This window comes from Hippoglossus hippoglossus, chromosome 14 (assembly GCF_009819705.1).
Source record: "Hippoglossus hippoglossus isolate fHipHip1 chromosome 14, fHipHip1.pri, whole genome shotgun sequence".
Taxonomy (NCBI): domain Eukaryota; kingdom Metazoa; phylum Chordata; class Actinopteri; order Pleuronectiformes; family Pleuronectidae; genus Hippoglossus; species Hippoglossus hippoglossus.
The window spans coordinates 24497699-24569787 of NC_047164.1; the positions used below are offsets into that span (position 1 = coordinate 24497699).

Genomic DNA, 72089 nt, shown 5'->3' on the forward strand with positions numbered 1-72089 from the left:
ACCTCGTTCCTATCCGTACTTGCAATCTCACTATGTGGATTGTAAAAAAAGTCAGGGGCTAATACATATGAGCCGTGAGATACTTAGACAGACAGACAGGTTTGTCAAACATCTTTGAAGAATGACAAAGGTGAATGACTTCCTGTTTCAAATGTAACCTCTGACAATCCTCTGTAATGAGGCTGTGCTCATGTTTTGAATGTTTGATTTATTTGTTTAGATAAGTGGTTCTTTACACGTTTGACTTGTCACCTTTGACCCAAAAGTATGTTTACTTAGGAAACCCTTCAAATTGTGCATAAACAGGCTTTTACCAATTCAAAATGTATATTATACATAAAGGTGCAATACATAAAACTTTGCTTTCTAATTAACAACATTCCAGGTGTTCAATGCTTAAATAAACATTTACACTCAAATATTTAATATTTACTTGTTAAATTGAAGTGCCATATGAACAATATTAAATTAGAAATAGTGTTTTCAGTGTTTACAGCCCGCCATATTCTAATTTGTTACACCTAGTGATGTCATGACCAAAAATGTAGTAGTTTATCCCGATACCAGGAAATTTCCACGATTCTTGATACCAATTTCGATACCGCAGCAAAAATCTAAAACAGAACAATGAATCCATCTCACTTCAACACACACTCTTTATAAAAATATCTGATTCTTTGCTCCTCCGTCCGCAGGAGCGCACCTGTGTGTGTCTGCTCGTCTCTGTCGCTCTGTTTAAATACGTGTCTCAAATACTCCATGGTGAACCAAACAAACACAAAGCAAACCCTGAGCACTGCACGGGTCTCCAGAGCCTCTGACCAGTGACAGTGTCCACAGTTAACATGCAAAGTGAGTGCAGGCCAGTGGGGTAGAGAGGAGGGAGGGCATCACAAGTAGCGGCGGCAACCACCCTGCAGCGATGGGTTGGTATTGTTCGATACCTTCACTACTCTAAAAAAGGAGTTTGAGGTTTTTAGAATTTTGGCATCGACTCGTGTAATCCCTAGTCTCACCTCTGTTTCATAATGAAACTTGCTGGAAAAATGAACACACATACATCAGTGTGATAAAAACGTGGCCTACCCTAAAATGACAGAAACCATAGCTGGTTCCATGTTCCATCCTCTAACATGGAGGAAGCACAATGTATGCCCTATACTGCAGCCAGCCACCAGGCAGCAATAAAACAATTGGCCTTGGCCAGATTTGGGAAACTGACATATCAATATTGAATATACAAATGTGCCTTTTATTGGTATTTTCAGTATAGACTGTATAATTTCACACTGTCAGTGAAATTGGTCAAAATGATTGCCATGTATTTTTTTAATTACGCTTCCTCTTCCAGGGCTCTAGGGATGGCAGTGTCAGTCTTTGGTTAGAATACTGTCAAATGAAATATGGAGCAAAGATCCATGCTCCCCTCAGCATGGAATGTTTGTTGATCCTCTGGTTGGTCATCATTGTCTATTATCTTGGTTTGTGTCCACATACCAGTGAAACATTCTCCTCAGCCTCAGCTCTGCTTTGAGATTAGTGTTAATTACTGAATGTTAGCATGTTAGCAGGCTAATTGAATTAGTGAACATGGTGAAACATATACCTGTGCTCTTTGCTGAGTACAAAGTTGTCATATTGTATAGAGGTGATGGCCAATAAGAAAATAAGATATAGGTTATAATAAACTGGAATTAGCCTTTGAGATGAATGTGGGCTTATATTTATGCATGACTGTTTTGTGGGCATCATATGTTGAAATTGTAGATGACTGACATGACTTCATTAATGATTTTTTTTTTATCTCCATGTCTCTGTGGGGAAGAAGCAGTTGAAAGCAGTCTTGCGACATCCAGACAGACTCCCAGTTGGCTGCTGATGCGCTCCATCAGGCTCCTCATAAGCAGCAACAGTCAGTCGTTTTCCACCAAGTCCTGCTCTCAGCCTGCTGTTTGAAGTCTGCATTGAGGCTGCCTCATGTTACCGTGTCATTTTGGTTTTCTCGTGTTCCTGGTGAATGCTCCCTGTTTTGTTTGAGCAATTACATGAGGCTATGTAGTGGGGGTTTTGCCACTTCATTTTTCCTCTTCAAAGAATGTAAATTCCTTTTTAAGGCCTGTATAACAAATCATAATTCTGTGTGTGCCCTGGCTGAGCATCCTGATGATTGTTTTTGATTTCTCTTTTTAACTTTCTGTGCACTGTGTGTGTAAAAGCATTTGGCTGTGCTGAGAGAAAAAGACACTTCACTGCTGTATATCCCCAAAGAAACAGAAACATTTTAGGACATGCCATCTCTCAACCTCCTGACTTATGTTCACTGGGCTTTAAACACTGGAAAAGTGATTGTTTGAATATTTAGATAATGGATCCCCTGTCAACAGGAGATGTAGTCATTTTAAAAACTGTATGTACTATTTTCCCTCTTCAGCTCTTTTCACTTCTTGTTAATCAATAAGTCACCAGGAAGGTACAACTTTTATGAACTTCTGTGATTTAGTTGAACACACTACATTGCTGTCTTCACCTGTCTGCCCAACAGTTTCTGCTCCATTCTGTTCAGGCTGAGACCATGTTTATGTTTTTTTCTCATGTTTTCTTTTTGAAAGAGCTTTACTGGTACCAGGTCTGAATGTTCGCTGTGGTTTTTTATGTTGTTTTTGTTTTTGTTTTCCTTTGTGTGTGTTTTTGGTGTATTTATATTCTGCATGTAACCTACCTTGATGGCTGTGCTGCAGCATGCACAATATTTCTTTTTAAAGCCTGTGAGGAAGGCATCAAGTGTTGAAAAGATACTGAGCGGTAGGATAGTGTCATGCGAGTAAATAAGGACTTTGTATCTTTGCTAATTCTCTGCTGTAATGTTGTCATTATTATGTTATTTTAGCTAAGTGGCGTGAAGGATAACCCAAACTGAAGACAGCGGCTGCAAAAGGCAGATTAGATGAGGTACAAAAAAAATCATGGCTCCCTGGGTTGGCATCATTCTGCTCTGGTTCATCACACAAGGCAGCGACCGAAAAACTGTTGACAACATGGTTTGACAGGAATCATAAATCTTGTTAATATTTATGGTCAAGAATTTACTTTGTACACAATCTTTGAGTTTGTAACATGTAAATTTGATCAATGCATTTGAATGTTTGACTCATATTCTTCTTGAGAATACCGGTAGATTAAGCCTATTGCCCATAATCAGCTGACATTGTGAACTCCATTAGTGCGATGACCAATGAAGCACACGTTCCTGACCAGCATCTTCAAAAGGAGAACCGTTGGTATTATGAGGTTGTTGTTAAACTGCATGACATGAAAGCAGTGGATAATTTTTAAGCACCTAGTCAATCTTTATTTTGTTCCTTATAAAATAATCAGGTCAGCAGTGAAACCAAAGAGGGTATAATGAGAAGGCCATAGCAGAGTTGTAAATACACCCTTTTGTTTTTTGTACTGTTGTTGACAATAAAGTGTACATTTTGAAAAAAAAATAAAATGACCCAGGGCATTGTGTGGATTAAAAGCCCCCTTTCACCATCCACTGCACTGCTGCACTGTGTACAACCTTTTTATTATATACAGTCTATGTGTACAACTGAACATTTACACTCTTCTGGAGGTCATGAGAAAGGACATGGAAACCTGGTACAAAATATAGCTGTATAATTATATGTATGCACAGATACACAGAAGAATGAAGGCCTCATGTCAGTGTTTGTTGAGTTGGCCCACTTCTTAATCTGCCAATACAGGAACTGATTCCCTCTTTAATGATTGAACCTCTACATTGCAGTTATATCATCATCACATCAAGGACCAATCCCAACCAGCCAGCTACCGTAACAACCCAAAGCTGAAGACCAGTCAGACAGAGTCTCCACCCCCCCACCCACCTCTCCCCCATTTTTCTCTGCTCAGCCCAAGCGGTCGAGGCAGATGGCTGCCCACATTGAGTCTGGTTCTCTTAGGGGGGTTTTCTCTCCACAGTCTCCAAAGTTCTGCTCATTGTGGGAACTGTTGGGTTTCTCTATCATTCCTTTGTCTCGACCTTAACATGCACAGCGCCTTGAGATAATTGATGTTGTGATTTGCCGCTATACAAATGAAATTGAATTGAATTGGTCCAGGATTACTGGCATGAAGCCGACTGCATTCAGCTTTTGACCTCTGTCCCAGCTGTAAGACCATGTCCTTGGCTAGAGTTGAACTAGTTAGCCTCCAAGCATTAGGAAGCCATTAAAAATAGTTTGAACGGTTCTCCAGCCAGGACTGCTGTGGCTCAGAGACATCTTTAGAGATGATCATTGCCCATTTGTTGTCGGCCTCACACACGGTTTAGAAACCTCCTGTTAGATCTCTGTGCTAATTAGTGGCTTCACTGCTGTGTGTGATGACACTCTGACTTGTTTGTGCCAACTGCAGGCAATGGCTGCCCTGGTAAATGCAATGGATAGAAGGACAATGGAAATGTGTGTAGGAGGATGTGAGGAGCCTCACTGTTGTTTCAGCTTCTTGCTGGTTCAGACTCAGATTTCTTGGGGGTGTGAAGTGCTTAAGCCCCTGCATCTTTTGCATTTAATTATAAGGAGCCGTGTATAAATACAGACGTGGAAACCCAGCAGCCCTAGGAGGCAGTTATTTTGATCAGACACACTCCTTGGATGATTCAGGTCTACTCGCTGAGGAGGACAAATCACTGCCACCACCATTCCTTGATGATTGCTTGAACAATTAGTGTATTAGTGCAGAGAGATGTAATCTTGGTGTTAACCGGACACATGTTGGAAGTGTTGGATCGTTTTTATTGTTCCTCCAAAGAGACACTGAATCCACCTAACTCACCAAACTAAAATATGCCCCCAAGTCTTAAATTATTACTAAATTTGTTTGGTCATATTTTGAGTATTTTTAAATTAAGTGTGGTTAATTGTGTAGTGTAATTTCCCATAATGCAATGTATACTGTATCAGAGAGGGAGGAGCTTTTCGTACATGGAAAATTGAGTAAGAGGGATGGGGGGTAGTCATAATAATAATGAAACATATTCTTCCCTGGAAACATGACTAATGTTCATGACATAAGTGGCAGTAGGAGGTTGTTTACACTCACTGCAGATTGTGGAAATTCAAATACACAATTGCTTATCTGAGTGATTGTAAAGGACTATAACTATGATTCTGCCTATTCACAATGTGCCTGTGCTATTTACAAAGTCCCAAAGCAAGAGACACACAGACAAAGATTCATTTATTGGTAGGATGTCACCAGATCATGACATGGCCCAAACCAGCAATGTGTCAATAGGTCTCAGAACTTTCTGATCTGTGGCTCCAGCAAACACAGTGTTTCTTACTGAAGGCATAGAGCTAGATGAAACCAACGAGGTCGTCAATATACAGGAAAGTCTTTAAGAGGCTCAGTAGTTTCCTAAAAGAGCAAATGTTACGCAAACAGGATTGTATTTGTATTTAGGACTCAGCAGCAGATTGGTGCTTGTTACAATATACTATAGTGTGTGTGTGTGTGTGTTCATGGTTATAAAGGAACATGTCCCCCAGTGCAACAGTGTGCCTCACTGATGTGTTTTTTATGAGTTGTTCAAGAACGATGGAGCTGTATGACACAGGGACACACACACACACACACACATAAAGTACATGTTAGTAGGATCTGCTCTTTGTTGGCTTTGGTTTGCACATGAGATTTGCTGACTAGAGTATAGGACATCCCAGATGATCGACACATCACAGAACAGAACAACACATCAGGACACAGTGGTGCTAACACGGCAGCAGCCATCTGTAAAGCTTCTGTACCTCGGAGTTCAACAATGGGACTATTTTCCACTTTCGTATTCCTTTAAATAAGAAAGTGGAACCTTCCATTGGTTGTCAGCGAGCTTCTCCTGATCTGTTATCAGTAGCTGCAGGAACAGTGAAGCTCCCTGGAGCCATTATTACTTGACACTCTATTGTTATTTCAATTGTATTTTGCAGCCTCTGGTTCAAAGTGGGTGTTTGTTTTCTACAGCAATATAGTGTCCCATAGTATCATCACACACACACACACACACACTTACGCGCATTAAATAAAGCAAAGGGATTGTAACTTTTTTATTTACTTGTCCATGAAAATATTTCAAGAAAAGAAAAAAAAACAATGATGTATAAATTAATCATCCATGACTCTTTGCTTTACATATTATCAACACATTTTTGACTATGAATACGTAAATTTGATAATAAAAACTGCTCTTTGCAACCTAAGGCCACCTACCCTCATCAACAGGGAGTCCAATAGAATGGACAATTCTGAGATCAGGGTTGTTCAAGTTTGAGAAAATAAAAGTAACAACAGTGCAGAGGTTAAGGGGAATGCCACTGATTTTCACATCTGAATTCCCTATTTGTACTGGAAATAAACCAGACATTAGCAATGCTCTACTCTGTGAGTTGGACAAGGAGAGTAGTCTGGCAGAATTCTTTTTCTGCTTCAGTACAAAAAGCGTAATATAAACACCACATAATTGTTGAAATGTAAATCAAGGAGTATAAAGCTGCTTAGCTGATGACTAGGTATTATCTAAGTGCCTAATTATACAGTTACATGTGTGTTTTTGTTTTGTTGACATACTTTACTGGTGTGCTGCATTAAAATACAGCATGATGGTGGTAAACAAGGTTTTGTGAATGTGTTTAAACTGTGGACCCACTGATTAGAGACGTGCTTCTCAGACTTCCATCTTGCGCACAGCATCGCTCATTATCACAAACTCTCTCTGGACTGTCCTAGGCCGTGTTATTAACATATGTACATTTTAAACTGCAGCCCTCCTTTAAAGTGCTGCTCAGAAAAGAAAGGGAGAGATGACAGTGGGACGAATGGGTGGAGGGATGTGGGTCAGACGAGGAGTCGTCCATTGTCTGTTTTCTGTCACAGTGACTGAGATAATAAAACAGTATGTGTTTTGTGACTTCCACGTTGTAGACTTTAAGAGCACATTCACTCATGGTTATTTGGTCCTGATTACACAGTGCTGTATGGTTCTCAGAGGGTTACACCCACCTATGCACACAGCAACTGACCTGGTCACTGAGCTGGTTTTAGAGTGGCTATGGCTCAGGAGGTAGAGAGGGATGGTCCCTGATGGCTGTGGTGACAGTGTACGAATAAATGTGTGATAAAGAACCACAGAATGTATGTGTAAGTATCAGTGAGTAAATGCGAAGTGTACTGTAAAGCAAGTGTGGTCGATAAGACTGGCTCTAAAGCACCATACAAATTCAGTCCATTTAAGATCTAAATATCGATCGGGGTTTAGATCATATTGTAATTAGGAGAAGCCTGTGAAGAGGCCTGGCTTATTTGCACAGATGAACACATCACTCAGGCAAACAGTACTTTCATGTTTGAATTCACACCATCACATTATGCAGACGTGAGCTGTGTTATTAGAACTGGGATTCTGACTTCCTCCTGCTGTATTATCAAGATGTCCCAACTGAACCTTTTCATTTCCATCTTAGCAGCCACACTATTCAATACTTGATCAGAAGCTCTCTGTTTTCTGTGGTTGGAGGAAGCTCGATCACAGACATATTCAATTAGCAGTTTAAAGCCCCTCTGTGAAGAAAACCTCAATATGTCTTTCCAAATTGATTTTGAGAGCCTTAGAATGGCTTCAGGAAAAATGAGTGTGGAGGTGAAAATGGGTCAATGCTCTGCGTCGTTCTCTAAGTGTGTATTAAGCTGGACTCACTCACTAAACAAGGGAGTCCAAACACGGTCCAAACAGTCTGCTCTGACTTCTTATTTGATCATAAACAACATTCACAGTCTCCAGCTCAGTTGGCTCCATCAACCGTTACGACAATAAACCGTACTACAGTCCTGTTACACAGTAGTTAGACACCATAGTTAACACCACATCAACACATCACATTGTACTGTCATTAAGCAAAGTAAGTATGTAAGCTGTCAAACTCTGCTAGCCCATCATTTACCAGACAATAAATTCTAATACACAATCATTTCTTTTTCTGAAACCAACCTTTTTGTGACTGTTGTTGAAGCAAGAGGAAATGTTCATCATCAAACTTCTTTCCTTTACTCACTATCTGTATCCAGCTGTGGAAAACAACACCAATTTTAAAGCTTGTTTTTCTTCCATATCTATCGATGTTAGCATTTTAACCAGCTGCCTCTGACCCATCTCTTCACTGTGGTGGCAAACTACAAGCACTCCTGACAAGTCCCATTCAGCGACGGAGGAAACTACACATATCACCTTGAAGTGATTTCCTTTCTTTTACTGCTCGAGTCTCTTTGCTGTTGTTATGGTATCCTTTCCATCAGTAAGAATAACACTGTACTCTCCAAATTGCTAAGATCTGTAAACCCAGTTGTTTGAAAGAAGTCTGGCTTGTGAGCGTTTGATAAGACAGGTTTGGGTTGAAGATGCTGTGCGTCCTCTGAATGGAGCTTGTCGATCATCAGGACTCACTGGTGCTCTGTGGACAGACTGCCTGAGACTTTGTTGGCACCGTGTTTCCATAGATCAACACCTAACTCCAGTCCAGAATTATATATTGAAATGAACTGGTTGCCTAATTGCTATGAAAATAGAATGAATAAAAAGGAAAGAGTATCATTCATGTAAACATAGCCCCCGTCTTCCCTCTAACTGAGGGAATAACAACATCACTGTTTTACGTTTGAGCTAATCCACTATATGCATAGGTGACATATTAGGGAGAAATACAGCTGATTCTGAAGGTGCATATGACAGCTCTCATAGTTTGAAAGCTGTGCAGTTCAGGTCTGTTGTGTTTACAGAAGAATCTGAGATAATAAGAAAAAGAAGAACTGCTGCGGAGCTGTCAGTGACTTGCACTCCACATCAGAGTGAGCGTTCTTCATGTGGGGACAATGTGGCCACTTCCACAATGATGGCTGTTTTTTGAAGTGGAGATAGGAATCTGCAGCGTGACGACTAATGAGCACCGTCACCTCAGAGCTCTAACACACGATGTCTGGCTCGCTGATCTACACAACAGGTTCACTCCTGTCATTTAAATGCTTGAGTTAAAATGCAGGCACAAATGTCTGGCTTTTGACTTGAAGTAATTGAGGAGGATTTAAACCTTTTCCACAAACACTGAACAATTTAAACCACTTAATCACTTTAGGGCAACACCGGGTCTGAGAGGAAGCAGAGTGTACAAAGGTATAGCTCACTCATGCAGAACAAATACATTCAGAGGCTTGCTATCCTCAGATGAAGAATGTAATTAAAAAAGGCCTCAGCTGATTAATCCTCTGGTCGAAGAACAGAAACACACACACACACACACACACACACACACACACACACACACACACAAACACAAACACACACTCTCTCTTGTTGCTTTACACTTCTTGTCAAAATAAGTCTAACAAGAGTGCTCCTCTGGAGCTGTGGTGCGGTTTTGTGAAGGTCTGGGGGAAACAAGTGAATCAATAAGGCATCCTCTGGCTCCATCTATCCACTCCCAACTCACCAGACCTTGTTAAGACCTACGCATCAGCCAGACTGTGCAAACAGTGGAGTATTCTCTGATGGGCAACACACAAGGCAAAGAACAGGAAGAAGTAGGAGACAGCGCCAAGTGGCGAGTGAGAAATACAATTAGAGAAACAGTGGAGTCTGGCTCCCCCCACTGGCTGTAAATACAAATGATCACTTATAACTGTGTGAGCGTGGAGGCTAAACTGGGCAGGAAATGTCTAGCTCTTTTGAAAAGCCCTTCAAAATACTGACTGGAGGGTGACAGGATGTGAAAGGAACATTAGCAGCAGTAGCAGGATCGGGACTTTCAAATAGTCAGTCCAGCAGTCCAATTCAAACCAGAGCATTTGAAAACCAGAAGCCAGCCCTGGCAAAGCTCAATATAAACGACAACAAGCCTGTTTCTTTTTTTCACAGGTTTAAATCACTTTTCATTCTCTAAGTTCTGACATGATTTGGTTTTAGCCACTTTGTTGTGCATCGTCATCTCTGTTCGGCAACAAAAGGCAAATCATTCTTGAAATCGTTCTTTTCTCTGATGACCATAGGTTTTTCCAATGGTCTGAGGCCAAGGAGAACGGAGAAGCCCTTTTTGTTGAGTGCATTCAGAGGCACAGCTTCATTCTTGTGCTCCCCTTTCACCGTCTCAAGGACTAGAGGTTCAGTCTCGGGGCCACTAAGGCAAATTCTCGCAGAATGTTTCGGGCCACGTCCACTTTGTACTGGGCAATCATTAGCGCCCGCTTCACATCTTCAAAGGAGTAACCCTCTCCCATCAGCTTGGCGATCTTGGCGTCTACGGTCTCGGACTCCATGCTGTGGGGTTTGCCTGGCTGGATGTCTGGAGGGATCTTCCTGGGCAGTGGCTTGGGTGGCCTGGCAGGGGCCTGCGAACAGTCCATCAATACTTGGAGAGGAGAGAGAGAGAAATTGGTGTCAGCGGAAAACTGCCCCTGGCACTCAAGCAGAAATTTGAGAGTATTATTGGTGGTCAAGAAACAGTTAGTAGACCAACTGCTACTAGTAACAGGAGCTAAAGCTTTTACATTTTCCATCTTCAGAGTTCAGACCTCTGTCATTAGTCTCAGACACAGTCTGCCTGCTTCAATGGCAACAGGGGCTGGTGTTTCAGAATAAAAACTGCTAAAACCCATATTTAAGCTGTGTTGGAATTCAAAGTTTCAGAACTTGTCTGCACAAAGCAAGTCCTGCAGTCATCAGTGAAGCTGCTTCAGGCTTCCTGTTCCTGTTGTTCATGTTGATTAGAGTCTCCAGGCCCATGAAAGCTTCTTAGGTTTCATAAAGTTCAAAGGTTCATACCTAATCCAGACCTTAATTACTCGAGGACAAGATTTTGATCTTTATGTTGATCTTTATGTTTATGTTGATCTTTATCTTTATGTCTTATGTTGATAACGTGAGATGACTGAAACACTCATATGTATAATACAACTATATTTTCACATGTTTTTGTGGAAATTACATCCTTATCAAGACCTGTGTGAATGTCTTCATGTACTTATTTGCTGAGAAGGGGATATAGCTCGACCTTGACTACCTGGTAAATGGTCGTATTCAAGGCAGCCTCTGGAGCCTTTAACATTTTCTGTGTGTCGTCGGACTGGAGGCAGGGGAGCAGCACTGTTCAGCATGTCAAACACTGTGTCTAGACAACAGATGACACAGACAAAGTCAGGTAAACAACCCAGATGCTTATCTGTCAGTCAACAAAGTAATGCAGGAAATGATGTGTGTTCAATTTTCCATAATTCCATGAGCATAATATAATCTACACGGACAGAAAAATCTAAGATTAGCACAACACTGTGGGACATTCACCAAGCACTTTATCACTATTAAACTGTAAGTGAAATGTTGCAGGTTTGTCAGCTCACCAGGGGTTAACAGTAAATGTCCGGAGGAGGGCCTGTGTGGTCGTGGGATAACAGAGGAGGAGGAGGACGTGGACGAGTTGCAGGATGAGGACGGCAGAGATGAGAAGAGGTCAGTAAAGCTGTGTCGCGCCGGCGGAGGAGGAGGAGGAGGGGGAGGCTGGGATGGAGGGCGGCTGTTGAAGAGCTCTTCTAATGCTGAAACACAACAGAGGCCACCGACAACACTGAGTTCTCTGCTCTGCCTTGATTGATGCGTATTCCACGAGGAGCTAAGTGGCTGCCTATAAAACTGGAGCCGTGTGCTGGGACCACATGCTGAAGAGCGGCTGGCATGCTGTCTTTTAGAGAGAGGCCAAAAGAGGAGGGCAACGGGAGGTGCAAGGAGGTTTGTTGTGGGTCAAAAACTAAAGGTTGTGTCTAGGTTTTTAATACTTACCCATGTACCTGATGTAAATGTCTGACTGTTCGTATGCAGAACTACAGAGTCTGGGTGAACACACTGTGAACTGGTGTCACTAGGCCCTCGTCTGAAGCCTAGTTCTGTTTGTTTACAACACTAGTGTCTACCACAGCTCATGTGGCCCAGTGTTCTGTCATTCCTATTCATTTGAGTTGCTACTAGAAAGGTGGTCAAAAATCATCATGTATATGAGCAATATATGATTTTAATAAAACACTAAAACTTTGGTTATTTGGGGAGTTTATCAAGAGAGTTCATGATCTTCTAATAATCTGCCCGATAATGTTCCTAGGAAAAAGTCAGGGAATACCGGCAGTGGGAGATATACGGAGAGAGACATTTCACAGTTAGACACATCTGCAGGAGAAACACAGAGACACAGAGGAGACAGGCTGAGACAGACAGAATATGTCAACAGTGGGGGAGCTGAGGCTGGATGGGGGAGGTGAGGGTGGTTTGTGTTTCTTGTTGTGGTGAGCTACCTTGGGGGGGCAGCAGGATGTCATAGTTGGAGGGTGACTGGTTGGTGTTGAAGGAGCAGAGGTCAGTATTTGCTGCCCCCGGGACCAACTCCCTGACCGATTCTGAGTGTCTACCTGAGGAACACAAGCAGAGTTCAGCAGAAAGTAGCCTGAAGTCTCAATAACTCAGTATATTCAGTTTCAATTTAAGGAACAATAAAACAATACTGCAATGGTACTATTTAGTTCTGCAGGTTGTTGTGCACCTTATTCATTCTTTGTTAAAAAAAATTAAAAAAAAGATCTATTGCCTCTCATATTTTAAGACTCACTAGTGGATTAAAGAATGATATGGGTCATATTCACCCGCTCATTACAACAGATATGACATCAGATGGACAGGTCAGTGATGTCATATCATGGCTATAGGGATACCATGTCATTTTTATAATATGTAATGATCATCTCTGCTGGTTTCAGGACTTACCAGTCTCAGGGAACTGCTGCTTCTTCTCCTCAGTGCAGGGTTCTGTGGAGCCATTCTCCAAGTGCCTGAATGACAGAGGAAATCTCTTTGGGTCACAGCAGACTTATCAAGCTCTGAAACCACCAGTGCTACATCACCATGGTAACCTAAATACTCTGAGAGGAGGTCAGTACCTGCTGGGCACAGAGATGCAGATTGGAGCCTGGCTCAGACAGAGGTTGGATGAAGGGACTTGATAGTCATCCTCCAGCCTCTCCATCGCCCTCTGCTGTCTTTCTTGCACAGGACTACTGAAAGGGTTGGAGGCTCTGTAAGGAAGCTTCCCATTAGTGTCAATCATACAGTTCTATGAAACTACAATCACTGAGATGTGCACAGGTCTATTAGGAGTCATGCAACAACAACAAAATGCAGTAAACATTTTTTCATTAGTGTTTTTACATTAGTTATTTCACATTAAAACTTAAAGCATAAAACAATAGTAAATGGTCTGTATTTCTATAGCAACAACAGGGAATTTAGATTAATTGGTAAATGGTAAATGGTCTGTATTTATATTGTGCTTTTCTATTCTTGATGACCACTCAAAGTGCTTTAGACTATACAGTGCATCTATAGGCAGCACTTTTTTCTATTAGGGGCAAATCGGGGTATAGTATCTTGCCAAAGGACACTTCGGCATGTGGAATGGGGAACACTGGGATCAAACCGCCTTCTGGTTTGAGGACACAGCCACAGCCACCCCCTATCAACCCAGTCAGTGTATAACTGCCAATACATGTGTGTGCTCTGCTCTGACTGTTTCACTGGTATAAGAGTAGAGGAACGTTTTTTCACTGGAATCAGACCTACAGGCTGTGCTTGCTTTAACTTCTCCCTGTATGTGTACAACAGCAAGCTCAAATGACTGAAATGCAAATAGTGTTTTGTCTTTGTACAGCAAGAGGCTATTTATTTATCTAAGCTGTTTCCACTCAGACACAAAGTCAAAGGACTACATTTAAAATTCAGTGTTTGTGTACTCGAGAGACTACAAGTTCACAACCACAAGTTTTAAGGCAGACTATAGACGATTAGCTGAAAAGGATGCATGATTGGTATGCATGAATGTTTATTTATTTTAGCTCTAGTCACACTCAAGGTCCTTTACAGTACAGTTTTGCATTCATCCATTCACACATTCATACATTGTGTGTGTGTGTGTGTGTGTGTGTGTGTGTGTGCGTGTGCGTGCGTGCGTGTGCGTGCGTGTGTGTGTGTGTGTGTGTGTGTGTGTGTGTGTGTGTGTGTGTGTGTGTGTGTGTGTGTGTGTTTGTGTGTGCCAAGTTGTAGGGAAAATGTGAAAGAATTTCAGGGACACTTTTACTTTTTTCATTACTGCTGAGGAACCACTGAGAAAAACCTGAGCCTAGCAGCAGGAAAAGGCTCTGGCTGTATACGTGCATGAAATTCTATGATAACTAATCAGGATACAGATTTCAAAACAGCACAGATCATGGCTTCAGACTCCGCAATGCCACAAAAAGTGAGGAATACAGTTTACGGTCTCCATGCTATAAACCTCATCAGGTCAAATGAGACTTCGAACTGGATTGTGAAAATATGCAGCACCAATTACCAAGTGCCTCCCCCCTGTTAGCTGAGTTTACCTACTGTATGTGTTACAGTAAAATCTTATTGTTCTGCTAAGTTACAAAGTACACTTACTGCTGCGTCAAGGCCACAATGAAGGAACAGTTTAACTTGAATGATGCATAGATGTATAGCAAATCAATAACAAGACACACTTTTGCAGCTGTGTCCTGCCACAACCACTGTTCCGTATGAATCATACACTTAGCTAAAAGATGTAGTATTGACCTGGGGCCTCATTTATAAAACCGTGCGTAGGATTCTTACTGAAAGTGTCTGCGCACACAAAAGCCGAAAATGGCGTACACAACCTGAAGGCACCACTCCATCTGCATAGTTGTGAGTAGATAATGAGTGCATTTTCATTTTTGGGTGAACTATCCCTTTGCAGTGAGTGAGCGTGAACACGACAGAGAGGACAGTGCATGAAACAAAAAAGAGTTCAGATTTAAAGGTGGAGGCAAAGAAAATAATAGTTTCTCACCATCAGAATGGGAGTGGACTTGTTTTACCGTCTGTTCGTATTTTAATCATCCAAAACTGCAGACATTATTAAAATCAGAAACAGCTGTGACGTTCCTAATCTATAAACTTTAACCGAATTATTTTATTCCCAAAAGGGGCTTTAAGAAGAACGAGAACATTTATACAGTGTGTCCATCATGTCACACACATACCCGTCTGCTAATGGACCCCGAGGGGTGCGTACTTGTGTTTGTACAGAGATGGTTTGGTTCCGTTCTGCAATACTGGACTCAGTTCAACACAAAGATCCACGATAACAGATTTATACAATCTCTATCAGCGGATGATTCAGTCATCATCATGGGCCAGGAAACACTTGTTTCCTCCTCATCCTTCTACAAGCATGCTCCTCTATTAGTGCCAGTGCATCCGTCACCCAGCATTACCCATCACCGCGGCATGAATGTGCACAAAACACGACAACTTCCCACATCAGTGGATGTTGAGTGTTAAGGACAGGGGACGTCGCACCTTGTTAAACCCTATGAGACAAATTGTGATTTGTGAATATGGGCGATACAAATAAAATTTGATTGATGATTGATGGTATCCTAATCTCCACTCTGGGAAATTATTTGAAAATAGAAGTTTAAAGGTGAACACAGTTTATTTATTTTTGTAAGTGGTCTCCAATTCGTTCTGTGCGCCTGACAGCACAGACACGTTCACTGCAGCGATATTACACACACACACACACACACACACGCTCTCACACTATATGAAAACTACAGTTGTACTCTTGATACAGGCTCAGTGTTATAGAAGATATAACTAAAAACTATCAATCATTGCTTCTGTATCAGATATGTAATGCTAACACTGTTGATTTTAATGTTACTGGTGAAGTGGATCAATAATCTGGCTTCAAATCACCTCCTTAAGTTTGCATCACCACTTTCACATATCTCAACGTTTGTGTGAGAAGTGGTGTATGCACAAAATGGGGTGTGAAAGATGCCCCAGGCCCCAGAGCTTTTGGTGATGAATGGAATCTTCATATCTTTATATACTTTTCAGTAGCAATAATAATAATGATAATAATAATAATGTGTGTGTGTGTGTGTGTGTGAGAGAGAGAGAAAGTGATCTGGTGAATGTAGGATATACTTCCAAGTAAGCTGCAGCCTCTGTAAGGTAAGTGTGTGTGTGTTGCTCTAACAAACTCACAATATTTTACAACACTAAATTGTTTTCAGTGGAACCAGAGCTTCCTCTTTCAGCTCAAGCTTTATCAGAAGTGGCAGCTCTATCCCCAGCCTCCAGTACAGCCTGATACACAGAAACATCTAATCCAATTCTGGCTGCAGCTAAAAGGCTATTAGATGTTCAGCCACCATTTTAAAGCTGTTTCTAACAGGACTTTTCCCTAAGGCTACGAGACCTCACTAGTAAAAAGTCCCAGAGTCTGAAACCACAAAGCAAGACAGGAACAGCTTAAAGGGATAGTTCACCCAGAAATGAAAATGAAAATGTCCTCATCATCTACTCACCACTATGCCGATGAAGGAGTGGGTGAAGTGTTTGAGTCCACAAAACACTTCTGGAGTCTCAGGGGTGAACTGTGTTGCAGCAGAATCCAATACAATTGAAGTCACACGTGACCTCTTCTTCAGACGTAATAAAACAACAGAAAAAACATAACACGCCTCCATACTGCTCCTGTGGTGTCATCCTACGAGGTGCGTTGTGGACACTTGGATGACACCACACCAGCAGTATGGAGGTATGTTGTGTTTTTTCTGTTGTTTTGTTACGTCTGAAGTCTTGTTCAATATTTAAATCAGTTGTATTGGATTCTGCTCTAACAAAGTTTACCCCTGAGACTCCAGAAGTGCTTTGTGGACTAACACTTTACCCACCCCTCCATCGGCATAGTGGTGAGTAGATATAGGGGAGAATTTCATTTCTGGGTGAACTATCCCTTTAAGGAGGCATGACTTTAGACTAAAGGGAATTTCTAACTCAACTCTCACCAGGTTCATGTTTGTATAGGGCTCTGTTCAGACCTGATGTTAACATCCATCCTGATTTATCTAATCGCAGGTTGACAGCTCTAAGTACAAAATGTGAACTCATTCAAGATGCATTGAGGACGCATTTGAGATCTGATCACTCAGACCACATTTGAAGTAGTCTCAACTGCATGTGGCTACAAAATCCTTAAGGTGTGTGAATACAAATATTTCCTGGGCCGCCTACTCACCTGACATCACTTTTTCTTTTACTATTTAGAATGAGAACGATCTTATTTTATTGTCCAGCTGTGCACAGCACTTTGATTCACTCAGAATCTCCCACGCCCTGCTCTCTCTCTCCCTTGTCTTTCTCTTTGTTCTTTTTCTCTTTCACACACACACACACACACACACACACACACACACACACACACACACACACACACACACACACACACACACACACACACACACACACACACACACACACACACACACACACACACACACACACACACACACACACACACACACACACAGGGCAGACCCACAGGGAACAAACATGCTGCCACACACTATGATTTTATTCCAATCTTCCAGGATATTTATAAGGAAAATTAGTTCATATCTTGCTGGATTCATGTGTTCGCGCGTGTGTGTGTGTGTGTGTGTGTGTGTGTGTGTGTGTGTGTGTGTGTGTGTGTGTGTGTGTGTGTGTGTGTGTGTGTGTGTGTGTGTGTGTGTGTAATACTCACTTGTGGCTACTGGCAAGTGAGGACTGACTTGGCGAGAGCCTTGAAGGAAAGATATCATACTCATCACTGACTGGCACGCCATTAGAGAAGGGCTACACAGACACACACAAGAGAAGAAGAGAATAATAATAAATAAAATACAATGCCAAGTGAATATGATGAAGTGAAATACACTTAAACAGAGTAATATGCATCAGATACTGTGTTCCTCCCTGAGTCTGGCATAGGAGGGTGGTAGTAAAGTTCTTATCCCTTCAGACAGGGCCAGGACACCAGACTGAATGAAGCTCAGTGTCATGTTGGTCATTTATAGCTTCAAAACAACTCGCTTAAAAGGAAGACTGAGGTAAAAGATGCAGAAACAAGTACTTTAAATATATGTATTCATGCTTTCTCCACTCATCAACCAACACAGTGTTGTGAGCAGTATGAATCACTTTCTGAGAGTAGATCTGTTCGAATGAGAAAACAACAAAAGTAGAATTTAAAGCCTTTGTCAAGCTCTGCTCATAAAAGCAGTGGTGCTGAGAGGGAATGTGATGCAAACATTTTCCCATGCCAAAAAGAATCTGCATTTACAGGGGAGGAATGACCTATGAATGTGCTGCCACATCAGCCTTGCGAGCCGCTAACACCAGCGAAGGTAAAGATTAGCTGTCTTTGTGACAGAGTTACTCTCCAGATGTGCAATCCTGAACGCACAACTTTGTATGTGTTCGAAAAAAGCTGCTGAAGGAGACACGTTTTTGACCCAGCTTCATGTTTAAGACGGATATTTGATAGAAAGACTACTACTGATAATAACAACACATTCATTTAGTAAGGCCTGGACAGTGGACAATTCTGAAAACCCTTGGGCCAAGTGTGACCTTCAAGAACACAGAAATATATTTTATATGCAAAACACATCTGCCTCTTTATGGAAGACAAAAGTATGTAAAGAAGCACATCTACTTCCATGATGTTACCCAAAGGGACAATGCTCTCCTTAAGCAACTGGAGGCACTTTGTGATCAAAGAGTCTCTGGAGGGAGAGGCTGCGTGTGCACGAGTGTGCGCACTGCACTTTGAATGATGAAGTGGAGACAGCATACAAATTATGCAGACCCTCAGTGGTATTCTCTTTTCCACACCAGTAAATGCTGCAGCAGTCTCGGGAGGATTTGCTTGGTAATGTACGAGTGGTCATTTCAAACAGTGAGTTACAGTTACATCAGGGATTTTTTTTTTTTGTGCATATTTTATTTATATTTAATGCTTAAATTCCATAAAAGTGTGTATTTACTCATTAGAGGAAAGGCAGAGAGTTTAATGTCTCGTCTACAAAGTGACAAGGATTTAATTCGTTTTTGGTAAAGCGTAAGCATGAGTAATTCAATCAGGCTCAACTCCTTTGTGATTTTCAACATACAATTAAAACATGTGAATCTTTCTGCTCATGAACCAAGCTGGATGCATAACTCCCTGTTTAGGCTATGGACAAACAATGGTTGTGGCCTGTGCTGGGGAGATAATGGGTCTTGAGTGTGGACCAGGAATCTCTGGTCACCATCTTACAGACAGAAAACCAGTTGAATATAAACATTGATGGACACTATAAATCACTTAAGTGCATCAGGTACAAAAAAGAGACATAAAGGACAAACATTTACTGTACTTACAGACAGACATTTCAAGCTTCGTGCAGTATGCTGCTACATACCACCAATTAGTCCACTTTGTGAATAATCTTTAAAGTTTAGTGAAGAAGATTGACTGTACTGTTGGGGTGCAGACCTGAGAAAGTTCAAAGCCTTAACAACCATGTATAATATGGTTCAGTGTTTAAGATTTAAGTGAAAGGGATCTATTGGCAGAAAGATTTCACGAGTGTATAATCATCTAAATTGTACAAATTGTTGTTTTCTTTACACTAGAATAAGCCCTTTATATTTAAATACTTTATATTTACATCGGGAGCGGGTCATCTCGACAGAGGCTGCCATGTTTTTACAGTAGCTCAGACTTTTTGAGTTGTATGACAACTGAAGGCTACCACAGGTTTTCATTCATGTTTGGTAGGGGAAGGTGAGGTGAGGGGTATTCAGCTGCAACATGCAACTTCGTCACTAGAGGTCACTAGATTCTACACACTGAACCTTTAAGCAAGGCACATACATGTAATAAATACTGTGAACTGTTAAAACCAAAAAACAGCCCAACCTAAGCCCTACCTTTGAGCTCTCTCGGTTTCCTGTCCCCTCCATTCTGTGATGTAACCTTCCAAATCCTGCAGACGGACAACTGAGGGGTCTTCCGTTCAGGTGAGAGGGGCCGGCAGGTCCCAGCTGGAGCTGGTGTTCTAGTCCAGGCCTGTGGGCATCTGCCAAATGGTTGTCTTTGGTACAGCGTGTCTCAGGGGTCATCTGGGTGTCTGACAGTGCCCCAGTAGAAGAGGACGTGGAAGAGGAACTGGGAAGCCAAGAGTGGCGTGACTCTGGAGGAATGGGAGGAGGTCGCTCAGGTGGAGGCGGTGGAGGTGGATCCCTCTGAGGGGGAGGTGGGGCTGGGAGAGGCTTGTCCTGCTTCCTGGACATGCCTGGTGAAGACTGCAGAGGTTGAGAGATAAGAGACCAGCTTTCTAATAACACTCCACCATGTACACTTTCTATGTTTTTACTGTGGATGTTTTGTGGAGGCCATGAGCACTTTGTGGAAGCTGATGGGTAAGATCTGAGCCTACTGTAAAAAGATGTTTCCATGCTGTGTGTGTTTGTACAAAACAACACAAAATCAACACTTTAACTGATTTTCACCAAAGTCGTTGGTATTGGTAATATAATATCGGCAACACTTGGGAGGGTATCTCCAGAGGATTAACCTTTGGTGCTGATTAGTCATGCCTACAATTTGTATAGATCGAAAAATAATGAATGATCATATGGCAGGAATGAGGTCACCATGACGTCACTATGAAGCCCATCTGGTTCTAGAGGGTTTTTCTCTTCAAAGTCGCCCACGTGCTGCTCATTGTGGAAACTGTTGGGTTTCTCTGTAATTTTTAAGGTCCTAACCTTCTATGTAAAGTGCCTTGAGATAATGTATATTATGACTCAGCGCTATACAAATAAATTTGAATTGAATTGATATAATAGAATGGGAGACATTTCTGACACAATCTACAGTATATTTAGAACAACCAATAATTCTGCCAATTATTATAATATATAGACTTTGCCTAACTTTATATAGAACAAATATTTTGTACATGTGTGAGTAGTTTTAATTGTGAAATGAAAAAAACACATCAATGTTACATTGGTTAGGTGATGAGAGCTCAACAGGCTGCTCCTGTGTCCCGGTTCAATTGTCCTGTACCATGATACACGACTGCATGTTTTTAATCACACTTTTCATCTTGGTTTCAGAAAACCTTCAGAAATTCAACATGTATGTCGTGCTGTCACTTGGGGCCATCAAAGAGCTTCAAGGTCTTGTGCAGCTTCATTGCAGATATGTTTCTTATTCGTACAATATTGTCTTTTCTCTTCCTCTATGATTCAACAGGCTTTAATGCATTTTCTTTATAAACATCGTCTTTGTTTAGCTTAGTATTGTATCTTGTTTTTGAGCACATCTGTGACAGCCATTGGCTGAATATAAAGGCAGCTCATTTTTCTCTTTCTCTGTGAAATGCTGTGACTGACCTTTGGAGAGGCAGTGGGACTGGCAGACGGGGAGCGGATGGCCCCTTTCTGGATGAGGTCAAGTCGTGGCGGGACAGGAGGAAGGCCAAGGTGCTGGACGCAATGACCGGGGTCCCCTATATGGGCTTTCCTGTGTTGGCTGACAGGTGAAGAGCTGGGAGACACCATGGGGGAGTTCTGGCGCTCGGCACAGTGCTGAAAAACAGTAGAATTTCTTAAAGGTGTGTTTAAGACCAGCTGGAAGAGAGGCATTATTATTATTTACCAAACTGGGCTATGGACTGATTCTCCTTCACTTTTACTTCTAAAAGTCAAAAAAATCTGAGGGTTAAAATACCATTTATCATTATGAATATTGTATTAGTTGAAGAAGTATGTATGTGTGATGTGTAGTTTGCTTTTGATTCTAGCATTGTGTAGGATGTTCCCCTGTGGATAGGGGAGGAGTTGGGAGAATGGGAGGTTATACTAGGGTTGGGTGAAATCTTTTGTTTGAAACCATGCTGCCATACCTACATTTGTTTGGAAATGTTTACCACTGAGTAAGTTAGATAAACTGTTTACTTAATTAAATTGTATTCAAGAGAAATAATGGCTGTATGTTGTTGCCCTTTATTTATGTTTCTACGTAGAAGGTTTAAAGACCCCTCCTTATCCTTGAGGATGCATTACTAAAGTGAGCAAATTTATGTACATGTGAAAGATTTTCTGTTATGGTACACATAGCAATATCCTGATTTATGTTTGTTTTCTTGTACATAAAAATCCTCAATCCATCAATCCATCCATCTGTCACACGTTCATCAATCCTCCACCATTCTTAAGCCCACTCAATAAATGGTTAAATGGATCCTTGTGTTTAAATGTGCACCCCAGTTAGAAGCACAATTATCCAGTCATTCCTATCCCACTTAACCATGCAAGGAAACCAAATTCACTCTGCATATCCAGTTTAAAATGACAGTCTTTTTCACACAATGTCATTCTTAATTCTTTGATAAATATGGTTGTGGAAGAGAAAAAGGGCAAATCGGAAGTCTTTTCCCCCACAAGTCAATAGATCAAATGTTTACCTTCCTGATGTTGGCAAGTCCATTCATGACCAGGCAGTCCTCTCGGTCTTCCTCGTCATCCAGCTCCAGCATGTGGCAGCTGTGCTGGTCCAGGAAGAAGCACTTGGTGCCCTCATTTCGTGGGTCAAAGGGATCCACAATGATGGGCTCTGTGCCTTTGATCTCACAACGGCAGAACGGACAACCCTGACCATCTGATTCCTGGAAAAGACGAAGATGAGAGACTGCATGAAACAATATCTCTCTCTCTCTCCCTCTCTCTCTCTCTCTCTCTCTCACACAGACACGATAAATTAGGAGACAAACTTTAACCTTGTTTCAGTTAAATTAGCAAAAGGGGATTTAGGCTTGATACTGACATTTCCCCTCATTCGTGAAACGACTAGCAACGTTGACTGGACACTTGCTCATATAGATTTCTTCTAGGGAAAACAGTTCTTAAACTTGGCTACATGTACATATTCCACATGGCAGCCCCTGTCAAACTGAGGTCATCAATCAGATAATAAAGGTGCTTTGGGTTTTCAGTGCATCTCTCTCTCTCTCATAAACACTAAACAAACCAACAGCAACAGACAGCTGAGACAACTATTCCTCCAGGACCCTATTTGAAAACATTGTAGGGATCATTTGAATGCAATCTGGGTAACATCATTTTTATCAGGAATATTCATCTAAGAAACAAGAAAAGAGATCCAATCTAATTCGACCAAATAATGGAACGGAACAGATGGGGTAACACAAATACCTAAGTAGACAAAAGCTGATGGTTTCTTAATTATAATTAAATTATTAATAAGTGTACTAACCAGTTGTACCAGATTCACCAGATACATTCTCTATGGATAGAAATTAAATAACTGAACTTTCTCTGTTTGCATCGCTCTGATGTTACATGTTACAAATATGACTTAATACTTTGTGGGTTGAAATAATTACCACTTGCTAACACTTGATACAATTAGTAGTGAGAGACACAAACCACAAAACAACACACAGAAAAGCCAAAGTGAATCATTCTGTGTCCTCACAACATTGATTTGGGATTAAACTAATAACTAGAACAAGGGAGACCTCATGTGATCCCAAAAATGGTCAATAAAGAAACCAGGATGTTGTAGTGCATAGATCATCAGACAGCTCTGAGTGAGGAGTGTGTTTGTTGCAACCCTAGTGAGTAATATACAGAAAGTCAGGGAACCCCCACTGTGTCAATGACCTGGAACGGACTGGTGCTGGGTTACTCACCGTCACATGGGAGGAGGGTTTCCTCTGACTCTGACTCACCATTTCATTGATGTTCGATGTGGAGAAAAATACTCACTAGTGTAACTAAGACTACAAAAGAAAAGCACTATATAAATGCAGTAAAAAAAAACTAAAACACGTTTAAATCAGGGTTATAACTCTTAGATGTCAAATCTATTGTTTCAAAACATTTTGGCTGAATTTGAGTTTTGATTATTTAGCAAAAAATTTTTAATTATCAAGAGAAATGCCACTGAGGCAGGACTTAATGTGAATGACAGATGGAGAGACTTTAGTGCTCATCCCGTAGATATATTCTCATCAACAGAACATCACTTTAGCCAGAAAAACAGAGAAAGCATTTAATGGTATTATACGTTTTCATTTGAATGTCTAAAATGTGTTCAATATTAATGGTATAACACTAGAATGTTTATTAATGCTCCTGACTGAGATGACTCAAACAAAGGCTCATGACAAATGGAAACTGTTATAGCTCTGACTGACAGAAAAACATGTATAAAGCCTTTGCATTCACAGTCTTCTGAATCATTTTCCAGGTCCTCCCTCGCTAAAGCTCCACTGCCAAATACATAGATCTTTCAATACAAAATGTTGTGGCTCTCTCTGAGGTTTCTACGTTTTTTCCCTGTTCAAAGGGTATTTTGGTAGTTTTTCCTTACTCCGGTTGAGGGTTAAGGACAGGGTATGTCACACCTTGTTAAGCCCTATGAGAAAAATTGTGATTTGTGAATATGGGCTATAAAAATAAAATTTGGTGGCCACAGCAGTGATGTTATTAATAAAGAAAATACACTGATACACTGCTGCTGACGTGGATAATACACTGAGTGAGAGTGAGTACGATAGAGAGAACGGAGCCTGAAACAAAAAAAAACTAATTCAAAGGTGGAGCCTAAAGCTGAGGACAACTTGAAGAAACACACGAATATACTGTGTGCACACCCTCTCATGTTTTACTTCCTCTATGACCGATATATGGAAATTTGATTTGGGCAGACACAAGGACCCTAGAAGAAAGTGAGGAAAGGGTGAGAGCGGGGGTCTTCTTCTTCAGCTGCTTAATCAGTTACGTTTTCATTTGTATGCAGACGCAAACCAGATTTACTGGTGAAATCACATTATGCTGTGTGGATTATTTCTTTACCTGCCAAGCTGTAAGACAGGAAGTGCACATCAGGTGACCACAAGGTTCGATCTTGACATCTTTGTCGTTCTCAGCGCAGATCTTACAAAGCTGGAAGGTGGAGCCCATTTCGCAGTAGAGCTCATACTGTTCCTGTGTAGGCAGAGCAAACTCCTGTTAGTCATCACTTGATACAGGGATCAAAATATACATATCTAGATTATTCATCTATTTGATCTCAATTAAAGTCAAATCTGTTAAACAAATCACATGACAATTTCCATTTTACCAATATGTTAAATGACCCCGTTTGGATGAAGCAATACACACTTCTCAAACTGTCCTCAAATAAGAGATTCACAGCCACAAAAAACAGCCAATCATTTTCTCTGCACATGTTATTGTAGGAGTTTGCATAAAGTAAGACTTTAACATCTATTACCCACTCAGCCTGACTAGATGAATATTTCACTACCTGTGCTTTCACTGGTTGTTTTCAAACCGGAAATATGTGCTGACAATCAAGCTTCAGCCTCGCTATGCACAACAATCAGTTTCTGAATAAATTGAAATAAATCAGAAAGCCACACAGTCGTACAATGATGCATCATGTAACAGCAGATGTTATGCAGTTATATACTTGTTCTTGACATTTGGAGTTCGGATTGACTGGAGCTGCGAGTCACTTTTTTTTTAAACACACCCACACATATCACATCATGTAAATGGCCTGACACATTTTACATTAGGTTTGATCCTTTTTAGTGAACATTTTCGACACTTAAATGTCATAAAAAAGATTGAGCTTCTGGCTTTGTGTCACAAAAAATCCGTGACCATGCGTTCACAAACACACAAACCCACTTGTGTGACTTTGATGTGATCATGAGGCGTCGGCTCACATAAACCAGTGAGGTCAGGATTGTAACTGCGACCATCAGGGAACAAGTAGCTGCAAATGAAGAAAGACGTTTTAGCGAGACAGCAGATACAAACACACATAAAGATATTTGCTGAAAACATTTGGATCAAACTCATGTCTTTTGGCAATTTCTCTGGGATGCTTTTCACTTACTGCACTAAAGGGATTATTAGCTCTGATAGTCCAGACATGTGAAAAAGTAAATAACATAAAATAACAGGATGTAAATTAACGGATTCAAATTATAGGAGATGTTCATTTCAAAACTTTTAAATTAAATAGCATATGAGTTAGTAGTAGTATATTTGCATTGGATTAAAAAGTAAAACGTGGCCATGAGTAATTTTACCAAACTGCAGAAACTCTTCTCCACTTCAAGACAATTTCACAGATTAATTCATTTACAAGCCTTGATATAACCAGACTGACATTTGAAAGAGCAACTAATACAAACTTCACCTCCCCTACAGTTGCTGGGGCGCCTGCTCGATCAAAAACAGAGGTGCTTCAAAGAGGATCACCCCCCCAACCCCCCTCGCCCCCCCTCCTCTGGACTTCACACAAAACCCAGCGATGCGTGAACAACCTCAGCCAGCCAGACTGACGACTGGGGCAAACGAGATGCCACACATTAAATGGAAGGAAGCATGTTTGATTAGTCTGGGGGCTGTTAGATGATCAGGTATGACAGAAACAGATGGTCTTATAGAATGACTAGAAGCTCCAGGACACGCTCTTGTCCAAATAAAAAGATTCATCTATTTCAGGCCTGTTTACATTTTTTACATGGCCTGAAAGACTGCCTGTAAATCAGGCTGGTATGTGTGTGATGCATGCACGCACACACACACACACACACACACACACACACACACACACACACACACACACACACACACACACACACACACACACACACACACATACCACTCGACTCACACTCGTGCACTCACACACACAGCACGGTGAGAGCAGAGACGCTGCAGAGACAGTGAATTAGGTGAAGTGATGTTGTTGACAACAGTAACGCTTCATCTGTTCTACACACAGTCTGCAGGGGACAGGATTTACATAAACACAGACATGTGTTGCTAAGGTAATTAGCCAATTATTATCGAGACCATAGTTTGTCATGAATCTGTTTAAACTCTGGTGAACTTATATACTGTCTGAGACATCCAGCCCCTCCCCCCTCTAACAGTGGCACCTGTAGACAGAGACACAGCAGCTGGGGAGCGAGGACGGAGGAGGGACTGATACTAATGTCTCAGGTCCCTCCTCTAGAAACACTATTTGTTGTCATGTCAGATTATAATGTAAAGTGAATAGGATGTAATGGAACTTCCTGCATATGATCACCATGCTTCTACAGATCATTTAATAATAATAACTCTAACCTTCTCAAAAATCCATGGCAAACATGAATGAACTAATATAAAAGGTATTCAATTCAGTTCCATTTTAAGTGCCAAATCATTACATAATAAGGTCAAGACCGTAAAATATATAGAGAAAACCACGAGTTCCTACAATGAGCAGCACTGTGAGGGAGGGGGAAGGGGGGGGGGATCAGACAGCATATGGAAAAGTGAGATGAGAATTTTGAGGCACTATGTTCATTTAAGATGTATGTGGTTTTAGTACTTTTGATGTTTTTTGGGCAACGTGGAACAGGGAGTCAAACTTAACACAAAGATGAAGTGATGAAGCGTGCTCCAAGGTCAAGCAGTTGATGCTCAGACCGAGGGTAAAAACTAGATCGAATGTGTGGCCGCGGTTATGGGTTGGACCCGTCACATGTTGGACTAAATCTATATTTTATCCATGTTTACATTTGGTTTATCTTGTCACTGTGGATCACCGTGTCCTGCTTTGTGTGAATTTTATTTTTTATTTGAAAAAACACTACATGTTAACAATCAGGTAGAAAAGATCAGTGTGTACGAAGGAACCGTGGCATTAGAATGAGAGGCACCAAATTTGGGCTTTTATGGCCTAACATTTTCTTCAGGGAGCCTGGCTCTTGCAAGTTAAATAGAGATGAACTAGGCAGTGGCTTTCAGAAAAGTTAGGTCCTCCAGAAGGTCTGCGCTGAGACATTTAAGGACCATGCAAATAGCTGATCATTTCTCATTTGTGTGCAGCTCATACACATGTGGATACTTCAGCACAACTTGCAATATGTGAACAGAGAGTGAGCTAGAAAGGAAGAGTGTGTGTTTGAGTGTATGATGGGATACATACAAGCCCTCCCTGTAGCCATCGATGAGGGCCTGGAACAGTGGCTTGTTGTGGGGGATGGTTTGCAGTATGTTCCCATCATTAGTCACATAACCGATGGCCCACTGGCCCAGCCGAGTACAACTCAGTCTGAAGATGTAACTGTAAGAGATGGAGGGAGGACAGATCAACATGGTTCACAAGCTGCAAAACAATCAGTGCATCCATTTCTGGATGAAAACTTGATTTACTTTCAAGTATAAAAATTTGTTTTCAAATAAATGTAAAGTATAACATCCTTGTGTAAATTTGCATTTTTAAAGCACAACTACACAGTATCAACTCATGCTCTATTCCACAGTAATTCTTTCATCATTACACATGATTATATACATTCTCATTTTGTGTCTTGTATTTGTTCTTTTTATCCATTGTATTCTTCTTTACATGTTACTTTTTGAGTTTACTACTGATACTGTATAAAAACTCATAGTATTTCAGTGTATTATAATTTTTTTATTAGATTTATTCCTCTGTAGTACAATAGTACCCGGCTTTGTATAAAATGCTTCGTATTCAGCCTGGGAGCTGCTTTCCTTTCAAGCTATCATTTGCTCACTTATCAGATATTGCATTTAGGCTCAAAAACTCAACATACTGTACAGTCATGTATTCTGGTGTCTTAGCATTGATCCCTCTGTCACTAGAGATAATGTTTGCTAAGCATGTTCGAAGTTCTAGTTTGTGAGCGCTCTTCTCAAAGTTCGTCACAGCAAATATGTCAAGGTCTCAACAAGATCCCTCATTATTCGTATGATTACATGCAGAGACCACAGCGTGAACAACAGACAGGTTGAGCTGCACCAACCGCTTCCTCAGGAGGCACTGTTTGTGTGTGTGGGGGGTCCAGGTATTACTCATGTTGTGGGGACCTTAATCTGTTTACACCGTCACATTAAGGTAACTGGTCTCCCTATGGGGACAAAGAGTAAATCCCTGTAATGTAAATCATTGAATTTTCAGGTGGAGACATGTTTTAGGTTAAGGTTAGGTTTAGGTTAGGGTGAGGCAAGTAGTTACCATGGTTAAAGTTAGAGTAAGTCTCCTGGAAATCAATGTTAGTCAATGTAATGTCCTCTGAAATCATGGAGACACGACTGTGTGTGTGTGTGTGTGTGTGTGTGTGTGTGTGTGTGTGTGTGTGTGTGTGTGTGTGTGTGTGTGTGTGTGTGTGTGTGTGTTTAAGTGTGAGCAACACTGACCTTATGTGATCAACTTCATTTGAGTGACAACTGAAGAGGATTACAACTCAAACACTTCAACAACTGACAAATGAGGCAATAAAGAAAAAAAATTGATGTGAAATGGCAACTTTGAACTTTTTACCTTTGCCTCTTATATATAAAGCTGAACAGGATCGATCAATGGTGCTTTTGCTGCATTGTTTAAGCTTCATCAAAGAGCGGTTTCTTTGTTCAACTCACAACTGAATACAAAGGAAATATGTGAAAAGAATTTACAGAGGAAGACTTGTAAATGCAGTCCAGCAAGAAAACTGGACTTGGAGCGAGACTTGACGACAGCATGATCCCACCTCCAACCACAACAAAGCCACTGAGCCAAATACAGTGTGAGGACACACGTTACATTGAGATATGATCAGTAAATCCTGAGGTGACTTTTCACTGGATCTGTAGGATCTGACTCATCCAAGTGATTGCATAGAAGTGCATTTTTGCATGTGTGTAGGTGTGGTTGTGGTTGTGTGTTTGAGTGTGTCTGAGTGAGTTGAAGTGGTAACATGTAGCAGCTCATCTGAAATGACTGCCTCCGCCCACACAGCTGTGTGTGTCTGTGTGTTTGTTCCACTGTTGGTTCATAACAATGGTATTTGCGTGATTCACTCTGAGATCTGCCCCCCTTACATTTGCATACTCAGACACTCAACAACCCCATCCACATTCCCTTACAGACAGACACACGTTGTTGTGTCCTGTCATTATCTGCTCCATGTTATCACACAAGAGGGGGTCAGGCCTACACCAGCCACTTGTAATAAATTAGCAGTGTTCCTAAAGGTATTTTCTTGAGCTGCATTCTTCTTCCCCACCAGTAACTTGACACGTTGACATAAAACCCCTCAGCATTGGCACCACATCAAACACAGCTTGTCAGCATTTGTCCCAGCACATGCCACACACACATACATACATACACAGACGCACGCACAAACTGTGTCTATTATTCTTTTTGAGAATGCTGTGATGCAATGAGTTTGAATTTCATAGCTGAAAGTGAGGTGCTGTGTGCAGATTGCACCCACCTGTATATATAAACTATTTAAACTGGTCTAAGACAGGATATCCTTCGATGAAAAAGATTTCTGCTGTCTGTTTAAGGGATCATTTACACTCTGATGCTGTCATACGGTTGGAAACAAAGGTATGACTTGTTCTGTGAATATATAAGACCGTAATAAGAAGATTTAGGAAGGTAACTCAGATTGTGACTCAGACGTGTGACAGTAAAGGATGACATTCATGACATACATAATCCCAATGGAAATTCAGAAACATTCAATATTTCTGACTGATATTTTCCGGAACAGCTTCAAACATGATCACATTAATAAATTAGATCAGTGAGGGTTCATGAGGTATTTCTCTCACAGCTCTGCTAGAAAAGAATTTCGACACTTTTAGATAAATGAGAATTTATCAATGTAAACAGCAAAGCAGAATCTGATCAAATTCAGGCCTTTGCGCACTGGATACATTTTTTCACGTGATTAATTCATACATTATTATTATTTTCTAACTTGTACCCAGCCAATGCAAGCATTCACTTCAGTGATGTAATTTCACTAAGCGAACCTTCATTGCTGATCTCAGCCCCCTGTAGGGCTGTAATGGTACACAAAAATCACGGTTCAGTGCGTACCTCGGTTTTGAGGTCACGGTTCGGTACGTTTTCGGTACGGTAGAAACAAGCAAAAGAAAATATTAAACTGATTGTTTATTTCTTTTTATTCAACCCTGGTAAGCTATGGCTGTGTCTTTCTTTCCTACGTAATTTTTACAAAGTAAAATACAAAGTAAACACTCATAAATAAAAATAATAATAATAATAAAAAATGAACTGAACTAAAACTGCACAGTTATTGTATCGTATGATTAACATGATCAAATACATGTATTTTTACTTGTCCACATTGTTTACAGAGGGGGGCCCTGCTGGCACTAACAATTTCTCCGCTGTGGAGAACACTCACGCTAGGACAGTTAGGGTTAGGGTTCCGCAATGTCGGCTTTTGTACGATCTACTTGTCTTTGTCCATTGTCATTATTGTTGACTGTGAAACTGAAGTGCTCCCACACAGCGGAGTTAAATGATGAGGTAGGGTCTTCACACTGTGGTCGCTATGACCACCAGCCGACAGCACATCCGGTCCTTCGCTAAAGTTGTCCCTTGGAATTTGAGACGCACACAAATAAGTTCCGCACGTGGACTTGCTCAGTTGTTCGATACATGTACGTACCGAACCAAAAGGACCGTACCGAAAAATGTTGGTGAAAGGTTGCCCACCTAATTGAAAATTACAGTTATTCCATAGCGGGGATGTTTGATGTAATAGACGTTTTAAACCCATCATCTCCTCTGCTTTTGTCCCTACCTTTAGAGTTTGTTATTATGCTCCCGTATCGTGTGTCTGTGCCCTGTGCCTGTATACTGTGTCAAGTCTTCAAGTCTGTGTGGCTTAATATAGCTCACCATGGGACTCTGGATTTGCCAAACAAAGGCTGAATATGTAGTTTCTACCTTTCCAGAGCCTATAAGGGAATTTTTATTTGTGTGACGTCATCCCAGTGCAGAGTCCATGAGCCAAGAGGAAACCCACAGACAGCACGAGTACGAGAAACACTACTGACCTTCTGCAGTCAGCCACACAATATGGAAGTGAATACAAAAATTTGAAAACCTTTCTGGCTCATGCACTATAGGCAAAAAATATGAATTCACAAGATGCCCTCATTGAGTTCCGCTTTGGGTTGACATAATCCTAATTGGATAACTAACACTAAAGTAGAAAACAGTCAACACTATACAATGTGTCGAGGCAGATGGCTGGACTATGACAGTCAGGCCCGAAAAGCTGTTTCCGTTTCTGCTGGCATGGGGTTCAGTCTCAACACTTCTTTAATCCCCCCAGAGATCCTACATGCCCCAGAGACCACCGGAATTACCATCCCACCAGAAATGACACAGGCGGTAGAGGAAGAGGAAACAGAAGCGGGGTAAGCGAGCCGGGCTACACGCTAAGCTAAAGGCTAACCCGTACAGACCAATGCTCCAATGTCTGTTCTTTGCCAACTCTTGGTGTCTTACAAACAAGATGGATAAGATTAGAATGAGAATTACGCCTCATTGTGTGACCATCATCACAGAGGCCTGGCTGAACAACCACATCCTGGACGTGGCGATCGCAGTAGCCAGCTGCTCTGTTTACAGAGTAGACCCAATGAGGGACTCTGAGAAGAGCAGTGGAGGAGGTGTGTGTCTTTACAGGGACAACAGCTGGTGCACAGCCGAATTATATACAAACACTGCTGCTGGTGCAGACTCCTTCCAAAACAAATGCAAATGCTGGCTATACAAGGTGTTTACGACAGGGGACAGTGGAAACACTACCGCTTTTGTCCACAGAGGCACCAATGTCAATGAAAATGAAAAGTTCCTTGTAGGGGCTTTAATTAAAGAGTTTTTTCTCTCAGCAGTCGCCAAAATGCTTGCTTGTTGTATTATGTCAACTACCGTGAGATAATGTATGTTATGATTTGGCACTATACAAATAATATGTAATTGATATGAACTTTTGGCAAACGTTTAATTGGAAAAAATTGCACATGACACATGCAATTGTGAGAAAATAAAATAAGTACAATATAATGTCATATTAACTAAACATAGCTATAGCTAGGGTGGAGTTAAAAGACATCAGCCATCATTGACAGCAGGCAGACAAGATATCAATTGCACATTTTTGGACAGTGTCTTGAGAAGGTCAATTTGGTAAAGTTACAGAAACTGATTCAGCCCTAAACAATCTTAGGTAGTGTTAGGTACTTGAAATACCCACTCAGTAACCATACCTTCCAGGCTTGTTGATGTACTTGTGCAGTCGGGCTTTGACTTCATCATAGGTAAGGAAGGCCATGTACCCGGGGTGTGTCACTGCTAGGAAATTCCAGTTTCTCAGAATTGATCCCCATGGCTGAAAAAAGACCACCCAGAGTTGTTAAAACAAAACAAATTATTAGACATTCTACATATATTGTTAATATGCTCAACATCAAGTGATAAAGTGTAGGTTAACTTGGCTGCGTCTGAATTCTCTGGGTGTCACCAAACAGGAAAAACAAAGTGAATGTACGAGAGAGAAAATGCTTAGGCTGAGGTCTCTGATGTCCAGCCAGCTCCACAACTAAGAGCATGGGAAGCAGCTTGTGCACTGCAACTCACTGTGTTCGGCTTTGTTTACTGCTGGTTTGAGGTTTTCTGCAGGACAGAGTTATACAGATGCCAAAATGGTTGACGTAGAAGAGAACTAGCAAATATTATGCTGAGGGGAGGAGTCAGTTTACTCGACTGCTCAGCAGCAAAGATGATCTGTGAAACAAATGTGTTATCAACAAGACATTAATGTGTAACTTGATATGCACCTATAAAAGAGACACTTCACAACACAACACAAAGACAGGAGAACAAAAAATGTGTATGTCTATCTTTTAATGACACAGTGTTTTTTTCCATCCTGTGTAACAACCACACTTCCGGCTTAAAGCAACACTATAACCTTTACTGAACAACAGCTTCCTGTACAGCCAATAATAGTAATTCATTTCATCGAGCTCTTAGCTCATTAACAGAAAACTAAGCCTCTATCCATCTCTTGTCTGGAACTCTAACTGCACCAAAATGAAATGTGGCCAAACTTCTATACTGCTCATGATTCCTGCCTTCATGAGCAAAGCCAGGTGTGTTTGCTCTAACAAACACACCAACCTCTATGTAGAATTCTTGATATTCTTTTTTTACGTTTCCTCACTGAATATCAGAGACAAACACGGTTTAACCTACAGTTAATTACTCTTGAACTTGCTGGGTATGATTCTAGTAGTTTAAGCCACTATCTATCAATCAGTAACCCACTTTCACCATTCTCCTCCTACAAGTCAGTGTATTAATGATTTTGAGGCTTATTTTATTTGAAGGTAAATGAGATGCATAATGTTGCTGAAATCCCAAATCCAGAAATTCTGCCTCTTAAAAAAAGAACATTGGTATTGATAGAGAAGCGGTGTACATCAGATCCCTGAATTAAGAGCATGAAGATTGTGTTGGAGGGGATCAGTGGGGCTGCCAGCTGGCTCCATGTGGTGCCACGTCATTCACCTCCATGCAGCCTGTTAGCTGAGCTCACCAGGGACAATAATCTGCTGCCCAAACTGTATAGGTGGTTTGGCAAATGAATTACTGGCCTTTGGGCTGAGAAGGCAATGGAGCAAGCCCTAACCACTCTGTGAGTTTGTTGATCTGAGCGGTACACTGGAGAGTGGCCCTGCCCAAAGAGGCAGTCGACAGCCAAATGGAAAAATACACTTAACTATTGAGTGGGACACAGTCAGACTGGAAAGCAAGCAAAACACTGTTCTGTCATTCATTGGTTCCATCACACATTTTGTACATTTTCATGACGGTAAAAACAGTTTCCACAGTCAATAGCTTAAGTAATTAAGCATAAGACCTGCCCAACCTTTCAAATCTTTTTTATTCTTTGTTCTCTGATCCCTCGCTTGTCTCCACCAGGATTCCCAAGCAGTGAGTCAACAGGCCAGGGACATGAGGCTGACCACAGGGGACTAGCATACACGTTACACCAGCCTTGAAGTGGCTTCCCAGGTAACTACTACCTACCACTGTATTTGCTTCAGCACACTGACAGCCCATGGGTTCATGAAAAGTCAAAAAGCGATAAATCAGAGGTTTCAGTTTGTTTTTAACCTCTTAAAAGCAACACATGCTGACAAAATCAGTCTAGTATTCACATGCTTATTTTTCATGCTCGGAGTAAACATGCAAAGTACAAAGGTTGTGCCAAAGTAAAGCATCGCTTTGAGGCCTCACCGCCCACACACCATCTTGAAGCCACATGGGCCTGTAATCTGGCAACAGAAGGGAGCTAAAGCCACAGAGAGTACTTCCACAAATTTCAAAGAGGAACAAAAATAGAACTGAAAATATGCACCAGCAAAATGGTTTCTATATTTATTTTTCTCATTTGCTGTTAATTCTCTGCATCAATATGTTTCTGTGTCACCCTGTTGCAGTTGACTTAAGACTGTGATACCGTCCATAGTTTCAAGAATACATTCAACATCCATATGTATGAGAAATGGTTTATTTCAGTTTAAGGTAATACTACTTTTCAGCAAAAATAAACTAGCTAGGAAGAATCCTTGAACAGATATGGCCATCCCCATCCTGTCTTCAAGATAAAGCCACCGCTATGTCTGCAGCGTCCACCTCTGCCATCTTTGAAACTTCCTATCATACGAGCAGACCCGGTAAAAGCACAGTTTGGAGAAGGGAACACCTGCAGATGTGTCAACACAAGTAATAACAACACCAGCCTTTTCAAGCATCCTTTTGTTTTAATGCTTTCTGTTTCTGGTTTATCCTCGGGGGTCTCAGAAAGGATTACTCCAGAATGACATAGCTGGCTCGTCTCCCTGTTTTAAATGTGGCACTTGTGGGAGTCATTTCTTGCAGCAATCTGGCTGACTGGGTTGTTATGTCGCATCAAAGGAAGATATAAAATACAAATCTGACTAGAACAGATCCAAAACACTTTTTATTTTCTTTTTTGCAAGAATCATTCACAAAAAAGATGTGTACAAAAGTAAAAACAAACTAGAGGCACTGCATACAAATGTCAAAACCTGTTGTACCCTGTTGTATGGAACCACGAGTAAAGCACATGTGCATGTGTGAAAAAGATTTGAATCACAGTTATGTTTTGACCAACCTGGAAAAGACGTGTGAAGATGTCAAACTCAAACACAGAAATGTAGTCGTTGCAGGTGAGATCGATGGTGGATTTGAGGGCCATGGCTTCCAGGCCCGAGCTGATGGGATGCAGTTCGTGAAGGCACTGTCGGAAGACTTTCCATGGCACTATTGTCCTGAAAAAGAGCAACAAGTCCAATAATAAAATCACGGATACAAGCAGCTTCTGTTATAACTGGTGTTTTATCAAATATCATCAAATACATCCATTAGCTATACCCACATATCTGGGAGTCGTGAGGAGGCTGGAGCCAATCCCAGCTAACTTTGGGCTACTAATGGGTTACACAGGTCACCAGCCTATCACAGGGCAGCTTTTGGATTTTGTTTTCCAACTATGTATCTTTATTTAGTAAAATGTATATTTGAGAATACAATAGAAGGTCTACAAAAAGACACATGATACAACAGCTCACAGCTCATGTGTGAAGATTCATAAGATGGAGTAAATGATTTTCAGATAACACAGAGTAAAAAAAGTGATGGCCTCAACCATGACTGGTAGAAATGTACACTTTTCATTTGATGGTGTCTTGATAAAGAAATGTATCTGTTTGTGATATTGTTTGCTGCTAAATGTCAAACACCAGATGTTTGTGGTCACTGCCGTCACCTACACTGCAAAAGCAAACTTGTTTTGCAAGAAATATAATTGCAGGCTGGATTAACTTCAGTGGCAACATATTTTCTGAATGAATGAAGTGTTACATTTAGTAACAGCAGCAGTCACAAGGAGGGGGATGAACAAAGCTTCGGTTTTTTGCAAATGAACAGAATTAAAAGGGTGGCTGTGGCTCACAGTGGTTTGTCCACTGACCATTAGGTCAGTGGACAAACCACTGACCTAATGGTCAGTGGTTTGAGCGTCCATTCTGCATTCCAAAGTGTCCTCAGGCAAAATGCTGAACACTACATTTTTCCCTGTGTAATAGAGAAAGCATTGTATAAAAAAGAATGGGTGTGAATAGGCAAATAGGACTTTTACTGTAAAGTACTTTGGTTACGTCTATCAAGAAGGTTATGTTTTCAGTTGCCTTTGTTGGTTAGTTCGGAGGATTAAGCAAAAACTACTGGACGGATTACCACGAAACTTGGTGGAACTATCAGGGGGCGGATCAAGGACTCTTTCCTTCACTTTCTTAACATTGCAAGATAGGGCATTTTGATTGATTTAATGAGAATAATTTATGGATGTTGATGAAAAAAAGTCTGGCATATTTGTGTCCAATTTGGTGCAACTTGGCCCATTCTAGTTACCTCCACCAAGGAGGTTATGTTTTTGTCTGTTTGTTTGTTTATTTATTAACACATTTTGTGGAGGGGTAGGCCATGACCCAAGGAAGATCCCATTCAATTTTGGTGCAGATCGGTATCAGGGGGCAGATAAAGGATTTTTTTTAACTTTTTTCGACATTGTGAGATCGAGAGTTTTTCTGTATTTAAATTTATTTCTCAGAGAATAATTCATGGCCTTTGATGAAAAAAGTCAGGTATGTATAGTGAAACCAATCTGTGTGTGATGAGTGTGGAAATACTGTATGTTTCATCTGAAAGTCCTCCAACTATGGATGCATTCTACAGTTGAATACATAAACATCCCTCCTAAAAGGTACACCCTACTTCATATAACTCCCATTATAAAAAATATTTTAATAGTATTGTTGCATTACTGGTGGAAAACTACATACAACTAGTACTGGCCATCAAATCTTAAGATATTGGAGTCCCACTAAATTGAACATGTTAAAATGTATATAAATTATTATTATTATTATTAATCTAATTTTTATTATTATTATTGTTTTTGTTGTTGTTGTTGTTAACAACCCATCTGACAGTGGTTGAATACAACAATTACACAACTGTTCTATGTCTCCTCTTGTCACCCAGTGTTTGCTTATTGGGGGAACTGTTCGGTTTCTCTCTATTATATTGTTAGTTCTCTGTAAAGTGCCTTGAGATGATATAGGTTGTGATTTGACACAATAAAATAGAAATGCACAGCTTGCAAGGCAATGTGGTGATATAACAATAGTTCCAGAGCTACCAGCTGCAACAGCAAAAAGATAAAACTGAGCAGAGAAGGAGGGAGATAACAGGGAAAAGAGACAGCAGAAGGACAGCAAGATATTAACCCAACAAAATGCAGCACAGTTGAATGCTTCATGACCTCTGAGTTTAACAAAATGCCTTTTGATAGTAATCAAGGCTGTAATAAAAGCAAGGCAGGGCTGATGGGAACATCACTTTCTGGTTCAACGCATGGCTGCCCACTTTAATATTCACTTGCCTGTACACATTAGCCTCACATACCCAGTGCTGTGTCTGACAACGCCTGACTGGAACACACAGACTTAGAATCATTAGTTTCATTTTGCTGCTGTATTAAGTTGCATATTTTAGCTGTACTCCTATTATTCCTTCTAATTAAAACTGTGTATACTACACCATATACTGACATCACACACAAGGAATCCATTGATCTAAGGGACATATGTGACATAAGTAATGTACATAGATCATTTACTGAAGCAGGCTGCGCTGAGTCTGGGACATCTGTGACTGAGTGATGCATTATGACCTTGGTTGGTTGTGAGGTGGGAAACTGAGCCCCTGGCAAGGTCATAAAGGTTACAGGTCTCCTGACAAGATTTGACAAACATCCACAAGTAAGTTACTGTTGATGGTGAAATGTAGTGTGACCCGAGAGCTCAGCACCCTGCAACTTAACAAAACATGTAAATAAACAAAACTCATCCAAATGGAGAAAACATCTTTCTCAATTTGACAACACATGCTTGGCATTAAGAAAAAGCACTGGAAATACTCTCAACAACACACAACGCAACCAAATACTGACAAGACTGCAAAGTCTTTCCAGGGGACACTCAAAACCTCATGGGGATACCAGTTGAAGTTGGCTTATTGTATGATTCATATATTTTGACAGATAAATGCTGTTAACCTGGTCTTAGCCCCGCAAGCAAATTTAAGTACTCGGACAAAATACACTTAATTAGTTGGGAACCAGGCTAGTGTCATGTAACTTCACAACTCACAAACCATGGCAACAGCAAGCATGTCTCAGCCGTGCTCATCACTTTTGAGTCTCCTGTAAACACTTGCTTTGTGTTGTGAGTATTTGGTTGTGTTGCGAGTATTTGCAGTGCATGTGTTGTCAAATGGATGGAGATGTTTTCTGTTTCATGCGTTTTGCCTATTTGCATGTGTTTTCTGAAGTTATAGAGCATTGAGCTCTTAGAGCCACTGAAGAAATCTCTTCTTTTCACACATTTCCTCTGTGGCCTAATTTAAATCAAGTTGTCTATTTATTATTTTACTCTTGAATTATTTGATGGCATGAAATTGTGATCAGTGGCTAGTTGTGCATTCTGTTATGTGAGAAAATGATGTGGGACTTGTAGGTAGGACATATACCTGAATCATTTCATAAAGCAACATAGAGAAGTGTCGCTTTACTAAGGAAATTCAGTATATTGATTGTTGACTCCTCCTTCATTAAATCTGACACTTTTCTAAATGATCAAATGGTTCTTCAGGGGTTATATGTGAGCTGAATGATCACCAGTGAAATACAGCTGATGAGAGCAGTACAGCTCTTAATGCTTGTAAAGATTTATTAATACATTCAATAGAAGGACGACATAATATAAGGGCCTGTGAAACCCTGATATGCACCTTGAAAATGAATTTTATTTTCCCAAATATAGTACCATGTATAGTCATTTGGCAAGGCACTGAAGAAGTGAGATCTGCATTGAAATGACTGTCATTTAACAAAGCACGAAATGTGATGCTGCTAAATGCAGCTGTATAGGCTCATATTGGCACAAAAAATAAAGAGGTCATGACCTTATCACAGGTAGGTCAGACAAAGGTCAAAGCTGTGTGTGTGTGTGTGTGTGTGTGTGTGTGTGTGTGTGTGTGTGTGTGTGTGTATTTGTGTGTCCATGATTGCTATGTGGGATGAAAAGAGTAAAAGAAAACGAGGAGCTAATACATCCATGTGATTATAATACTAAGATTATAAAGTCCTTCATGTGTAAATGGTGAATGGACTGTTATGTAGCACTTTTCTATCACACACCCTTCACACACTGCAAGCACAGAAGTCAGGGCTAATTTGGGGATAGTCCAGATGACATTTCAGAGTGCAGACTGGCTGCAGGTCTGTGTGTGATAAATAGAATTAAGCCATGTAGACAAACGTACATGTGCACTTCTGACTCCTGCCACACAGGGCTGGATGCATGTCTACGTATGCTTGTTTCAGTATCCTCTGCACACGAGGGACTCTTAGAAGGCAGTTTTTACCTTTTCTGTTTCCCACAGCATCAAATGGGTGAAATATATGTAAATGACAATAACATAAAACAGCAATGCTGCACAGAGCAAGTAAGCTAGCTCGCAAGCAAAATGTTGGTGTTCTCAAAGGGTTTGAAAACCTGGCAAACAGTGTTGTTCCACATCTACATTGCTATCACCGAGTCCATCCTCACATCATCCATCACTGTCTGGTAAAGCTCAGCAGACAAGTAGGACATTAAGCGACTGCATCAATTACTCGGCCAAGAAGATCTCAGGCTTCAAGCTGCCACTTTTGATCAGCTGCACTTCACCTTGGTGAAGCAGCGTGCAGAGAAGATCACCTGCAACCCTTCCCACCCTGGCCATTGAAATTCTTTCCTCAACAAAACACAGGAAAGTGGGGACCCAAAAAAAGTCACCACAAGCTGACACAGGAACAGCTTCTTTCCAGAAGCAGGTTGTTCAGCAGGTGAACTGTACAGGTGATAACTGAACTGTACTGTGTCATCCAACCAGGCATTACAATTCATACAGATAAAAATAGATAAAGCAACAATCATGATACTAAGTGAATGTTGTTTATACTGTATTGGGGTAACATCCAAGCATTTCTCCCTCATATCATTATATTGAGAAACCGATATCATGATGGTTATATCTGAACCATCATGAAAAAGATCATATCCTGGATATTAAAAACCAGGAAACATCATCTCCCTATCACAAAATGAATCTATCAGAAATAAAAGCACCAACTCAGAGCTGCAAGCTAAGATGGGGTGAAGCTTACTTTTCTCCAAAAAATCTCCTCCAGAAGTCAGCGGCATCAGCCTTGGTGATCCTGAACATGTCCCCATGGAACTGTCCTCCAGGGAAGATGGCTTTGATTTCAGCCAACATGTGACTGAAGATGAGAGACAGCTTGGTCAGGTTCCTCCTGCAGAGAAGAGGTGAGAAAACAGAGGAAACAGTTGGTGCACCTAAAATGCTTGACAGACACCATATGGAAATTATTTGACCAAAACCTTGTTGACTTCAGGCTTACTGGAAACAGATCTTTCACACACTGTCCCAACACAATATGCAGTTCTTCAAAGTGTAGAGATGATTTAATGTGGTGTTAATGGATGATACCGAATTTCTTTGGTACCCTGAGACTCCAGAAGTGTTTTGTGGACTCAAAAACTTCACCCACCTCTCCATCAGCATAGTGGTGAGAAGATAATGAGTGAATTTTCATTTATGGGCGAACTATGCCACACAAACACATTCATACAGCAATGCCCAGGGACACAACATGCATGGGGAACGGAGTTGCCAGGATTAAAACCCCCAACCTTCCAATAAAGACAAAGAATAGAAGGAATTCTCCACGGAAACATCACTGAAATAAATCTATAAATTGTCGCCATTGCTAATGTCATTAAGAGCATTAAACTGGCAGTGGTGGAGCCTTAATATTTGACTTTGTACACCACTTTGTGAGACTAATCTTTTCAAAAGTTATTTGGGATTTTCCATTCCATTTCCAGTCGGTCTACACAATCTAAAAATGTTAATTTGCATTTAAATTGCATGAACAACACAGAGTTGAGCAATGCCACAGAGAGAAATAATCAGAAGGACTTGAATCCTCAGAACGGTACAGTTAAAGACTTTTCCCACACAAGTCATACTTTGATGTGGTATTAGGGAGAGAGTTGTGAGATTAGTGCTAAAATAACTCAGATGTGGACAGTGGAGTTTAAGCTTACAGCGGTCAAATGTAAGTTTGTAAATCCTGAAGGAGGTAAGGAAGGACAGTCGAGGAGGGATTCTTTTGCTTGTTCTTTGTGAAGTGCTGGTGATTCTCTCTCTCCCCTGGGATGGGGACTTGTCTCCAGCTCCCCAAGAGATTAGACTGTAGGCTCGAAAACATTCCAGGGTAGCACATATTCACAAACACATTAGATGAGGTGACTTTGCCCAAGGTGTGACTGTGAGGGACAAATACAGCACACTGGCTGTGGGGTGCTGATAAGAAGCTTTGAGTGTGTGTGTGTATCTGTGTATCTGTGTTTGTCTGTGTGTGCATACGTGTGGGTGTGAGGTAAGTGAGTGAGGGAGAGAGAGAGAGAGAGAGAGAGAGAGAGAGAGAGAGAGAGAGAGAGAGAGAGAGAGAGAGAGAGAGAGAGAGTAGGACAGCACATCATCCAAACTTTTAATTATTCCTTCAAACCAGCACAGAACAAGCCAGGTTTTGTTTTGTTTTTCACACCATTTGTTCACTTGTGAAAAAAGGTTTACTTTTGTTGACAGAAGAAACAGATGACCGACACATTCTATAGGTTGAAACTTAACTAGCACAATATTTTATATACTGTATATATTTATGTGTGTGTGTGTTTGTGTGTGTGTATGTGTGTATGAGTATGTAGAGTGACTACACGACAAGTTAGAAAGCTCTTTTCATACCAGCTAATTAAGAAACAGAATAATGCAGCATGAGCACCTTTTAAAGTCACTGTTCATATAAAATACTTTTTGGGGGTGGTTAATTCCGGGTAATGCTCAGTATACTGGAGAATATTTAGTTATATCAGCACGTAAACAAAACCCACACAGTGAGTTTATGTTGTAGTCCTTCTGGTTTATGATGTAATATTTTTCATATCTAATGTGAATCAGTCTCAAGTGAAAAGTGCCATTGAAAGCAGCCCCTTGCAGTGGCAGCATCTAGTTATGGTATGGTGAAGAACGTCACCTGTAAGTATACATATACAGCCAGGTTTTCTCATAAACTCTTCAAAGAACTTTCATGTCAAGTCACATAATTACAGGAAGAGGAAGAGCTACTGACAGCCACAGTGTGAGGGTTTGAGATGCATCCACAACATTTCTCACTGCATTGTGGCATCATGCAGCACAAAAAGGCCTTCAGAGCGACATAAGGTGTCAGAATGCATTTATTCTCCAGATCAACCTGTCTTTAGTACACACTGGACTGCTGACTCATGCTGAATGAGCTGAAATGCAGCAAAGTACTCTGTATAGTTTTCTGTTTAATACATCTAGATGGCAGGAATGATTTATTTATCATTGCAATGTGTTCAACCAGCAAACCTCGATCAATCTCAGTGCTGTTTGGGTCAAATTATTTACGGTACAATATATCAGATGCTGTATGCTTTTTGTCCTTGAGCATGCACACACAGTTTGCAGGTACATAGCATATCTGGCAATGATACACACTCCAGTCTGTGTGTGTGTGTGTGTGTGTGTGTGTGTGTGTGTGTGTGTGTGTGTGTGTGTGTGTGTGTGTGTGTGTGTGTGTGTGTGTGTGTGTGTGTGTGTGTGTGTGTGTGGCTTTGTTGGTGCAAGAGCGCGCGCGCGCTCTTGCACCAACAAAGCCAAACCCGTCTCAATAATTTCACGCTCTTCCAGTCACCATTAGGCCTCTAATCAACCATGGACCAGCCAAAAACTCTCCGCTGGGATGCAGAGGGAAAGGCTGCAGATGCTTAGACAATGGTTCTGACTGGAACTCAATTTCCAGCCTCTTTATAGAGGAGGGCTCAGCTCCTAAACACACAAAGACAAATAGCAATATGCATTCTGAGCTGTATGATGCATTGCAATAATTTTGGATGTACCGCATTTCTACAAGATTGCTGCATCACCAGAATTCACTGCGACACAGGCCTTTTCCATCCTGTTACTGGACACAGAGTGCAGAGTGTATATTTAAGCCCTTTGCAGTAACATTTCACAAGGTTTGCTTAGTTAGTCTTCTCCATGTGTCCTTGTCATGCTCTTGACTGGTTGTGTAATCTGGCTCTTTTGACAAGCGCCCCAGGAAAGCCAGCCCCTTCATTAGGGCTAATGTACTCAGATAGTGTGGAACAGGGTGGCCAGAAACTGTTGGCTCACTAACACCTAATTGTTAGCGATAATCTTACGACAGCTCTGTTGTGTGCTTAATATCCAACCCATCGACAGAATGAAATCAAATAGGTTCTCATCCACCAGATTTTTCACAAAACAAATCACATCTCTGCCTCCTTTGAAATCAAGTAAAATCCTACAGTGAAGCACTCAGACTTGCTTACACCGGCCTACATGATACCACACCATATTGGTGACACCTGCACTCATGCTGTTCAACTGCTCACGGTCTCTATTCCTACTGGCTTACTTTCACCTGAACGATGTCACAGACTGTTGAGGAGAGTATTTAGGGATACATTTACATTTAACAGACCTACAACAAATATGTTAATATAGTATATTATATATGTCAAATGCTTGATCTACAAGCATTTGTCCCATTTCCGGTAAATGGTCTATATATTGTCTGTGTGTGTATATATATATATATATTTGTATAGAGGAGAAGGGTGGATTTAAATCATGCTGTATGGGATTGGAGATATCCCATGAGAATGAGGCCTTGAGGTTAAAGTTCGGAGCTGGGGGTGTGTGGGGGGTAAAAGGGTCCTTAATACAAGGTTTGGACCTGATTACAATTTACATGCTTTAATCCAAAAGGGGTCAGTCTTGTTTTCCTACATGAGTGTGTCTTTGGGTTTGGCTGTGCTTGTGCAGCTGACAGCAGAGATACATCGAGAGTAGAGTGGCCATGAGGGACTGTATTGGCTTCATAAATGAACCATTAGACAGATGAGATGACTATCAGATCCCCTTCTTCCTCATCTGCTGCTGCTGATGCCCCACTGAATATGACAAAAGCTGGTAAAGAGGAAGTGGGGGACAAACAACTGCGATGAGGGTGAGATGAAGAGGTTTTCGAAATAGTTTGGGAAAGGAAAAAAAACACTTCAGGTCAAAGCAGAGAGATAAAATAGAAATTAGAAGGGACAGGCACGAAGTCAGCAGTCACTGATTTAATTGTTTCTAAGGACTGTTATTAGCATCAATTATTTAGGAAAATCATTCTCCAGTGAAAAAGAGCCACAGAACACTTTCCATTAAGACAGAGAGAGGGAGGATGAGCTCTTAAAAGCAATTCGTTCGACACAAAGAGAAAAACAGCTGAACATCAATCAAAGGTACTAAAAAGCCACAAAGTGAAGGAATGGCCTCCCATTCCTTCACTTTGTGGCTAAACCAGAAGAGTTTGTGTTCATGAACATTTCCCTTTGTAGCCCATCCATGGTGACGCTGAATCTCAGATTTCATAATAGGTAGATAACGAGGAGGAAATCATAAGCCTTTTTTTCAGACAAGACCTGCGGGCAAAATCAGGAGAATTGGCTACGGAGTTTTCCCAGAGTTTGTCTTTCACACATGCACAACACACTCACTGCACAGACGTGTTCACAACAGCAACAAATCTTCTGCATTATCCAGGTGAGAGGTGGAGCAGCCGGGCGCAGCTGACAGAGACAGGAAGTGACATGTTAACTCCGCTGTGGAGGTCACGTGATATTCTTCACACAGACACTGGTGTCGGCTCTTATCACCACAAACTCTCTTGACATCTTCGGCGGTGTCTTCTGCATGTGTGACACCACTTTTTCACGGGGAGATATTTGTTTATTTTTGTTTTTGCATCTGTTGCGCCCTAGAAGTGTCCTTAACCCCCAATCGCTCACAGTGAATCCAGCGGGGGATGGATTCACTGTGCTGTGTCCAAACATCCGATTCTCCTGGATTTCAACGGACATTAAACTAGGAGGCCAGGCGGACAAAGTCCTCAGAGACTGCGGAGTGTCTCACTCGGACATTTGCGTTCACACGTGCACCTCCTCCGGGCAAAAATACGGAGGAGGTGCGGAGTTCAGTGCATGTCTGAAAGCAGCTATACACTTCTCCTGCCTCTCTCTGGAGATAGGGTCAAACAGTGGCTAGATGCTGGTTAATGCTGAGAGTCACAATGTCTTTCAAAGTCTATGATTCTAGGTGTAAAACACATATCACCACACTGTTTAGAAGAGACATTAACGACATACTGTTCCTTCATTTGGTTACAAAGGTTTAAATATTGAGTGAGTTTGTGAAGTTGATTGATTCATGGAGAGAAAACTCCTCTGTGTCCATCCCATGTCTCAGCAGACAAAACCTGAGTCAGAGCACAAGTTTAGCTTAGCAATGACCCTTTCCACCCCCAACCCCCCTCTGGCTCTGGCTTCCTCCTCTGGTGCTCCACTTCCTCCCCAGATGGTTCTACTTTTTGGAGGCTTACTCATCTAAGCTCACGCTCAGGCCTTGTAGGTCTTCCATGGGAACGTGTGACATCATCACTTCAAAGTACGACTGCTTGCTGGGACGTGCCATCATGTGAAAACGTGTACGAGATCATTCCACTGATTCCACATTACAGATTATACATGTTTCTTTCAACTTCAGGTTGTCTACAGAGTATTAAACAATATGCGAGTACTGGAAAGTATTTATAAAAAACAGAAGAAAAGTCTAAATTGATAAGGTTAGTCATTCTGCAAAGTGAGAAATGTGTGAAATGTGGCAAGATTATTCACCAGGAAACACTTCCTGTCTTTTCATCTCAGTAATTCACTCAGTAAAACACTTTCAGTTTATCTACCTGCAGCCTGTGATAGTAACAGGAATCAAATATTCAGAGATACAAAAATCTTTATTTTAACTTATTTTAACTTAACCTTTTTCTATCAAAGAAGCCATTGGTGTCTGTGAGGCAGCAACACTTGAATTTTCATTGAATATGAATAAAACTGCGATTTACTGTGGATTTTAGAATGGAGACATTAATTTAGAGCCATTTCAGCAACCATTTCTACAAAGCTTCTTCTAGTTTGTAGTCATACAGACCTTAACTTATTGGCACAACACACCTACCTACAAATTCCACAAACATCTATCTGTCTGTCGGTGGAAAACATTTCTCGCAAACCGTTCATCTTATCGACTTCACAATTATCAAGTATATATTAAACTGCCAGGGGAAGAGGAGTGCCGAAATTTGGTGCGATCTGGACATGCAATACATTTAGTATTGATAAAAAAAATTTTAAACAGGCCACCCACACTCAGTAGCAGTCAGTGGAGGCGGGCAGTGTGCCTTCAGCCTGAGGACCAAGTTGAACATGTTTTTAAACTACAGAAGCAGTCTGCAACCGGCACGTTTGTTTTGTTAATGCTGACTTTGATGAGATTAAGTAAAAGTAACTCAGAGCAACTGTTAATCCCACAGAGGCTAAACTTCTAATTAGGAAGGTTTCAAAGCAAGCCTCAATTTAAAATAATTCCCATCTGGATTGCAACCAAAAGATGAACTGCCATTTAGACTAATCAGACCAACACACCTTTGATCACATTACTACATGTCCCTATACTTTCAATAACATTGCTAACGCTAGTATCACTCTTATTATTTTCATTATAACAACCAGCTGACAGAATTTAAATCGGACAGTTCACCAACTGTTCCTGTTCTCTCTCTTCTCCCTCCCTATCCCCTCTCCATCTCTTCTCTGCCCCCTTTCCATCCACCTCTCCTCTTTCTTCCCCTTTTTCCCCGCTCATGCCAGTGAGTGTGGTTCTGTTGGAGGATTATTCCTGTTAAGGAAAGTTTTTCTCTCCACAGTCACCAAGTGTCTGCTTGTTTTTGGAACCGTTGGGTTTCTCAACTTTTCCTCAATTTATAATATTGTAAGGTCTCAACCTTTCAATGTAAAGATGTATTTCTTTGATTTATGCAGTATCCACTCATCCTGTTCCCCTCTTTTAGTTAATTGATTTACTTATTTGTGATTATTAATTTAACCTCCAGAATAAATTTGTATTTTATTTTATCCAACTAGATCTGGTTTTACCACTCACAAGTTGAGCATAACAGTCCTCATCATCATCATCATCATTACCGCTGTTCACAGCAAAAATACTGAGGATGTTTCTCCAACATGTCACTGAACCATGAGTCAGGGGTTATTCACAGTCAGATGGGGGCAGGTGAGTAAATGGGTCAAAGAGGAAGGGAGGGCGGTCAGATTGTCTTTTATCCGCAACACTGCTTCCTGGCAAAAGAAGTGCACTTTTAATCCAGCTGATTTAGAGACAATCACTTTGGGAAACTGCTGAAGGCGTGCCTGACAGGCCGGCTGTAAAACGCCCCGTGGTGCAAATCACTTCATATGTGCACAGTGGCTGTTTCACACAAGGGCTTTGGAGATTTTGCAGTGTGGCCACACACACTAGAATGTATGCAGTCACACTGTTGTCAATGTGCATTACACACTATACATTACATGGAATTTCATCATCTCCACAGCCTGTAATAGACCTGAAATAAAACAAGACAGAAATATAATAATATAATAAGGTGGCGTGACATTTAAGAAAACTGTTTCTGACAGTACAGTAAGAAGGCACACAACTTTCAAGTGAGCACTTCACTTGGCTGTAATTGTGTCTCTGCATAAAGCTAATTGATTGATTGTGAAAGTCTGTTTTCATTGAATCTCCTTCTAAAGCCAAGGACGATCTCAATTAAGCTGCTTTCAGACATGCACTGAGCTCCGGAGATCCTTTGGACATCCTCTGGAGGGCTGCATGTGTGAAGGCAAATGTACGAGTGAGGGCCTCTTGGGCAAGTCCCCTAGCATTACGTCCGCAGAAAGTCTGGAGGAGCCGACACCGCATGATTCACCACAAGTGAGTAGGGTGTTGATGACATTTCTAACATGCAGCAGATGCAAAAAGAAAAAAAGGAGGTTTCTCCCGCCAGCCCCCTATGAACTCTGGAGAATGTCAGAGTCAGCCCATGTGAGAACCCAGCAGGAGATCCTCCTGAGGTGTATTCAGCACTAGTGAGTGGGTGTGTTGATGAAGTTTCAGCTCAGCCTCGGAAAATGACGGATCTCATGCAGCAAACTGATCCTGTGCAGCAGTGAGTTATGAGCTGACAGCTTCTGTGTTTGTCATTTTATGCTGTGGCTGCAGGTCTTCCGCTGAGAACAGTTTCCATCTCAGAAAAGATTCATCTGGCTGAATAAAGAATTATATCTGCTGAATTGACCATTAACTGCCAACATGCACAACAGATGACCACCACATTGCAACTTGTAGTCAAAAACTCCACTTCTCCACAGATCACTCTTTACTAAGGCAGAGAGGAGGTGCTCAGTCACTGCCAGTGTAACGGTGCCAAAGATTTGTTCTGGAAAATAAAGACTTCATTAAAAAATGATCTTAATTAATTTGTCTAATTAAATTAAACGACCTGCAGACTCACATTAGGAGCTCCCTGGTATTTTCATTCAAAAGAGGCTACAAATGGAAATAAAATTCAGGCTTAAGTGGCAAATCTAACTTCAGGGTCAAAGACAATTAACTCAAAGAGACATGAGCGTTTAACGTAAGAGCAGAAAGTTCCTGTAAAGACTTTTACTTCTTTAAAATACCAGCTGTTTGTAATTTTCTTATGTTCTTTAATTTCCTAGTTAATATTCATATCACATCCTTGTCCTGCTCAGCATGTGGAAAAGAAAGAAGCAGGGGGATGGGGGATCAGGTGGTCAGATGTGGCGTCTGGGACAATGAAGACAGGGTAACGTGGCTGGGGGGTTGGGTGTGACGCATGGATGTCTTAAAATAGAGTGCAGCCCCGAGGAAACATTTGGGGGCTGATCACAGCAGTTAATCAAGCATATGAAACAGACTTGTGCTAGACAGGCTGCCACAAAGGCACAGCAGGCCACATATGGGTATACCCATGTCTCTGGAGACAGATGTGACGTGTTCCTCAAAGAGAATGTGTTCCTTTCATGTATATTTGTAAGAGGATATTGACTGTTGTGTAAAACATCATTTATACACTGGCAGAGTTGCTGATAAAAAGGGCCGAGGAGATTCTTCACATCCTCCCACATCAAAATAAACTTTCTGCTGACTGATGTTTACCATAACACAGCGCCAGCAGTTACATCCATTATAATGTGAACTAAATCCTGTGCATCTGCAGTTATTTGATGCCTTGATGTGCACCTCAGATTCATGTAATTCCCACTTACTCTTCACACTCTCACTTACACACCCAATTTTCTTTAATAATTTAGTGACTTTGATCAAAATTGAAAAGCATGAGTAGATTACGGAGTTTTTTTTGTGGGACAGAGACCTCAGGGCTAGAAAGATTGAGGGGGACAAAGCAAATATCACTGAAGAGGACAAAACTCCAAAGAGAAGCAGCCGTATTCTTTGTACTTGTTTCTTCCATCTATGTTGAGCAGGGGGGAGTGGTCTTTTACAGGAGCCAGTTGTGTCATAGCTCATAATCCATCCAGCTATACAAGGAGATTAAGCAGACTGTTCAGACTTAAAACTAAGATGTGCTGGAGTAAAGTAGAAAGAAAAACCATATCACATAGCAATATATAGCTGAGGGGGAAACTCTGTAAATGCAAATACAAGCCTGAAATATTTTGGTCACGGTCTATTTAAAAAAAAAATGTAAAGCCTAAATGTGTTTCATATGGGCTCTAGTTGTCTAAATTGGACTTCTATAAAAGGTGGCAGAGAGAAATGGTATTCATTGTGATTGTAGTTGTTGGTGTATTGCCAATATATCGTGATAAGTGTGGTTTGTTTTAACACTGAACCTTGAACAAATTGAGATTTTGTCTCAAAATCTCAATTTCAGTCAGTAAATATTATCATGATAAATGTCAAATCATTTTTCTCTTGAGTGAAGGTTGGGGTTTAAAACTCTTCTTTATGGGCCTAGAATGACAAATACTTGCCAAACAGTAGAACATTTTACATCTGAAGTAGAACATTAGAAGCATTAGGGATTACACCTTCTCACCGTGCCTGCACAATACAATATCATATTATATCGTGGGCAATTGTGGCTCAGGAGGTAGAGAGGGTCGTCCACTAATCAGAGGGTTGGTGGTTCAATGACCAGTCTGCATTCCAAAGTGTCTTTGGACAAAACACTGAACATCAAATTGCTGTTGTGTGCATGGGTGAATGTGACTTGTGCTATAACGTGCTACGAGTGGTTGATAAGACTGTAAAAATGCTGTGTCTGCATCTTTCAAAAAGTTTGAAAGATGCAGTTTAAAGGGACATGTCATGATTCTTGTTTAAACCTGCATAAAATCTGATGGAAACAGGTTTATGTTGTGTTTCTTGAGGAGATGAGGAATATTAAAATATAATGTAACCAACTACTAAAACTAAAAACCGCTAAATTATAATTTACTGAATAATTGATCAAGAGATTCAACTTTTTATCTTAACTTGGGTTTCCTCCCTTTTTATAAGTTCAACAGCAGTGTGTAGTGATCATTGCAAATACTGTCAATAATGTTGCGTGACAGATAAAGCTACAAAAGCAGGGCTGTTCTACACAAAAGACGTTTGTGAAAGCAAAAATAAAAGTGGGGGGTGTCACACAGATAGATCAAACACTCAACCAGAGAGGAAATACGTATATGAACAGGATGTAAATTGCGTGGGGATTTTCCCTCTGCTCTGCACATGGCAAACATAGCAAGCTCCTGAGAATCGCTCTCAATCATATCAAGCTCTAATCTTTAATAAATGACAGCAATAAGGAATGAAATTACTTTCAATGTCCTCTCTCCTTTTTGGACACAGTTTCATAAAAACATGTATTATGGTACCTACAGCACAGTGGTTGATAGTGAACCAGTCCACAGCGTACTTTACAGTGATCCTACACAATTTTACTACTCAGTAGAACCCACACTGTACACGGTGTCTCACTCTCCTTACATCCGCTGCTCCAGTGAATAGGCTTGCTAAGTGATCATAATGCCTTAGGTCATTGTTAAAGGAAATAGTCCAGGCTCAAAGCTCACATTTCATGATGATAATGCAAAACAAATTGATGGGGGGGCTTTTTCTTGTAATTTGGTTGACTTAATAATAGCAGCCTCTCAGCAAGCAATGTCAGCAACTTCTATCACAGTACAGTAACATGAAATTTGAGCATGAATTAAATTTTCAGTAAAGATGCTCTGTAAGATCAAGCATACAGAAGCAATGGCAGCAGCATTGGCTGCTACACGCAGATAACTACAAGTGACAACAACATTGATTTTGTGCTGAATATGTCCCAATTCAATTCTCCTCTCTTTCACTGAATGTCCTGCCTGTAATCCTGGTGAAAGGATCACCCTAGTTACTGTCACCACAGCCCCACTGCTGTCATCCAATTGTTGGTTATTGTCAATCACAACAGTGACAGATAATTTTGGACCGAAATATGACTAATTGTGTCTGAAATGACAATTAGATTATTTTTAAAGATTAGCAACTTGTAGCTTAACAAAGATACAGTTATCTCTGAAATTCAGAAATTATACTTGTATACAAAGTTGCAGCTACAGATGAAAGGTACTTTCATTTTGTTCAGACGAAATTAAACATCCACAAATGTAAAATTCCAGATTGATGTGAGAACCCTGGTTGTCATTGGGTAAGAAAATGAAAAATGTTTATATAATTGTTCGAGAGCAATGACAACTGAAGAGGCAGCATCTATGTCTTTAACCAACTCAAACCAGCACACAGCCGTGGAACCATGTGGCCCAGACAGAGCGTAGCCTCAGAATTGCAAAAGAGTTGTTTATGTTTATCAACAAAACTATAATATATGAAACTTCTGTCCATTTAACTCCCTTTTGGCCGGCATGCCTGGGAGGTGACAGAGGATTATCGTCACTTAAAAAGGTGGTTTTCCAGTGAAAGGTCAATGTAGAGAACTTTAACTTCTGTTTAACTTCTGTGCCCCACTATTATTGTAATCTCAAAAGCCAACATAAACTGTTTTCAGAATGCCCTGAACTCCGGATAATCTGCTCTGGATGGGCTGTATGTGAGAACACAAATGTATGAATGAGAGGACATTCTCCTGAGTTTCTCCTGCCAGCCCCCTAGGAAGTCTGGAGAATGTCCGAGTGAGCCTGTGTGAGAACCCAGCAGAAGATCCTCCTATTGTGTATTCAGAGCAAGTGAGTGGGTGGGTTGATGAAGTTTCTAACAAACGACAGACGCAAAACTGAAAAAAAAAAAAAATACAAATAACTCGATGAATGAAAAAGCAGTAAAATGTAGAAGATAGCGACAAAGATGTCAAAAGGGCTTTTGGTGATATGGGCCGACGCCAGTGTCGAAGTGCTATGAACAAAAACATATGATGTCCACAGTGTGATTTTTATGTCATGTCCTGCCTCTGCATGCTGCACCCCCCCCCCACCCCCCACCCCCCTTGAACACTCCAGAGATTTCTGTTGTAGTTGTGAATGTGTCTGACCAGAGAATCTCCTGCTGCGTTGTTCATGTGAAAGGCAAACTCCAGAGAAAATCCGGACCAATTGTGCAGGTCTATTCTCTCAAAATACGGCAATTAAAAATATAATGAAGCCTACAACCAGGTATGGACAGGCCTCTGACACAGGAGTCGTTCCCTGGACGCTCGGACTATGTACAAGTATGAATGAACTACATGACGATGCCTGAACGAACACTCACAGGCACAGCCTGGACTCATCTCACATTCATCATCACTTACTCTTAAATATAAACTACATCCTGCCGAAAAGCCAGACAAGACCAATTCAAATGGAATAAATCACATGTGTTCACATCGGTACTAAAAAATGTATCTACTTACTGCTATTCTAACATGGCCACAGAGTGTGGGGAGGATGTGCAGGTGGACATGTAAAAATGAATATATTACATATTTATATACAATGAAAAAACCTCCAGATAAATATTTTCTCTCATAAGAAGATCTTTTACCTGTCCTGTGACTGCTCCTCATACATCCTTTCCTTTCCCTCTTTGAAGAGCCGGATGGCCCGTTTGGATTTCTTCATAAGGCTATCGATGTAGATTTTAAAGTACTCATTGTCACTGAGCTGTGCCAGTCTCTGGTTCTCCTCATATTTGCCCAGTATAAGCCGCAGGTGCTGGTAGGCGTCAGGTAAGATATCCAGGATGTACGGAGGACTGTTTTTTAGCTGGAGTCTGGGATTTTGGCACAACCGGACCTGTGGCAAAGAAATCCAGTGATGAACATTTGTTTTATGCTCTGACATTTTGTCAAGTTTACACATCAAATTAACTAAGCTGACATTTGACAACACAGCAGCATCACGTAATTTGATGGAGTCTGAAAGGCACTTCATTCATTTTACAATGTTACAATGTTACCACTGAGCATCTGGTTAAGCAAATGCATGAATCAGTCCTCTGCTGGCACATCATTAATGAGTTATCATAATATGTGCCATTCATGCTGTGGAACAATGAAGGCTGTCAAACAAATGCTTAAATTAATTAAATACACTATCAGATAATATGAAGGGGAACACATGCGGCCATTGGCAATAGCTCCAACTCTCCATGTGCATCTACAACAAAGACTGTGCCTCCTTCCATCTGGCAGACAGGCCTGACAGGTTTATAACTCAAAACGTACAACTTTATCCATGAGTTTCCAGGTCTTCTCCACAGTCCTGCGGTCGGCGGCTGCCTGTTTCGGAGGTCCCACTGCATCCTGGATGGCGTCAATGATACCTAAAATCCGACCCTTACTTCGCTGTTGTCCACGTCCGCCGGGGTTTCGGCCACTGAGAGCAGTTGCCATTTCCTAAACACTGAAGCAAATAAAGGAATAATTACAGCCAATGATTACTGCCATTCAAAATGTATTTGAAAAACACATTCCTGATGATATGTTGAACTGTTCTTTGATTGTGGAAATCATCTGTTATCCTGTGGTTGGTTCCTACCCATTGACAGATATTAAAATTTCTTTAATTTTGTGGATGAATGTTATTTCAGACAGTGGGCATCTATTGCACTTCTGTCCGTCCTGGGACAGGGATCCCTCACATGTGGCTCTCTCTGAGGTTTCTATATTGTTTCCCTGTTAAAGGATTTTTTTGGTAGTTTGTCCTTACTCTTGTTGAGGGTTAAGAACAGAGGATGTCACAACTTAAAGAAAAGCACGGAAGAGATTGATGTCTTTGGTTCATTAACAAAAACAGTCTCCAAGGAACTGTAAGAACAACACACATATTGATGTTAGCACCACTGCTTGTCTCTTAAGTGCTGTTCAGCAGCACATCTACCTGAAAGACGTCTTAGGGTTTGACTGATGCCTGAGATGTTCACAGGCTCCCCGGCTGGCGTCACGTCGAGACAATGTGCTCTACCAACTACTCTCATCCCAGGAGTCCGTGTGCCTCGGCCACAGAGCAGCAGTGATGGACGCAGACCTGCTCACTGGTCACAGAGGTGACTTCAGTGCGCTGCTCGGTCGCTGACATGACATTTCAACCCAGAATCACTGCCCATTCATGATCATTCTCACAAATGAATTATTCACCACCCCACTGCGAAGAGAAACTGGAACTAAACAAACTGCTGATTAGAGGTGGTTTATTGGTTTACACGCACACTGCGATCTATTCCTTCCTGCTCCTGTCTGCTCGTAGAGTTCGGTTCTTACTAAAGAACCATCAAACCGTCCTACGTTTCCTGAAGCTGGTTCTTCAAGCGCCTGTGAGCAGCAGGAACAAGTAACACAAGCGGAGCAGAGATCCTGTTCCATATCACTGTGGCGTTTTCAACAGGAACTCACAGGAATCGATCATTTGCCGAGGACAGACAGAGTCCTAACTTACCAAACCACCAGGGGATGTCTGCTGGGATCCCTCCTGAATGTGATCCACATCCAGCGAACATACAAACACAAACAGAAAAAGGAGTGTCCAAGTCCAAAAGAGTGTGATGAAAGTATCCAGTGTGTGTGTGTGTGATCCTGCTCCTCCACTACAAACACTCCATACCTCAGGGTGGTGTTTAAAGGCTGATCCGGAGGAGATGAGTTCATAAACGCGGAGCTGGCAGGTCTACACTGTATGTTTTGTACAGCGACATCAACGTGAAGCCAGCCAATATACAAAGTCATATCCAGTTGCGCGTTTCAAAATAAAGATACAATTCAGGGGAAATGTTATTCACTTTGCATTTGCATTTTGTAGCTGCCTGTGTCTTCTTTGTTGAGGCTGTCCCCTCCATCAGATGTTTTAGGTCGAACGAATCCTGTTCTAATCCCTCCGATACTCGTCCCTTCCACCCGATCGTGTCACATTCTCTCCCTTTACTTTGAAGGCAGAGCACCACTTCCGGTGTTTCTTGCCTGTGTTCGACTGACTTGATGCAGCTGTTCCAGCGGTGGGAGGGTCAATGTGAGTGTGAAGCAATATTTTCCAGGAACCGACCAACGCAATGGCAGAAGCGACGAGGCGCGCGCTGGTGCCCTGGGAGGGTGTCACCGATGTGAAGCTGGACGCACTGAGAGCGAGCAGCGAGCCCGGTGTCGGGACCAAGGCTGGACACGACCAGGATTCTCTTTTGAATGATTTCAGAATAAACTGCTTTTACTTTATTCTTGCTTTCTTTTCATGTTGCCCGAAGCACCAGTGGTGTATGCTCTTATTTTAAAGGCGCAATGGCCCGACTTCCGGTATTGCTCCATCTTCATGCTCGTGTCTTGATGCAGCCAGGGAGGAGAGTGACAGCAGAAGGGCCGCTCCCACAGAAATCCACACTCCTCTCTCTCTGGACAAAACCATCAGTGTTGTAGCGGAAATAACACAGGAAGCAGTGTGGGAGACAGAAAAATGTACTGCACCATAACTGCTACAAAGACAACAATTATTCTTACAGTCACGCAACAATCATTACAACAAAATAACCAAATTATAACGTTTGGAAGAATGTAACTGTAGTAATTTCAGATGGAATAAAACACACATGCCTGAAGGAGTCAAGTGAAATTAATGAAGGCGCATCACAGGCGCACACACTGACGCACGCACGAACACATGTCCTGAGGCATGTTTGATCATTTTCTGTCTCTGGTAATGAGCGGTGTTAGTTTTACACGATAACACATGAATCCAATGGAACAACTGTTCTTCCCCCTGGTTTCAATTTTAACATCTTTCTTTCATTAATTCACGACTACTTCTCACCCTTGTAAAAAAGCACACATTCACATTCCGCTGAGCACGGTGGTACATTCTATCCCTGTGTGAATGGATCAGTCAACACACTGTATCAGTGGATCAGTCAGTGATGTTTCACAGCCTCAGGACACTGCGGTACACATGTGTCAGTTTTTTCTGGAGTATGAAGAGATGTTTCCAAAGAAAGCGCTGCATGTCGACTAAGACGGTTTTGCTTGTTGCTGTGTCATGGACTATGACTGTGTAGTAATTCCTATCTTCACAAGAACAACTTTCTTGATCCTCACCAGTCTGGTTTCAAGGCAGGCTACTCAGCTGAGACTGCCCTCCTTGCTGTCACTGAGCAACTTTACACGGCAACAGCAGTCTCTCTCTCTCCTCTGTCCTCATAGACCTTTCTGCTGCGTTAGACACAGTGAACCACTAGATCCTTATTTCTTCCCTTCAGGATCTGGGTGTCTCAGGCTCTGCTCTCTTCCTGCTCTCATCCTACCTCAAAGACCGTACTAACCGGGTAACTTGGAGAGGATCTGTGTCCGAACCTTGTCCTTTCTTTACTGGGGTCCCTCAAGGTTCCGTCCTGGGTCCTCTCCTTTTCTCTCTGTACACCAACTCTCTCGGCTCTGTTATTCACTCACATGGCTTTTCCTACCATGAGATGAGATGAGACCCTACTAATTCTCTCTTTTTCCCAATCTGAAACACAGGTAGCAGCGGGAATCTCTGCCTGTCTGACTGACATCTCTCAGTGGATGTCAGCACACCACCTGAAAATCAACCTTGACAAGACCGAGCTACTTTTCCTTCCAGGGAAAGGCTCTCCCATCCATGACCTTACTATCACCATCGACAACTCTGTTGTAGCCCCCACCCAGACTGCAAGGAACCTGGGTGTGACACTCGACAGTCAACTCTCCCTTACTGCCAACATTACTGCAACAACCTGCTCGTGTAGATACATGCTGCACAACATCAGGAGAGTACGTCCCCTTCTCACTCAGAAGGCGACACAGGTTCTGGTCCAGGCGGAGTGAAGGATCTGTGTGTTTGGGTGTAGTCCAGGGTGGTGTCAGGGCCAGTGTGTGTTTAACAGTCTGATGGCAGTTGGATAAAAGCAGTCTGGACATCCTGCATTTCACACTTCTGTACCTTCTACCAGAGGGCAGAGATGTGAACAGTCAATGTTGGGGGTGGGTGGAGTCCTTAACAATGGAGCAGGCACTTCTGTGGACTCTGTGGTGGTAGATGTCCTGCAGAGAGGGTAGCGATGTCCTGATGATCCTCTCAGCGGTCTTGACCACTCTCTGCAGGCGCTTGCGGTCCATCGCAGTGGTGCTCCCATACCACACAGTGATGCAGCTGGTCAAGGTGCTCTCAATGATGCAGCTGTAGAAGTTGCTGAGGGTCTTTGGTGACATGCCAAATTTCCTCAGCCTCCTCAGGAAGTACAGCCACTGTTGTGCTTTCTTGACCAGCTGGGTGGTGTTTAGAGTCCAGGTGAGGTCATCACTGATGTAGACGTGCAGGAATTTGAGGCTGCTCACCCTCTCCACCTCCAGCCCACGGATGATCAGCGGCTAATGAGTTCTCCTTTCTCATGTCTACAATAATTTCCTTGGTCTTGTCTGTGTTGAGGGTGAGATTGTTCTCTTCACACCATGTCACCAGACTTGCCACCTAACGTCTATATTCTGTTTCCACACCGCCAGTAATAAGTCTGATGACTCTGGTGTCATCAGCAAATTTCAGGATGGTGTTGTCCTTGTGAGAGGTGATGCAGTCGTGTGTGAACAGTGTGTGAGGATGTGGCTGAGAACACATCATTGCACGGTACCAGTGTTCATCACAAGGCTGTTTGATGTTATGTTTCCAATTCTGACAGACTGCGGCCTGCCAGTGAGGAAATCTGACAGCCAGTCACAGAGTGTGGAGTTGAGTCCAAGGTTTTACAGTTTGCTCGTGAGCTTGTGGGGGAGGACTGTTTTAAAAGCAGAGCTATAGTCTATGAAGAGCATCCTGATGTAGGCGTCTTTGTTTTCCAGGTGGGAGAGGGCTGACTATGTATGTGTATATATATATATACATATGTATATATGTATATATATATATGTATATATATGTATGTATATATATCTTTGAGGTAACAATATATACGGTGGCAAAAAATCAACTTCATTGACAATTTTACAGTAATCCAGTGGTATCAACGCTGAGACACACTGAACATTAATCAGACTCTGTGCCCCTTGACTTTGGCAGTTATTTGGTTTGGTAATCTTGACATGAAAGGGAAGAATGGTGCAGAAAATGTACAGGTGGCCAGTGTAGGAGTTGCAGACACATAGTAAGTTTAGTGAATGACATTTTGGAAGAATTTCTATCAGTTTTAAAATCAGTCTGACTGCTGCAACAGAAGAACATACGATTATTTTGTGTCTACCCACTCTGACCTCATAAAGTTTATCAATCATTATATCATTGGACACTTTGCATTGGTGTTGAATGTTTATCCTGCCAATCTGTCATATATTCTGTGTTATATAATTCAAGTCATCTGGAGAGATCATTACATCAAACTGAAAACTTGATTTTAAGAATGTAAACGAAGGTGTTGGAAAACTGCTGTGACTTATAATCCTGTGGAATATTTACATCTGTCACTCAAAGAAAAGAGTTTTCAAGAATGTTTAAAAAAAATTCTCCAAATGTCTACAGTGGAAATGTCACCAAATTAAAAGTACTTTTAGCATTATGTTTTATGAAACTTTGTGTATATGTCATTATTACGGATGCATACGTTGTAAGCAGCATAGTACCGTTGTAGTTGATTGGGGTAGAGCTTAAACAGTTGTGTAAGGAATTTAGTCTACAACAATCATGTTGTAAATACGCATCAGCGTATTTTCTATGTAAAATATATAAAGTCACTAAAGCTGTGCCATAATATACAGTTCCCTCTGTATAGTAGTGGGGTGGAAATATCAAGTAGCCTAGCATGGAATAGAACTACTCGGGTAAAGTACAAATACCGAAAAACCTTACTTTAGCACTGTATTTGAGTAAATATGCTTCAGTAAATTAGTCATCTGGTAGCCACAGTCTCTTGAGCCCTGGTGGACCCTGACAGCATATTTGATAGTTGCCTTTGAAATACTCATGTGAGGAATCTTATGAAGCTGTAATTACAAAGCAATTGGTAAACATTACAGTAGTCATTTAGTAATTCCACTCACTCACTATATTTGAGAATGGTTGAGGCTCATGCTGGTATGTACTATATACAGAAGCATCTCATCACATTACCTCAGGTCACCTGCACTGCACCTGCACTGCACCTGACTGGTATGTATTAAGCACACAGAGAAAGACATCTACATGACTGAGCCTTTTCTTAATGGCAAAATAAAAGCTGATTTTAGTGCATCATTTTATTATCAGTTAAGGCCTATCAACTTTGAGTTTTAGGTCTGACATTATCCCACTAGAGGGCGGTGCATTCCAGAGGGAGATGAAACTGTTGAAGTTTTTATAACTTCAACAATTTCTTCTCCCATAAAATGTGGAGGAATTTTATTGCACTGTATTCATAGTTTAGAGTTAATTCACATGCATGACAGATCATGTAATGTCTATCATTGACATCTCATATTATTATAAGATACTTCCATTTTCTAAATGACTGACTGAGCTGTTCATTAAGAGGTACAGTTATATTAGACAGTAAATTGGTAATACACAGTTAAATTAAACAACTCTGAACTACTTAGATGCAAAATATTTTAAGTATCTTTTTGTTTAAGTAGCTTCAATTCAATTCTATTTTATTTGTATAGCACCAAGTCATAATATACATTAGCTCAAGGCACTTTACATAGAAGGTCAAGACCTTAAAAATTATAGAGAAACCAAACAGTTCCCACAATGACCAGCACTTTGGTGAAGAGAAAAAGACTCCCTCATTAACTGGAAGAAACCTCTAAGAGGGGTGAGAGGAGAAACATGGGGAAGGAGAGGAGAGGTGGGTTGAAAAGAGGGGAGAGAAGAGAGAGAGATAGGGGGAGGAGGAAGAGAGAGAGACCAGGAACAGCAACAGGTTTCAGCTCTGACTAGTTGTTACAAATTAAAACAATACGAGTGATGTAAAGAGGTTATTAACAATAGCTGCAACAGTTCATATAATAATAATAATAATAATAATAATAATAATAATAATAATAATAATAATAATTGCAACTCTTGAATTAGAGATACCTGCAAAGAGAGAGCGAGAGAGACACAGTATTAACATGCAAACAAAAATGGTCACCATTGGAAATGTGTACAGAGCTCCAGCTGTACCTATTGAGTCATGTAGTTGTTTGCATTTGACAATTAATACCATTGAATGTAATGGAAAAAAATATTTTGGTTGACAAGTAGGGAGACAATGAAAAGAGCAGTATTATTTGAAACAGCTGAACTTAAACATGTAGACGTTTTATTATTTACAAGAGACACACTTTAATAATGAAGCAGACTGGTACAGAGAGTGAGAAGGGGAAGCCATCTTAAGTCATAACACCACACTGAGTGCAGGGGTGGGCTGCCTCACTCCAACATCATTGGAGGTGGAACATGTACAAGGGAGGTGTCTTTTAGTCAAAGCTTGTTTCGACCATTTTACTGTTGTTTTTATGTTTATGCTCCTAACAACAGTGCAGGAATGAAGTTATTCATGGGAAAAATTAATGATAAATTAAATGGTTATGGATCAGTTGATTATTTATTTTTAGGAAGGGATTTTAATTGTACTAAAAAAGAGTGCATCATGCAGAGCCTCAGTCCAGTTTTATGTAGTATTTGTATTCGAAATATTGTCCCGAAAAGTGCCTACTGGCATTTTAATTCAGTTTAATGATAAATGGTCTGGATATAATTACAGACCATTTACCATTTTAGCTGCTGACCTAAGTTTTTAAGAGGCTCTTAGTTATTTATGGACTGGAGATTGGTGTTGTGGAATTAAAGAGTATAAGCAAGTCCATATAAAATCGAGGATATATTAAAATCCTCAAAACTGAATGGATGGCGTCAACCAATCTGCTGGAAACAAAAGTACAAGGTGCTCTTGTCCGGTCCGTAATCCACAACAGAGATGGATGCTCCCTCTAGCTTCTTATTTGGTTTGGAGAGGAAACACGGGCAGAGGAAGTTCATCCACTCTCTGCTGTCAGACACTTGGCAGGAGCTGACGGAACCCGGCCAGATCAGGAGGAGCTGTGAAGTTTTACTCCTCACTGTTCAAACGTGAGTATAAAGAAAATGAGAAGCTGTTGGAGGAGTTCTGCAGTGAACTGCCTCAGGTCTCTGAGGAGACCAACTCCCAGCTAGACCGCACCTGACGCTTCACGAGCTGCATGTGGCCCTTCAGAGCATGCAGGGCCAAAAGGCCCTGGACATTGAAGGCCTCACACATTTTTTTACAAGGATTTATGGGTCATCTTAGGCAACAATGTGTTAGACTTGTTCAATGAAAGCCTGGTTTCAGATTCACTACTGATATCCTGCCACAGGGCGATAATTACCCTTCTGCCAAAAAAAGGCAACATGCAGGACATAAAACACTGGCAGACCTCTGGTTGACTATGGAGTGGATTAGATTCCGCGCTGGTCTCATTGCCAAGATCCAGGTGCTGTACAGTGGCATTGAAACTGTGCTGAAGGTCAATGGTGGCTTGTGTGCTCCTTTAGAGTTCATAGGGGCGTTCGACAGGGCTGTGCGCTGTGATTCGCTGTAATGCTCTATACAAACTCCCTGGAACCCCTCCTTCACAAAGTCCGTTCAGGTGTTCAGGGTTTGTTTTTACCTGGTTTTAATAGCAATGGGGTTTTATCTGCCTATGCTGATGATATTGTCATTTGTGGAGGTGGCTCAGAGAACCTCCAGGTGAACCAGGGAGAGTTGATTTGATTGAATGAAAATGATCACTGCCTACTGTTGTTTCTTCTGATACATCCCACTCACACATCACCTCTACATTCCTCTTCCATGTTACGTCTAGTGCTGAGGTGTTCGCTCTGTGTACATCTAACCTAGTCCCTCTACCATCATTTAGACAAACCATACCTTTTCCTTATCATTCGATCTATTTGATTATACACCTAGTTATTCACCAAAGCTCTGATCAGACCCTCTTTATTGTCCCCTTTGTATCTCAGGAAGTTGGTAAAAAAAGCTTTATGTTTTGGGGTCCTTCTGATTGGAATAAGTTACCTTTAACCCTCCTGTTGTTCCTGGGTCGGATTGACCCAGAGTGTGTGTGTGTCTGTGTGTGTGTGTGTGTGTGCGTGCGTGCGTGCATGTGATCATATGCAAGCCCTGGCTGGTCAGGGTTAGGGTTAGGATGACCCAAGGATTGTCATTATCCAATTCTCCTGGGGTAATTGAGACCAATGGATTGTCATTCTCGATTCTCCTGGGGGGTCATTTAGACCCCCAGAGAGGGCGCTGTGGTGCTCTGTGGGGTCATTTAGACCCACACCTGATTCCAATTGTAATCTAGGGGGGTACATTAGACCCACAGAGAAGCCGGTGGGCCATTCTCCGTGTGCCACCCTCCCGGACCATGGCACGATGTCACGTCAGGAGCGTTTCACCAGAGAACAGGTTCTCCAACAGTTATTCTCCCAGCAACCATCCTCTGAACCCGAAGAGGACTCGAAAGAGCCAGACCGAGAAGCGGACAGACAAGGAGATGGAGAAGCAGACCGAGAAGCAGACAGAAAAGCAGGCCGAGAAGAAAACAGAGAGGACGGCGACGACGGCGACGACGACGGCGGCGACGACGGTGACTACGAAAACGACGACGGCGACGAAGACTACGACCCAGTGGGTGATGCTTCTGCAGATTCGTCATCCTTGGAAGAAGAAGAAGAAGGACAAGACCACGGCGACACCACCACCACCACCACCGGACTCGTGGAAAGAGAGACCTTCCCGTCAAGAAACGGGGTAATAACATGGTCCTCGAGGGCGTATGGCCGAGAGGAGGGCCGCTGCTCCTCCTCCTCCACCTCCTCCTCCTCTGCTGCGGCTCAAAGCGGGGTTTGTTCATCACGCCGACGGTATAGAACATCATCCTGGAGATGACGAATCGGGAGGGTCGTCAAAAATACGGCGACGAATGGAAAGGGATGGACGAGACCGACCTGCGCACCTACGTAGGGCTGCTGATCTTAGCGGGCGTGTACAGGTCCCGGGGCGAGGCCGCCGCCAGCCTGTGGGACGCCGAGAGCGGCCGGGCGATATTTCGTGCCACGATGCCCCTAAAACTCTTCCACACGTACTCCAGACTGATGCGCTTCGACGACCACGAGACTAGACGCACAAGACGAGCCACAGGCAAATTGGCGGCCGTGCGAGAGGTCTGGGACGCGTGGGTGTCGCGGCTACCGCGCCTCTACAACCCGGGGCCCGAAGTGACCGTGGACGAGCAACTGGTTCCGTTCAGAGGTTAGTCTTTTTTTTTCGTTTAAAAAAAAAAAATAATGTTATGTTATGTTATGTTATGTTACCTCTCATCTCTTCTCCTCCTGTTTTTCTCCCTAGGCCGGTGTCCGTTCCGTCAGTACATGCCCAGCAAGCCGGCGAAATACGGGATCAAGTCGTGGGTGGCCTGCGATGCAAAATCCAGCTACGCTTGGAAGATGCAAGTGTACATCGGAAAGCCGAGCGGCGGACGCCCAGAACGGAACCAGGGGTTGCGGGTAGTGCTCGATGTAACGGAGGGACTGCACGGTCGTAACGTCACGTGCGACAATTACTTCACCTCCTACGAACTCGCGCGGCAGCTCCTGCAGAGGAAGCTCACCGTGGTCGGCACGGTTCGGAAGAACAAGCCCGAGCTCCCGACCGGGCTGCTCGCGATCAAGGGAAGAGAGGTGTTCTCATCCAAGTTCGTATTTAAGCCCACCGCCACTCTTGTGTCCTACATCCCAAAGAAAAACAGGAACGTGGTGCTCCTGAGCACGCGGCAAGCCGAGGCCGACGTCAGCGACCGCGAGGACAGGAAACCGGTCATCGTCCTGGACTACAACTGCAACAAAGGAGGCGTGGACAACCTAGACAAGGTGATCGGAACGTACAGCTGCAGGAGGATGACCGCGCGCTGGCCCCTGGTCGTCTTTCACAACATTCTCGACGTCTCTTCCTACAACGCCTTCGTGATATGGAGAGAGATCAACCCAGACTGGAATGCCGGGCAAGCGGAACAAGCGGAGGGTGTTCCTAGAGCAGCTGGGGAAGGCTCTCGTGACTCCGTTCATCGCACGAAGGGAGCGCATCCCCCACACGGAAGCGTCCGCTGGAGTTGTGAAGGCTGTAAAAACCGCCGCCGCACAGAGAGCTCTTGACCACGACGACTACGACGCTCGACCCGAGCGTCCGGCCTCCTCCATAGCCCTAGCAGCAGCCCCGCTCGGGGCGAGTAAGAGGAAGAGGTGTCAGATATGCCCCGGGAAAAAGGACTGTAAAACTCACACCGTGTGCCGCGGGTGTAACAAATACATCTGCAAGGGCTGCTCACTTGTCTATTGCCCTACGTGTGTGTTCTGTGTGCGTTCTATGTGAGGGGGCCAACAGCCAGGGGAAGCAGGGACAACACAGGGGTTATATAACCGCTCCTTCAAAAATGTTTTGTTTTCTCATCTTAAACCAAATTGCTAATGTTTTAAGTAATGATGTTATTGTTCAATTCCTTCATTCCTTATTAATTCATAGATTTATCTATTTCTCTCTCTTATGTTTGTGTCTGGTATAAGGTGTCTTTTTGTCCTTACTTTGCTCTCGTTTGTTTTTTATATTACTGTCTGCTGTACTTTTCTGTTTGTATGTGTCTGGGACCCCCGAAAAAACTAAATGATACATCTCAAGGAGTTTATCACATCACAATACATTTCTTTTTAACTCTGAGAATTCCACATTTCTTAAAATTCAGATGAATCCCCAGGGCAATGGTAAACTACAACTAATAGAACTGTCTGTAATGCTTTCCAGGATGGATGGTATAATCCAAAAACAAGGCTTTCAAATGAGTTATAGTTAGTTATAGGTTTGGGATTAATTGATAAGCTCTAGTTATCCTCGGCCAGAGCCTCAAGGAATGTGAGCATTTATATGACTAGGGGGAGTAAATTAGGCTTCTATATTTTTTAGGATGCAGCCAGGTCTCAGTGAGAGACAATAAACCAATGTTGTGATCGGACATTAATCATTTAGTAAGACTGACGGATGGCACTGAGCGAATGTTCAAGAGTCCATATTCAGTGTGTAAGTACACCAGGAGTAAAACCCTGGACACTGAGCAAACATGGAGCCCCACCCTTATCAGCTGTAACCAGACTCAGAGCAAGTTCTACACCCAAACATCACCCAGTCATACGCACATGGGTGTCACATATCTGACAAGCAGACGTGGTGGTCAACAACATGTGGAGTGAAGAGATATAAAATGTATAAAATGTTTTGAAGCCTGCCTCCTCTCCACAGATCTCTACAGTTTCACACCAAAGCAGACCACCTCTGAAGTCTGAAGTCTAACGAAACCTCAGGTAAGACAAAAGTAATAGATAATTAATATAAATTCCTAATTAAATTAGAAATGTATTAAAAGTTAATTCTTAATTACATACATTGATCATTGTTGATCATACATAAAAATCACTTTTCACAAATTTTACAAATTGCATTGTTATAATTGAAGTAATTGAAGTACTGATGTGTCCCTTTTTTCTGGGCTGTAGAAATAGCAGTTGTGAATTTGTTACATGGAATGATGGCTGAATCAAGAGAACATGGTGAGTACTGCTGTCTTATTCCTCCAAATGATTGTGTTCTCAACAGCAGACATACATACTGTGGGTGCATTCCTATGGAAGACCATTATATGGTAAACATGCTTCCAGATTTGAACATAGATGTGACCTCAGACTGCCACTGGGTATACAGTTATTGCAAGTAGATTTTTCTGATTTCTGATTGTTAATGTCTCTAATGGAAGCAATATCTAACCCTAACAAGACATTTCACCACCAAATGTATTTGTAGTGGAATCTTTCCCGGATGAGTTCAGGGAGCAGCTCACTGCTGGTGTGACATCACCTGGAGCCACCACAGAAGCCTGGATGTCACAGCAGCACATGCCCATCCCTGAAGATGTGACACCGGAGGAACAGAAGAGGGTGCTGTTTCACACTGGGCAGGAAGAAACGTCACAGTCCAAAGATAGTGTCTACCAGATACTCACACAGGAGGAACATGAGCCTTCAGCTGATTTAGGTAAGACAAATCTGTTGGAAATTGTACAGTCTTACATATTTGAAACATCAGCATAGTGTTACTAAGATATAACAAAGAAAAAGTATTGTGACCGTGGATGAGAAGACTGCCTGTCACTCAAAAAAACACTGTACATTACTAAACAAACATTGTATGAAAAATGTTAAACAACACACAACTTTATAACTGAATAAAGGTTTCTCTACATTATCTTCATAACTCTAACTAAAGCATTACTTTATGTAACTTTATGTAAGGTTTAGCATCTCAAAACTCTTAAGGTTAAAGGTGACTGCACTATGGTTCAGGTATAGACAGGTAAAGACAGCCGAGCCACCTGGACAGTGAGTAAATACTTTTACTCAAGTACTCTTGTTATGTACAATTTTACAATTTTGGGCTGTACTTTTATTTTACAGTAATAAGCCATACTTTATATCAAATTAAACAAAACCAAAAATAAAACTTCATTAATTAGACAGGAAACATAAGACTCAAAACACTACATGAGATACAGATTATATGCTCAGCATTGGTCTGATGTGTTCATCATTTTTTAAACAAGAGACATTCTGTCCTTTTTCTTGACCATTAGAACAAAGACACAACAGCTCAAACATCATGCAATTAGAAGACAAATCAACACAAGTCAACATGAAAACCAATTGGGAGACCATTCAAAGGCAAAGACCACTGACTTGTCAGCTGATGGAGGAGATTGAGCAACACTGGGAAAGAGAAAGAAACGAAAAAAGATGCCTTAAGGCAAAAACAGAACAACAACAGAAGGACATTGACAGACTGACCGCTGAAAAACACGATCAGTACTTGGTAATAAAAGCACTGGGAGTAAAGGTGGAAGATGTTATCGAGAAACTTCAGAAGAATAAAAATGAAGCCACTCAAGAAAAAATGCAGCTTCTGACATTGCAAGCCGAGATCTACCAAGAGAGGGAAACTCTGGACAGAAGACATAATGAGATAATCAATGAGCAATGCAAGTTTGAAATGATCAAGTATGATAGGTCAAAAATTGAGAGTAAGGAAGTCCAGGAGATAATGGACAGTCTGCTGAGTGCAATGAACAAAAACAAGAAAATAATTATTAAAGCAAAACAGGCAAAGCAACAAATTGAGAAAAACTTAGAGGACGTAAAGGAAGAGTTAGAGAGAAATAAAAAGGACATATCACAACAAAGAGATCAAATTGAGCAAATCAAACATAGTTTGAGTATAAATATCAACAAGGTGAAGCAAAGGTGGATAGAGTTTCAAAGAGATACTGAAATACAGAGAGTGACAGTTCCAGAGACAGGAAGGAGAGACGGACAGCAGGAAGGAACAGACACATTTGAAAGTGTGAAAGAAAAACTCAGCAGAATCCGACAAGAGATGGAGAAAGTTTGGGACGTGCTGGAAGACAGTAAACAACAACTGGATGTGACTGTGAGAGAGAAGCAGGAGGTACATACACAGAGCATTCAAATGGAAAACATGAAATCTAACTCTCAACAGCTAAGACAAGACACAGATACACACATGAAAGTAACACACTGCGAAACTGTGATTAAGACTGATATGCAGAGGCAAAAGCAAGACATAGAGAATGAGCTGAGACAGATTCAGTGGGAAAAACATGAAATAGAAAGAATCAACACTAAAATCCAGGCAGAGAGAAAAAATATCGAGAGAGAGAGGCAGTCGGCTAAAGCAGAAATGGATGCACTGAAGTGTATGAGGGAGAGTAATGAGAGGCAAAGACAGGAACTGGACGACAAGCTACAAAGGACAAAGAGAGAAATTAGAGAGTTGGAAGTGATGAACTCTGAGATTGAAATAAAGAAAAAGGACCTGGTAAAAATGATAAGAATGAGCAGAAGAAAAAAACAGATAAGCGAGATGAAGAAAGAAACTGAGCATGCAACCCAAGACTTGGAGGACGGACAGAATGTGATGGTGGGACACAGGTCAGAGCAGGGGCTGGAGGTGAACATGGAGAACACACTTAATGAGAATATGACCAAATTTCAACAGGTAGATGTAATGAAACCTAAAGGAAATCAGGTTGAAGAGGACAACATGGAGATGAGCACAAAGAACAAAGAGAAAGGCATGGAGGGAATGATTTTTGAAGTACAAGAAACAAAGAAGATGCTGTGTATGATGAGAGAAGATACAGAGAAAGGGAAAACAATCTTTACAGAGGAAATCAAATGGAGGAATTTTCAAGAAAAAAAAAAGAGGAGGAAGATGGACCAATGGCTGGAGAAGATCATAAAAGAGAGGGATGAGTTAGAAATCATCAAGCTACAGATACAGCGACAAAGAGAAGAGCTTGAACGAAAACTTCAAGATACAATAACTACAATTCTGGCTATGGGTGAGATGAAAGCTAATATAGAAAAAGCTGTGACAGAGATTACCAACATGCAACTGGAAATGCTCAAAACCCAAAGACAGATGGAAAAGGACAAGGAAGATGTCAGAAAATACAAGGTAAGTGCATTGTTCTTTGTAATCTTGCCTCAGATTGTAATAGGGGTTTTCCCAGCAGACATTTTATCATGTCTATAGAATAAATTGAGAACTGCTGCTTTCTTTTGTACTTCACCAGTTACAAGGTTCAGTTCTGTGATGTTTAAATGGACCTGAATTGACATTGTTATCAGAGGCACCAGTGCTTCCTCTGCTACGTGTGTTTGATGTGAAAAAGGCCTACTTCATAGCTTACCATAAAACTCATCTAGTATTTACACTGCTTTATTAGCAGAACCCATAATGATAATAATAATAATCTTTATTTATAGAGCACTTTTCCAAACATATGTTACAAAGGCAGCAAGTTAAAAACAGACAGGTCATAAAACATCAGGTTTAGAAGAAGGCAGGTAAAATACATTTAGGTATAAATAAAAGTGCCATGTAAAATGCTCAGTAAAATAAATTAAAAGACAGTTATAAAGAAAGTTAAGACTCAGGTAAAATCAGGATAGGCTCTCCGATAAAAGTATGTTTTAAGAATGGACTTAAAAGAGTTCACTGAATCAGCTGAGCTGATCTCCTCAGGCAGGTTGTTCCAGAGCCTCGGGGCTCCGTCTGCAAATGCTCTGTCCCCCTTAGTTTTCAGCCGGGCCTCTGGAACAGATAAGAGGCCTCTAGCCGAGGATCTCAACGTGCGTACTGTTGTGTATGATTCTATAAGGTCAGCAATGTAGCAGGGAGTGAGGCCATGAAGGGCCTTAAAAGTGATCAGTAAAATCTTAAAATCAATTAATAATTAATTTCATTCAATTCAATACATACAATTATCCACTCAGCTGTCTCAAACTGGTTTCATGAACATGTGAGTTCAGTGACCTTCAGTGACCTCCTCAGTCACCACATGTCAACCCAGTAGAACCTCTGTGTTAGAACAGAGATTGGCAGCTTGAATGCGCAGCTGACAAATCTGCAGGGACGATGTGATGTCGACATGGAGGAAAGGTTTTCCTTTGAGATCTTCATGAATAGATTAGGATGTTTGGGAGGCTGCTAAGGGAGGATCAGTGCTAAGTATGGTGTCCCTAATTAAGTGCTTAAAGTGTATTTGATTCAGCAGAAGAATTTTAGAAGTCCTCATTAATAAACACTTGACTACAGTGGTAAGTCCTTGACAAAATGGACATGCTCTAATTCAGTTAAATATGGGGCTAGTGGCTTACATGGTTCTCCCAGAAAGCATTCATAGTGTTGCACAGAAATAGTTGTGGAAAAGTAAAAAAAAGAGAGTCAGAGACAGTTCTAACTCCTGCTAACATTTCAAAGCTATTTAAACATCTAGCTTGCATTTTTATATTACAAGATTTACAATTTGATATATTTAACATTAATGTTAAATGTCTCTTGTGCTTTTTTTTTGTCTTAAATCCACCGGATGGGAGTAGAAGTTAGAAAACAGCCAGATCTACAAAATAATTATTTCTATTTCTTAAGGACAAGCTGAGTTCCTTGAAAACCTGTGTCAGTAGATGGATACTGACTGAATCTGCAATCAAAAAGACTTTTTCAGCAAATTCCTCCGAACTCCAAGAACCCCATAAAGAAACTCACAGAGATTCCCTTCAAGATCAAACACTGGAAATCCCACCAGATGAAGAAAGAGCTGCAGGTGAAGTTACACAAGGAGCCATGTCTTTGCAACAGTGTCCTACATTAGAAGACCAGCATCAAAATGAAGAAATTAAAGAACAGGGACAGAAACAGTTATTGTCATTGGACAGTTTCATTCAGACAGAAAAACATGAAGAAACATTAACAGATAATGAGTTT

At 41.5% G+C, this 72089-nt stretch overlaps 3 protein-coding genes across 9 annotated transcripts in view; 2 read left to right on the plus strand and 1 right to left on the minus strand.

The window, feature by feature from the left end:
* Positions 1–3536, plus strand: part of alcama (activated leukocyte cell adhesion molecule a) — a 62133-nt gene extending 58597 nt beyond the window's left edge. For 3 of the 7 annotated variants that reach the window (XM_034606990.1, XM_034606993.1, XM_034606997.1), the window contains one exon: positions 1826–3536. The gene's annotated coding sequence lies outside the window, so the exon portion shown is untranslated. The remainder of the gene's footprint in view (positions 1–1825) is intronic. The other 4 variants (XM_034606989.1, XM_034606994.1, XM_034606992.1 and 1 more) reach the window with 2 other exon arrangements.
* A 2143-nt stretch (positions 3537–5679) lies between these two features.
* Positions 5680–56411, minus strand: cblb (Cbl proto-oncogene B, E3 ubiquitin protein ligase). The gene is made up of 20 exons (XM_034606986.1): positions 56117–56411; positions 54907–55084; positions 54225–54475; positions 41260–41406; positions 36100–36256; positions 33164–33285; positions 28038–28175; positions 25736–25823; positions 24893–25024; positions 22477–22677; positions 21404–21598; positions 19931–20305; positions 17718–17809; positions 13024–13158; positions 12851–12915; positions 12385–12498; positions 11443–11637; positions 11106–11213; positions 9363–10454; positions 5680–8949 (listed from the first exon to the last, which is right to left on the minus strand). The coding sequence occupies exons 2-19, from the start codon at positions 55072–55074 to the stop codon at positions 10201–10203; spliced, it is 2937 nt and encodes a 978-aa protein (XP_034462877.1). The 5' UTR covers positions 55075–55084; positions 56117–56411; the 3' UTR covers positions 5680–8949; positions 9363–10200.
* A 10576-nt stretch (positions 56412–66987) lies between these two features.
* The window catches only part of LOC117774855 (MAR-binding filament-like protein 1), a 6031-nt gene continuing 929 nt past the window's right edge, over positions 66988–72089 (plus strand). The window contains exons 1-5 of the mRNA XM_034607514.1: positions 66988–67054; positions 67247–67300; positions 67551–67781; positions 68377–70277; positions 71754–72089. The exon at positions 71754–72089 is cut by the window's right edge and continues 362 nt beyond it. Of these exons, the coding sequence (XP_034463405.1) occupies positions 67276–67300; positions 67551–67781; positions 68377–70277; positions 71754–72089 (2493 nt within the window). The 5' untranslated portion in view covers positions 66988–67054; positions 67247–67275. The remainder of the gene's footprint in view (positions 67055–67246; positions 67301–67550; positions 67782–68376; positions 70278–71753) is intronic.

Coding starts and splice junctions, on each gene's coding strand:
- cblb (XM_034606986.1), bottom strand. CDS start 55,074: ATGGCAACTGCTCTCAGTGGCCGAAACCCCGGCGGACGTGGACAACAG. Junction 33,286..36,099: donor TCTTCACACGTCTTTTCCAG/GTTGGTCAAAAC, acceptor GTCTTTTTTCAG/CCATGGGGATCAATTCTGAG. Junction 25,824..28,037: donor GATGGCTACAGGGAGGGCTT/GTATGTATCCCA, acceptor CTTCATTTGCAG/CTACTTGTTCCCTGATGGTC.